Source organism: Microchirus variegatus (assembly GCF_963457635.1).
Source record: "Microchirus variegatus genome assembly, chromosome: 15".
NCBI lineage: Eukaryota > Metazoa > Chordata > Actinopteri > Pleuronectiformes > Soleidae > Microchirus > Microchirus variegatus.
This window is the reverse complement of record NC_139816.1, coordinates 11,469,224-11,539,804: the sequence shown is the minus strand read 5'-3', so window position 1 is coordinate 11,539,804 and position 70,581 is coordinate 11,469,224. Positions and strand designations below refer to the sequence as shown.

The 70,581-nt window shown below is 40.9% G+C and overlaps 6 protein-coding genes across 8 annotated transcripts; 3 read left to right on the top strand and 3 right to left on the bottom strand.

Moving 5' to 3' along the window:
* Window positions 1-2,480: 2,480 nt before the first annotated feature.
* LOC310937410 (inositol monophosphatase 1-like) lies at window positions 2,481-6,786 on the bottom strand. The gene is made up of 9 exons (XM_083901674.1): window positions 6,700-6,786; window positions 5,568-5,657; window positions 4,658-4,797; window positions 4,432-4,536; window positions 3,902-3,947; window positions 3,701-3,809; window positions 3,363-3,471; window positions 2,884-3,035; window positions 2,481-2,689 (listed from the first exon to the last, which is right to left on the bottom strand). Exons 2-9 carry the CDS (start codon window positions 5,628-5,630, stop codon window positions 2,562-2,564), a joined length of 852 nt encoding a protein of 283 aa, XP_083757800.1. The 5' UTR covers window positions 5,631-5,657; window positions 6,700-6,786; the 3' UTR covers window positions 2,481-2,561.
* Window positions 6,787-10,397: 3,611 nt separating this feature from the next.
* Window positions 10,398-15,801, bottom strand: LOC310937411 (inositol monophosphatase 1-like). Of its 2 annotated transcripts, XM_083901676.1 has the most exons (9): window positions 15,726-15,801; window positions 15,309-15,352; window positions 14,813-14,946; window positions 13,813-13,917; window positions 13,494-13,539; window positions 13,253-13,361; window positions 12,943-13,051; window positions 12,014-12,165; window positions 10,398-10,848 (listed from the first exon to the last, which is right to left on the bottom strand). In XM_083901676.1, exons 2-9 carry the CDS (start codon window positions 15,345-15,347, stop codon window positions 10,727-10,729), a joined length of 816 nt encoding a protein of 271 aa, XP_083757802.1. In that variant the 5' UTR covers window positions 15,348-15,352; window positions 15,726-15,801; the 3' UTR covers window positions 10,398-10,726. The 2 variants fall into 2 exon arrangements, with proteins under 2 accessions (XP_083757802.1, XP_083757801.1); XM_083901675.1 differs by lacking the exon at window positions 15,726-15,801 and having other exon boundaries at window positions 15,309-15,415.
* Window positions 15,802-18,914: 3,113 nt separating this feature from the next.
* Window positions 18,915-22,009, top strand: LOC310937304 (ADP-ribosyl cyclase/cyclic ADP-ribose hydrolase 1; the record flags this gene model as incomplete). The annotated part of the gene is made up of 9 exons (XM_083901534.1): window positions 18,915-18,969; window positions 19,082-19,205; window positions 20,043-20,169; window positions 20,251-20,386; window positions 20,990-21,072; window positions 21,183-21,256; window positions 21,332-21,424; window positions 21,690-21,776; window positions 21,910-22,009. The coding sequence occupies 9 exons, from the start codon at window positions 18,915-18,917 to the stop codon at window positions 22,007-22,009; spliced, it is 879 nt and encodes a 292-aa protein (XP_083757660.1).
* Window positions 22,010-23,521: 1,512 nt separating this feature from the next.
* On the top strand, window positions 23,522-32,821 carry LOC310937191 (ADP-ribosyl cyclase/cyclic ADP-ribose hydrolase 1-like). The gene is made up of 8 exons (XM_083901408.1): window positions 23,522-23,784; window positions 24,972-25,098; window positions 25,283-25,418; window positions 27,126-27,208; window positions 28,236-28,309; window positions 29,144-29,230; window positions 29,341-29,424; window positions 29,506-32,821. Exons 1-8 carry the CDS (start codon window positions 23,600-23,602, stop codon window positions 29,561-29,563), a joined length of 834 nt encoding a protein of 277 aa, XP_083757534.1. The 5' UTR covers window positions 23,522-23,599; the 3' UTR covers window positions 29,564-32,821.
* Window positions 32,822-35,419: 2,598 nt separating this feature from the next.
* On the top strand, window positions 35,420-38,034 carry LOC310937492 (TNFAIP3-interacting protein 1-like). Of its 2 annotated transcripts, none has more exons than XR_014593019.1 (8): window positions 35,420-35,918; window positions 36,002-36,092; window positions 36,301-36,375; window positions 36,477-36,542; window positions 36,755-37,000; window positions 37,084-37,193; window positions 37,315-37,440; window positions 37,533-37,644. XR_014593019.1 is itself a non-coding variant. In XM_083901775.1 (8 exons), exons 1-8 carry the CDS (start codon window positions 35,830-35,832, stop codon window positions 37,632-37,634), a joined length of 873 nt encoding a protein of 290 aa, XP_083757901.1. In that variant the 5' UTR covers window positions 35,420-35,829; the 3' UTR covers window positions 37,635-38,034. The 2 variants fall into 2 exon arrangements, 1 of the variants encoding a protein (XP_083757901.1); XM_083901775.1 differs by having other exon boundaries at window positions 37,116-37,193; window positions 37,533-38,034.
* Window positions 38,035-40,739: 2,705 nt separating this feature from the next.
* Window positions 40,740-69,835, bottom strand: LOC310937453 (F-box/LRR-repeat protein 7-like; the record flags this gene model as incomplete). The annotated part of the gene is made up of 4 exons (XM_083901733.1): window positions 69,700-69,835; window positions 63,812-63,901; window positions 43,369-43,986; window positions 40,740-41,476 (listed from the first exon to the last, which is right to left on the bottom strand). The coding sequence occupies exons 1-4, from the start codon at window positions 69,734-69,736 to the stop codon at window positions 40,740-40,742; spliced, it is 1,482 nt and encodes a 493-aa protein (XP_083757859.1). The 5' UTR covers window positions 69,737-69,835.
* Between the last annotated feature and the right edge of the window lie 746 nt (window positions 69,836-70,581).

Sequence of the window (70,581 nt, the reverse complement as noted above, 5' to 3'; positions counted from 1 at the left end):
TCACAGCTCTTCAGTCACCTTGTATAGCTGCCTGTTTTATACAGTAGAATATCTTTACTGTCATTGCAAGTTCGCATTGTACAAATAAGATGGATGCAGTGTAACATCTGCTTATATGTGTCGGTGTTTCTGAAAAACACAAAAACAGAGACCACAAAATGAAACAAAACTATTAAAAACTTAAAAAGCACTAGGAGATCGCAGACCTCCGCTAAGGCAGCTCACTCACCCACCGCCCTTGGACTTAGAAAATCTACTCTAAGCATTGATAAACAAAACAAACATGCCTTGGTCAGACAGCGAGTGTTGAATAACACTATGGTCAGACAGCGAGTGTTGCAACCAGTGATAGCGTCTATGGATCACACCCAAAATGTCATGATCCCATTGCGGACATTTCCTGAAAATGTCATCCAAATCCATCGGTGACTTTTCGAGTTATGTTGCAAACTAACAGACAGACGAACAAACTCCGGCGAAAACATAAGCTCCTTGGCGGAAAAAGTAAAAAGTAGGTGCAACACAGTCACAAGGCCATACATTGACACACACAACGGCTAGAAAACGACAACAAAGCAGCAAAGTGGAGGAGCAAGAGGTCGCAAATATGTAAAATTGACGACAAGCAAACACAAAATCGCTTATGTCTCTTTCATTCCGGGGCCTTTTGTCTGAGCCATTGTCCCATAATCTGAACGTGATTCGCCCACGGTCACAAAAAACTGAATCAGATTTCATGAGAGCAGTTCTGTTTTCATACTGCTCTGCTCCTTCAGGTCCTCCACGAGACTTCCTCTCCAAAGTGAGAACAAACAAAAACATTCAATTTGCGGCAACGGTTGTGCACATCAAAACTACACAATGGCCCTACAGCAAACTGCTAATTTACTATGCAGATGCCGGTTCAAGAGATCACAGCACAACACAAAGCTTGCAAATGTTGGCAAATTCAAGAGCTGCTCTTATCACTTCTTCAAATGTCCTTGAATTATGAAACAAGACGTGGGGGGAAAAAAAAAAACAACAGAACTGCATATTTCAAGTAAATGCTGAATGGATTTTCATAAACTTGTGAGTGTGCCTCACTGACCTTCGTGGCATTTTGCCGTGTTATCCTGCAGGCCAGATTCCGGTCAACTTGGTTTGTTCAAGCAAACATGACAAGATGCACTGGATTTCACAACGACTTTCCGTTCCCGTTCCTCGCAGAGATTCAATCTGCTGAAAAGAACGAGGGGATTAGACGGTTACCATCAGAGAGACGGAGGAAAAGTATCCCTTAATAGAACATCACACACCTCAGTGTGCGTTGCAGCTGCGGCAGATGCATGGCAGCATAATCGTATGCAGAAATTACACTTATTTATTTTTCAAAGGCACAAGTTCAAACATGTTCATAGGCAACCGCACCACCCAGCCTCCTGCTGTTATGTTTGCGACGGTCGTCGGTGTTCCTGCTGTTTGTGTTGCTGCTGCTGCCGTCTTGTTGTGGTTATACTTCTCACTTTCCAACCCACTCTTGCCTCATCTTTGTGGGTTTTGTTTGTTTTTTTTTAATTTATTTTTATTTTTTAACTCTTTTTACTTTCCGTCTGATCCCGTAACCACGAGCTAATTTACAGTTCAGAGCTATAACAAAGAAAGGAATCATACTTCTTTTTTTCTTCTTTCTAAAAGGGATCAATTTTCCCACAAATGAAGGCAAGAAAATGTGTTCATAAGAAGATAAAGATGCTTCAGAGCATCTATACTCGACTATGCAAGAACATAGATTCAAACAGACGTGAGAAATACTGCAAGTTCAACCACCAAAGGAAAATAAGAGCATCTTGAAAAGCCACATCTATTAGCTGATGCATTACTGGCCTCTAGTGGTGGATATTGATGGGTGTAATAAAGTGTAAACAGCAATCACGCTGAAATAGAGGCTCTCAGGCAATATGGTGATGTTAACCGTCAGTAAATTATCTGACTCTTGACAGGGCCAGTGTTTATGAAGTGACTCCAGTACCGACTTTTAACTGAGTGCTGAGGACCGTTGCCTCTAATGAGGGTAATCACTGCCACTGAATTCCATCCATTTCCATCAGGTAATTACACATTAAAATCACACAAGGTGTAAATTCACTGATTGGAGATGCAGTTGATAAAAAAGTAATCTTCAGTCTCCTCAGACAGAACCTGCCCCTTCTGTGGTCTGCCTTGTTAATTCAAATGAAAACAGATGCTTATGTGGGCGCCGGGGTGACAAGCTGAATATTTCATGTATATTGTAGGTCACGGGCGCGGCTTAAGTGCAAAATTACAGCTGTTCCCACACCTCAATCAATACTTTTGACAAACCAATCACAGAAGTGTAATAAAAATTTAACATCAAGGTCACTTCAGCTGCACTTAAATCATTTCTTTTGATTGAAAAATGCTCAGGAAAACACACCCAGCATGCAAATGGAGTCATGATTACAGCGGAGTTACTTTTATTCAGAGACATACACAGTACATCAAGACGAAATATGCTAAGATATTTGGGAAATCAGCGGAAACGTCGCTTGGGACTGTTCTCATTTCTTCTGCGGCAGAGCGTCGTCCCTCTCCACGTCGAATACTTCGATTTCTTTGATGATCCGCTTAGCAATAGTGTCATTGTTTGCCGAAACCATCCTTCGAGACATCAAATCGAACGGTCCTCCTGAATCATCAAACAGAGCCTTTGTTAAAAAGAATGTTTCATATGCAATCTGTTTGCCCGAAAGCTAATCCCACTTTCAGCCACAGGGACCCACTGATTCTCATTAGGTTACTCTGGTTTGTGACGCTCTGCGGTTTGACGCAGCATAAAACAAACAAAAAACAGATGATCATGAGATCTGAAAGCATACACACCGTCCACATCCAGCAATATTCCTCCAGCTTCTTTGACTATAACTGCACCAGCAGCGATGTCCCAGCAGTGGATGCCAATCTCAAAGAAGGCTTCCACGGCGCCCGTCGCCACCAGACACATGTTGGTGGCAGCTGTCCCGGATCCACGGAGCCTGTCAGGACACATCAGCCGGACATGATCAACAATGATTCCCCACAATGACAGGGAAGCAGCAAAGAAGAGAACAACGTAATTAAAGTGTGCTGTGAAAGTAGATAAATGCAGATAGTTCAGGTATCAGACATGGATTTTTACCTCGACCAAGGAGTTTGTTTTAACAGATCAATATGACTTGTTTGTGACGGACAGGTGTCAAAAATAGAAATTTTTATGGCAGACCAAATATATACAGTATTTCCTGCAATTTTGGCTTTGAATAGATGTGTATACAATATAAAAGAGTTGGTGTATATGTACGGTATGTGCAAAACAAACTCACCCGTGCACTGGGATGCAGAGGATCTTCTGCATGGTAGAGAAAATCATCTTCACTTTTTCGGGGTTCCTGTCAACACCGTGCTCAGAAATGATAATGGACTTCTTGATCTCTGTAAACGGCGCCATCGTGGTAAGCATGTGACACATCAGAGGCAATAATGCATTTAACACTTTTTTTTCCGATATGAAGGACTCTTCATGAATGTTTCGCTAGCGTGCCGTTAGAAGAACAAGAGTCCCTGAGATCAGTGAATACTCGATGATTACTCTTTCCAAATGCACTGCAAAGCTCCAAATGAGCACATGAATAGGGAAAAAAACAAACAAACAGCCTTTTACCTGTTACATCAGACACCTGGATGGGCTCGTCGTTGCAGAAAGCTCCCATTCCGTTCCTTGCTTTATACATCTTGTCTTCCAAGCAGCTGTACACGATACCAAACTCCAACTGAAAACAGAAAACACACCATTTTACGCACTGAGTAAAGTACTTTAAAAAAAAAAAAAAAAAAAAGATTGTGTGCATTTTAATTGACCTACTTTCTTATTGACAGCAAAGGCGATTGACACAGCCACAAATGGGAATCTGTAAAAGAGAAGCACCGTTTATTGCACTATAAAGCTATAGAAACTTCCTTAAAGGAAGAGATTTTCACAATGTTCTGTTCGGAATCTTCAAAAGGCTCATAATTAGTCTTTTAATTAAACTTGGGTGTTTTGACACAACAGTCAATAACCAATGTCTTATATCACAATATGTGTAAAACCAAAACTCTTGAAAAGAAAACAAAAAAGGGGGGATTTGTCAGAATATTCCTTTAATGCTAGATTGACGAGAGGCACTGGAATATCTGGCATCACACATAACCAGAAATCAAGCTTGATAAGTTAATGTTATCCCCACAGTGAACCAACGCTCGGAGATAAACCGGTCGATCGAAGGAGATGAATCGATCAATCAATGATATTATCAAGCCACTAAAAGCAAAACGCAAACAGTGACTAAAAGCAAACGGATCAACTCAACAAATCGTCTTTTAACGAGAGAGAGCGAGAGAGAGACGTCTTACCCGTGGACGAAGTTAGTGGTGCCGTCCACTGGGTCAATGATCCACGTAGGTTTGTCACTTAAGATGCACTGCTCGCCCTTCGCGACCGACTCCTCCCCGATGAAACTGAAGCACAGAAGGAACAACAAACCAGTGAGCGATTATCAGGATTTTGCTTTTGCATCAATCAATGAAAGCATGCGGCAGCGTTTGTGTCAGTGTGTGTTTGTGTTGCAGTAAGTCCCACCTGTGTGTCCCTTCTCCAAATTCCTCTTTAAGAGACCCGATGATGATTTTCTCCACCCGCTCATCAGTCTTGGTTACGAGGTCGACGGTAGTGCTTTTTGTCATGACTCGAATTTCATTTTCCCCAGCCTCCCTTATGACCTGAAAAGAAATGGCACATAATTATGCTGCCTGATACTTGTATCATTAAATATGTTTATATTGATATGCAGTCTAATGCTCTAACGTAACGTAACCCGTGATATGCAGATAAATGATATATACCCACTACAAAAGGGCTACGGATATGTATCCACACCGCTTTTTATGACAGTTTAAGACTTTTAAGTTATCAGTCATACTCCAACCAAGTGGCAATCTGAACTCCCGCTAAGAAAAGGCCCCAGAGTAGCGCCATTTTGAGGATTCACAGCCAGAAATTCAAACAGGCTCCCATTGGACAAAACCAGCTGTCAATCACACCGGTGTGGACTTATATAGCATATGCTGTGCTCTATCATCTATTTTTTGACTTTTTTTGCAACTGAGACCATTAACATCACAAGAAAACGTTTACTGATGTTTCGAATCAAGTGAGAAGAAGAATTTTTCGACTACCATTCAAAGTGAAGTCGACCACTGGTGGCTAAACAATAAAAAATTGTGCAATATACCATCTGGTATTACTAGCACAATTTTGCCTCTGTCTATCTTTATGAAACAAATCACTTCCTGTGCGCAGCGCGAGAAATGTCACCTTGTAACACAAGATATAAACACAATTATACTGAGAAACAGAGTGGTGTGGAGCTGATAGGCTTAATCTGCATTGTGTTAACTAATTTGACAACGTGTGGGATGGGTTTAAAAGTTACGCACTACAGCTTTAAAGTGAGGCACCAAAATCAGCAGTGAAAAACTTTTATACATACCGCTCCTGCCTTCCTGGCCACCTTAACAGCAAAGTCATATTCCCTCTGCCATTGCTGTGCCATTGTTTCTTTATTCCTCACTTAGGAGAGCTGTAAAAAGAAGGAAAAAAAAAACAATTTAAGATGCAACAATGTATCATAAAAAAGAGGCTAAAATTAGGAGCATGCTTGTCATAAAAGGTGCCAAGGCCTCCTCTCTGAGGCCAACAAGACAATACGACAAACCTGCATGATTAACACCCTACTTCTTACAACACTTCCTCTGCAGCAGTGTCAACAGGTCCTGCATCATTTTTAAAAAAAAAATCACAACCACAAGTTTACAACTTTAAGCCACCGTGTTTAGGAAACCGGTGTTGCTAAAGGTGTCTGTGTTACGTGTGCAAACTGCAATAAACCTTTGCCAATACACTTCTTACGTAAATGTTGCATGGTGTGGGCAAAGATTTTCGCTGCAGATATTCAGAAAAAGAAACCGCCTGGACATGATGCAGGTAAAATCTCCGAGTATCAAGAGCCTGAGAGGCAAGAAAAAAAGTGGGGGAAAAGTGCCAATATCGCACAGATATGCATGTTAAGCTGATTGCTTCTGCGTATATATTTTGCATATTAACATTTTTATAACCTCCTCTCTGGTAACTGGAGAGGTTGAGGATACGGCGACTGGCTTGAACGAAAGTAAAGGGGACACAAATATGATTTTAACAAGTGGCGTCTCATCTCGTTTAGTGAGCAAAAAAAAAAACATCACATCTTATAAAATCTTTTTACGCGAGGCCGACTGAATCAGTCAAGGGAAAACAGTCCCAGGGTTTAGAGGCAGTGCATTTCCATGTACGGCAAGCCAATTATTAGTACCTCAGGAAGAGACACCACCCCTCACCTCAATGAATTGTTGTACTACTGTTGATCACACTGTGTGCATCTCTTACTATCAGCCTTTATATGCATGATTCTTTGCCATCTTTTCATGTCTAAAGGTTTTCTGTGTGGTATCTGGCTGAACATTTGACATGTTTCAGGTAATAAATCAACAATAAGTCATAATAATAATATTATATGACACACAGTTGCACACCTGTTGTGCACACACACGCAATATTAAAATGAGTGAAATGGAAGAAAAACTTACTTTCTATGAAGTCTGGAGGTGTTGTCAAGTGTCGCTCCTTGATGCAAGTGCAACAGCTTTTGAAAAGCAAAACTTTTAGTTGCCTCCATGTGAAGAAGACAAAAGAAAAAAAAAGCTGGCATGATAGAGTGGGAAAAGTACTGGCACCACCCTCTTGTTTCCACAGAGCAAGACAAGTTAAGAAAAAAAAAAAACATTGCGCTTACAGAGGTAGGCCTGCGATGATACGACATGCTGCATTTAACATAAAGTGATTGCATTATACGTGAGTGGAAAATTTACGGGGTTGTCTTCTCCATTGTTGAACAGTGTGGAGGTATCTCTGGAAGACACACCCTGCCGTGTTATAACCAGTGGTGTCCATCCACCCCATCAACATCGCATGTCTCAGACTTGTCAAACACTCATGCAGATGGTGACTCATAATAGAATGCCGAGCAATGAAGCACAGTAAATACCATCCTCTATTGTCATCTCAACTCACAAAACTGCTTTCTGAGGTAAATCTGAAGCATTTTTTGGTGCAGGCACAAATGCACATTCAACTTCCTGACTTTGTTTTCCGCTGGAATTTTTGCAGGACTAACAAAGCCTCCTGCTAATTTAATATTTCCTGATAGTTTCACCACTTCACCGCTTTACTCCTTGGGTTCTCTTTAGAATACTCGGAAAAGGTTCAGCCCCCCTGTGAGATATTGTGTGTGCCTGCTTGCCCATTTTCTCACTACACCTCCTCAAAGTTGGATAAAATCTTGACAATGTCAATAAAAAAAATAAAACTGCAGACACTCCACATGCACAATCTGACTATACTGCATTCCAGCAACCGTCATGTGGACAGGAGACAGCACGCAGTTATTTATTACACCATAAGGTGAGGTAACCACAGTAACTTCTCCACAACGAGACACAAAAATAACACGACAACAACATTGCGATTGTGACCGTCACAGGCACGGGTTTATTGTTAAATCAAAACATACAATAAAGTGAAGCTTAATCAAAAAAGTGGATTTAAGATGTGTAGATCCTCTTTTATCCAATTTTGTGTGAGGTTTTGTTGATCCAGTAGCCATTTAAAAAAACATTTTTGACAGTTGCTGGTTTTTGAAACAGGGGAAGATCATTTCATGCCAAGTTTTTTTTGGGGATATTTCTACAATGCTATCAATCAAAAACCTATTCTGTGCTGTCCCATAAAGATCAACTGAAGCTGAGCTTCCACTGGTTTCAATGTGCACACCCTCAGTAGGGTCCGATAGTTTTGCCTGACAGAGCCCCCCAGATGAAGACCATACCGAGGCAATCACCAAAAGTTACACAATGCAGCTTTAATTAGTGTTTTATTTTAGATGCACATCAAATAATGCACAGATTTCTGCATCGTCTAATTTGTCTGTGTGAAGGAGCAGACGGTGTTTTTTTCCATGGCCCGTTCAGACACGATGTTCCCTCACTGCCACACCTTGCATTACTCAAATCTATGTGTTGAAATACGCAGAACCTGTTTCTTCAATTCGCCAGTGATGACAAGACAGGGGCATTTAACTAGTGCACATCCGATATAAAGTCCAGCTTTTGCAGAAAGATGCACAACATGTGCAGCAAAGATAAGACCTGTGTTGGGTTAAACAGATCAGTAATTCAGTGTGGCGTTTCATGCAGGAAGGATTTGTTGAAAGTTTTTGTTTGACTGGGAGCAGCAGGAGAGCAGTTGTCACCTTGTTGTCCCGGTTGTGCACTAAATGTAAGACGCTCTCCAAAAATGTTGGGAGACAGACAGAGAGAAGTAATAGAACAAGCCAAACAAATACATCAGCACCGCCGTCTCCCTGGCAGGTCGGTTATGAATAATTTATCCAGAATGATGGATGTTTTGGATGTTTGCTTCTCTGGAATCACGGCTGTAACTGAGGCCTGTCAAGAGACTGAAGGTCAGTGGTGCGACCTGAAAGATGAGCAGGAGCAAAAGAAAAAAAAATCTACAGGTTCTGACCCAAAGTGATTCATCTGAAGGGGGAACATGAATGTCTGCACTAAATTTCATGGCAATCCATCTAATAGTTGGGTCTCAAAGAGATTGCAAAGAACAGATCTGTTTGGAATCTCACAGCAAATTAAATAAGTTTTACTTTGGAGAATGGATTGACTGACCAATGTCATCATTCCCAGAGCCATGCCAATAAAAAAAATGGTTTTTGCTTTATTAGATATGTAAAAGTAAGAATTCCAGTTCATCTCACACACAGCAAAGTTCACTCGCCGGTGGATTTCAAGGACCCAACTGTAAGACCAACATTACCATTCCAAACACCACGCCACTGATGTAGAGATATTCTCTGCGATGTGAGAAAAAGGCAGACCACAAAGACATACTGAGGTGTGAAACAAACTGAAAGAGTAATTGAAACTAAGACAAAATTGTTATCGAGGCCAAAGAAAATATCTACCTTAGTCTAAAATCTCCAGGGGCTCGTTTTGATATGTAGCTGGAAAACACTGCCTGTTTTCAAAAGAACAATGAACTAAGGGGCTTGGGTCTCTGTGCCATCATTCAGTCAGTTACCGAGAAAAATGGTCATCAAAATACAGGACATTGTAAACGATAAAAAGATTTGTCGAGCAGCTGCGGGTATAAAAAGGAGGTGTTGACAGAAGAAGACTTGGCTTTCAGTTGGCCGACTCCGGAAATCAATCCCAGCGCTGGTGATTGCGTCTGAACCACCCGCTGCAGACTAACATGGACCATTGATTTCTGTGGAGGGGGCTGCAACATCGGAGGGCTCGCTTTGCTCAAGTTAAGTGTTTTAAAACCATTTGTTTGTCATCAGCAAACACAAGTTGGGGGGGGGGGGAGAGGAAGGAGAGCGAACAGAGCCCGTGGAGAGCAAGACTCTCTCTGGTGAAAGTGAAGCAGCGACTGAAATGGCAGAAGCAATGCAGCGGAGATTTTACATTGTGAGACTGCTGTGAATGCTTTTTATCTCTTGTAAATCACAGCAGTAGCGACAGTCAGTTTTTTCTGATGTTTTATGGGCTTTCAGAGGCCTTTTTCTGTTTATTTTGTTCTCTATTTTTAGAATGAATGGCAGTTTTTCATTTTTCTGGGTCAATATGGACCCATACTGGGATGTCGTGGGAACTTTGGTGGAGAGAGATGTAGGGTGGAGAGCTATTATGTTCAAAGGGTATTCCAGGATTTTTTTTTTTTTTTATAAATGTGGGAGAGTAGCACTTACAAAAAAGAATTAGTCCAGATCTGTTCAGCCATCTTCCTGGAACTCTCAGGTCTCATGAGTGTCCAAGAACGAAAATGATGGTGCAAGGTATTTGACGTCCAGGCGTGTTGACACCCGTCTCTGCTTTGACAACATGAAATAGTCTGTCTGTGTTGAGTTGGAGAGAGGTAGGGAACAAGCTGCCGATATTCAAAGTGGTTTTTTTTGGGGGGTTTTTTATTTATTTGCTGCTTTCTTTAAGTTCATACAAAAAAAAAATTTGAACAAACTGCACACATTTTTAAGAACATCAGTCTATTTCTGTCTGGAGTGACTTTTTAACAGTGCAATATTTAGATTTTGGTGTACATATACTTGTACAAACTTAAGTGCAAACTAGTGATGGTACTGTATATTAAATATAACTATCAACAACACCAGATATCATTATTATTGGTCAAAATACGAACACGTGTCCCAAACTTTGTCCCAAACTCTGCATTATACGTATGAATACATAATACCCTCACCTAAATATACATATTATAATAATAAATAATGATAGATAGATAATTATGTGATTAAAAACCATAAAAACAACACTCAGATTCCTTTAATACATCTTCCTTAGTCTTAAATACTGGCTTTGCCGTTGAACATAATAAGCAGAAGGATGAAAATGTGAGAGCTGAGTATTCAAGAGTCGGATTCAACTCGTTTTCAGAGGTAAATTGATTGTTTAAGTTGTTAAGGCAATGACAGAATCCTGACCTGATAATACGAAGCAGCTGAGCAGAGTTTGCGAACGTTTACTTGTGCTCGGTGTCGTCCCTGCCCACGTCAAACTCGGTTATTTCCTTCACAAGGCGTTCTGCGATCACCCGGCTGCTCGCCACGATCAGCCTCCGGGACATCAGATCAAACGTTCCACCTGATTATTAAACAAAAAAAACAGGATGATTCACCAGGTTCTTGCTTCATGAGAAATCTTCTACTTGTACAGTAACGGTTTACTTTCAACATATTTCTGTTCAACATCTCACCAGGAATGCTTCAATCTGGCGAATCATTTAAAATCAAGACCTTTTACAACCTTCTCAATGCCAGAAGAGAAGGCAGTTTAGTAGTTTTCGGAACTGTATTGTACAGCAACGGTGTAGTGGCAGATCACACACAAAAAAAGAATCAACGAAAGCAGGCAAGAGACAAGAAAAGAATATACTGAATTAAATTTCAGACACTTTAATCCCTCTAAGAGCTTTAAACTCAGGGTTATTATTATGCAATGACAACTTATTGACTGGCTTTTTAATGCGAGGGAAAATGTTTTATATTCAAGTCAATGAGTATCTACTCTAAAAAATGCATTATTTTTGTTATTCATCTGCCTTACTATTCATTATGTTGACAATTCGGCAGACACTGTGCTGAATCTCAATGCATCTGGCTAATCGTGCTGCCCAGTGGGCGAAACAAGCAGAAAGCGAGTTCATGGTCTGTTTTTCATTTTCAAATGTAATAATAAACGGGATCAGAGTTTGACTGAGAAGAGCTGTGACCTTCAGTTAGCCTTAGTCCGAGGACGGAACGGGAGGGGGACTGTTGTGGGCTTAACTGATTCCCTTCACGTCAACCCCCTCTGGGATCAAAGTGCCTTGAAGTTTTAAAGTTTATGTGTGCCCTTCATTAGTGTTGAGTTTAAAATTAATACAGAGAGGATCATTTTTAACAGAACTCAAAGGTGTTTTTCATTTTTCATTTGGGAACTTTTTCCTGACCTTCCTCTCTCTATACCTGTCGCTTTTCCCTGACTCGAAAATGAAAATGAAGTGATCACAGGTGGTCGCTTCAGACAGACACAGGATCTATTTTACTGCCAGGTGTTAAAGGTCACACTTGAGCACTGTCCACATGCGACCAAACCTGAACAGTTAATTTGATGAAAGCAATGAGCAGTTTTCTTCCCTGCTACTCAACAGAGTCATCGTCGTCTCATCCAGTGACTCAGTGGCCTTTGAAAAGTTCAGCAGCAATGCCGCTTGAAGGTCTCACATTTTCTCAGTGACTCACCTGAAACGTCCACGATAGTGACTCACCTGAAATGTCTATGATGACTCCCCCAGCTTCGGTAACGACCACTGCACCTCCGGCCATGTCCCAGCAGTGGATGCCCATGTGGTAATATGCGTCAGCCGAGCCACATGCTACCAAACACATGTTGACAGCCGCACTGCCCGGGGATCGGATTCTGTGGATGAAAATTGGATGTCAGCACTGTTCATAAAATTCCAGATGGTTAGGTACAAAAAAATCTGTGTTTTTAGTGAGAATCCTTGTTGGGTTTGAGAAATCAAACAGTTTGAGGTACTTATTTAGACCACAATTGTTCGTATCTCAAATTGTTCCATCTTTTTGGTATTTTGTCAAATAAAAAAACATTGTTTTAATAGTTCTGCTTTCATTTGTGGCAGCAGTAAAGATATAGACAGGAAATAAATCAACAGATTCATCAATTGTGAAAATAATTGTTAGTTGCTGCCCTAAAGAAAAGTAAACCCTGCCCAGGAATTGAACCATGCACATTCAAATTGTGCCTCAACAATGCTTAGTTAAACTACAGTGGATGGATTCTCAGGAAATACATGTTCGACATCTCATTATGATATGAGAGTGTTACGATTTGGACAATGTTGACAAAGGTTTTTTTATGATGACCTTTCTCTTCATAACAAACCTTCTGTCTGAGGAAACCAGCAAAATAATTGGTGTGCAGCAGGTTTCCCACTTTTTTTATTTTGCTTTTTGCAAGTTCTGCTGAAGGCTCGGTCCATAAGTGTGTGAATGAAGTGACACGTTTACTCCCACTCCCAAACATTCATAACAGAGCAACAGTGAATGACTGAATACATAAAGAAAGCTTGCATAATGCTGCAGCTGCTGCTGCTATGTTAAAACAATTCAACTGACATGAGTGATGTCTACAACTTTCACTTGCGAGGTATATTACGGATAAAATCGTGTTTACCCATGTACAGGGATGCTGAGGATGGTGCTGATGTTGCCCAGCATGGTTTTGAATTTCTCAGGATCGCTCTTGAAGCTCATCTCTGTCAGTACCAGAGACTTGCTGATATCTGAAAAGGAGAAAAAATGTTATGTTACTTGAAGCCACAACCAGTTTATTCTGCTTTAGAAATAACACAAAGGTTTGAAAGACACAAACATCATAGTGTGACTTTTGTGCTGATAATCATGCTGGTAATTTGGCTCCACCTAGTGGACTCATTTCAAACTGCAGCACCTAAGAACAATGGAATAACAACTATTGCACTCACCCTGTTGTCCAGACACTTTGATTGGGACTCCATTGCAGAATGCTCCTTTTCCTTTCATTGCCGTGTACATTTTGTCCTCAATGCAGCTATAGACGATGCCGAATTCAATCTGAGGACAAGAGAGGGCAGTGATTAATGTGTGGGAGGAAGGATATGTACAGAAACACCATGCAAACAAAGAAAACCCCTGTCAAAGCACTACAGTGTCATTTATTTGTGAATCACAGAGGAAAAGTCCCACCTCTTTCTTCACAGTGAAGCCAATTGATACAGACACAAATGGGAACCTATGGGAGGGAAAAAATAGAGAATTTACAATATAAAATATTCGTTTAATTAACTCCCTTTTGGTAAAAGCTCAGAGGAATCGGTTTCAATCAGGAGCTCAGTTTCATCTACATCGTCTAATTATCCCAGACACAGAGGAGAATCCTAGAGAGAAGCTAATTAAAAGATAAAAATAGTTAAGCAGCGACAAAGATAAAAACCAATCCAGAACAGTGTTAGTATTGTGTTCCTCTGTGGTTTTCTATAGTATGCAAGTGTAGCAGCACAAGTACCTGTGAACAAAGTTAGTGGTGCCATCGATGGGGTCTATGATCCAAGTGGGATTGTCAGTCAGAACACTTGTTGAACCCGCTGCAACAGACTCCTCACCGATAAAGCTTTAAAATCCATAAAAGACAAAAAGCGGTTGTAAGTCACTGTACAATAGAAATTGGGTTTAAGAAACATAGGACTTGATAATGTTTACTGTGAAATTATCTTAAATAGAGGTTCCACTACTTAACATGCAAAGCAGCAAAATCCCCAGCTAAAGGAATTCTGTTTACTTATATTTTCGGGACTAGTTCTTGCTGTTGAGCATTTGGTTGTTGCTCAGTTGGGGGAGAAGCACAGTTTTTTTTGATCTTGCATAATTACTTTGTTATATCATATTGGACTGCATAAAGGTTGTTTTTGGTTGGAATAAACTTTGGAGAATCATCTTTTACACGTGTCAGAACTTGCCAGCAGCAACCAGCGTGGCCCTTTTTGATTTGGGAAAAAGACCACTCTACTAATGTACTAATAAATCAAACAAATAAAAGGATACAAAATACGTACACTTCATTCCTAGCAATGGCTTTTTTATAGTTTCATATTTACAATTAACGGTTGACTGAGTAAATAAGAACTATTATGAAATTGAAACACTTTATTTCTGTCATTAGATACATTTAATTTGTCCATTTGTTTTGATTTGGGTCTGGCTTACAATGGTGTAAAATGATAAGAAAATGCATGAAGCTGCTTGATAATACATCAAAATTATAGAAAACTGTCACCCAGACTGCAAAATAAAAATGAAAAAGGAAATGAATTAAATGAAGCAATACATAGAATGAAATAAGGGGAAATATATAAGGTATAGAAATGTGAGACAAAAAGAAGGACCAAGCATCAAGTGAATTAAAAGGAGGTAAAAGAAAATACATGGACAATGATAAGCCAACCCTAAAGGCACAGTAACAAGTATCAAGCAGTGCATGTGCAGCCTTGCCACATCAGATGAAGTACCTGTGTGTGGGGTACTTTTCCTTGATGGATGATATAATGAGCTTCTCCACTTTCTGGTCCGTTTCGGTCACCAGGTCAACCGGCGAGCTCTTCTGCATGATGGCAATGTCCTTTTGGAGAGCGTCACGGATCATCTGGCAGGAGCACGACAACAACAAACTCAGGAAAGTTTTTGCTACACTGCCAACATTTCATTTGGCAGTTTCTCATTACGTTTCTTATTTTGTTTGCAATGACCGGTCAGACAGGTATACACATACAAATTAAAAATTACTGTAATTTGCAAATATACACAAACAGAAAAACAGAACACACAGGATGGTGGTAAGTGGTGGTAATATTAAACTCACACCAAGTCATGGAAATAATAAACGACTTTCTGAATTAAAACAAAGGTTTCAGCATGGCTGGTGGTGTGTAATGTTTCCATTTCAAAGTCAAACAGGTTTCCAGGACATTTAGGGACAAATTCACGGCTTCAGCAGCGCTGCCTTACCTTCCCAGCCTTTTTGGTGACCTCCACACAGTGGTCCATACACTCTTGCCAAGTATCAGTCATGTTGATATGGTGAAGGAGATAAAATAATCACAGACAGGAACCTGTCAGTGCAAAGCGTCATTTTAGCAACTGCAAATATTTCTTCAGAAATATTTTCGTGTTGTTCGAGCTGTTTCAGTTACAACTTAGTATTTTTGAAAAGGGTGGAAAATAAATATACAGCAGCGAGGGTTATTTAGCTAAGTTAGCTTCCTGTGCGAAGTAGCTTTTACAGCAGGAAGGAGGAATTAACGAGACCGGAAATGAATCACGGCTACAAACGTCAAATGCTTTTTAAACCAGGCCACTTTGTCTTGACGCTAATTTAACACGACAGACAGCTGCAATTTAAATAATTATATGTTACACACCCACCTGGAAGGAACTTTGGGAAAGAATCTCTCGCTGCCGTTAGCTGTCAACTGCAGGGAGCGCGCTGCTCACTCTCATTGGTTTAAACCGCTGCTACCGGATGTTACATCACCGTCATTGTCTGCCAGAATAAGAGCGTTTTGTTTTTGTTTTTCTTTGTCGACCAAACCTTACGATTCTCTAAATTCCTTGACATAGCAATCAAATGTACTATGTAACAAGGAACGAGAATATCTCACACCTTTATTCTTCTAGTGTACATACTAAAAAATAATGTCAGTCTCATCTGTATAATACTGTATAACGCTAGTTGCAAGAATGCGATTACAATTTACATCTAATGAAAATAATTTTGATTTTGTTGTAAATCTGTCAATCGTGTATGGTCATTTTCATATACATAAAGGTATATCCCAATTTCACTGCCATTCTTTTCGATATATACATATATTTTTGATTGCTGCTGACTTCTCTTCATTTGTGTACGTTTTTATGCTGTATTTTATTTTTGTAATACCTGTTACGTACAGTACAAGGAGTACATATCTGCTGATTTGCTGTTTTTGCCTTTATATAAAACAAATTCAATTTAATGCCTGTTCATATAAATACATAACACAGGTGGGAGTTTGTTTAAAGTCATCAAAAGTTTACACTTTATTTGGGGGCCTGTATGCCGAAGTTGTGTCAAAATCATTAAATTAAGTAGTTGCTCTGCTTCCTGATAAAGCGTGAGTATGAAGGAGCTGATTTGATAAGAAGAGCTTTAATTTAAATTTCACTTCCATTTAAAAAAATAAATCATTATTCTTGATAATAAAACCATTAATAATTGAGAGTGATGTTTCAAGCAGAGACCTGATATTAAATAAAGTTAAGTTTGTCAAAGTTAAGTTAAAGGAAATGTGGCTGAAGCACAAATGGGTGTCAGATTAGATGAGGTAGCTGCGAGGAGATTTGTTCACAGGCTCTTTAAGATCAACGGTGTGTTTAAGTGAGCAGCATGGGGGAGCCGTCTCATTTCTGGTAAACACCTGAGTGATGATGGCGTGGCAGCTTTAACTGGCTCATTGAGGGTGATGGAAAGGAAGCATGGGGTCATTGGATCCCTAACTGAGACAGACTGAGGTATAAACCTCTGCCATAGGAGCCCTATGAGAAAGATACAGAGGAGGGGGAAGAGACCCAAGATTCATGTGTGTGTGTGTGTTGTCATTCAAGGACATGCAAAAATTCCTGTTTGAGCATGGCATCACAAGAGCAGGATGTAGGTCGGCACGGCATCGTCTGGGTCCAGTGCAAAGTTTGTAGTAGTAGTGCATTTTAGTCAGTGACACTAATCCAAACAGCATAGACAAAGTCAAACAAAAACATGTGACAGAATAGGCACAGACATAAGCAAAGTGCCTTTAAAGTCACAAAGTCCCTGTGTGGAATTTGGAATTTTTAAATGTTCTGCTTTGTGTCCTCTGATGTTACATTCAGCCATTTATCCTCAGAGCATTTTCTGTCAATAAGGTTTTTTTTTGGCTCTGGGGAGACACTCTGTTCTGAGTGCTAATAACACAATTAGCTTTAAAAACACGAGGGCACTATCTCACAGCCTTTATCTCACAAAGAGGTGGCCAAAACGTTCACAGCAATCAGACAAATATTAAATCTAATTCCCTCTGAGCACACAGTTGTAATGAGAGTCACGTTCAGTCTGTCGCATGAAAATGATTTGACAACAAAGTTGAGACAAAATACTTTTTTGGGTTCCCATACATTGTTGTACCGTAGTGGTTACTTCATATATGAATAACGCAGAACCAGTGTTTTATGTGCCAAGATGGGAAAGCTGTGATTTAAAAAAAGAGTTAACTGCCACAATGAGCAAACTGAAATGTGTCACTTCCTCATTTATTTAAAGACCGAAGTGTTGGGATGTAACAAAGTACACATACTTTACTGTACTTAAATACAACATTCACATATCTGTACTTTACTTACTTACTACATTTCCCCTAACTATCTTCACTCCCAAACCAAATCAGAAGAGGAAAAGCTGGTATATGGTCTGTATTTTTCTCGTCTTGATGACCACGCAAGGACAAAGTAGGAATGTGTAGGATTCTTTCTCGGGAAAAAAAATTGTTGAAATGAAACAAAATATGATTATGTTCATTTATCTTATTCATAGTTCTCTGTATTGCTAATATATCTGCCTCTAGTATATATAATATCTGCTATTGAAAGTATTTTATTGCTGTACACATACAATAATAAAGTAAGAAGCAACTAACTTTAATCGATGTTGCACTTGCACATGTTAGTACATGTTGTTGTGTAATGTCAGGAGACAGGCTGCTTCTCTCCACTCAAAATACCGTTTAGTGTCCTCATGTGGACATACGTGGCATTACAAGGACACTGAAACAAACTGATGATGAGAGATAATGATGGAAACACGAAGAAGATGATAATTTATCAACGTGAAACATTACTTTTAAACCTTATCATTTCATATTCTCTTTAGGCCTTTTAGATTCTTGGCCTGCTCATGGTAGATGCTCATTTAAGACATAAATACTCACATAGTGTCCCAGGAAACATTGCACCCACTGTGTGGACAATCTGAAAATGGCACCATAATGGGAGTCATGTGGATCTGCTTATTGAGGCAGGAGCTGTCCGGAGGAGCTGCCGTTGACAACCCTATGAAAAGCAGCCTCTCTTGTGCACGTCAACCATTTTAGGAGAGACGAACACATCACATCACACCACAGTGGGATGCAAGTTTGGACAACACAGCCATGGAGCCATTTGTTGCAGTTTAACCTTTTACATGGGAAAGGTTTGAGCATTTACTGGGTGTGTTTTTCGTGTATACTAACTGTAATTTGAAGGAAGAAAAAAAAAAACCTGTCTTTTGTGCATTCCAGATTAATTATCTAAAGGTCAGCTACTTTTATATTATATGTTAAAACCTCCCGCAGGGCAACTGGCAAGCTGCCAGGTTTGACGGCTCTGCCAAAAAAAGAAAAGTATAGAAGAATGTGGGAAGATTTTTCATAAATGCCAGGAGAAACAAACACCTTTGTGAACTTCCACTGAGGTACATAGTGGCGAGTTATAACATAGAGTTCTGCTTGATTTACAGATTATAACATGCACCTTTATTCAGGAGCAGTGTGGTGGGCACTAACCAACATGACCTTCTTCACTAAAGCATGTCAGATCTTTGTAAAGATCGTCCTGATGACGTGTAAGTAACCTTATCTGTTTTCGTTCATCTTTCTTTGAAGGACCCATCCCAAATGTTGAAGACAATATCTACTTTCTCTCCCTTTCTTCTGCCTTTGTGTCAATTTCAAAAGGGTTGATCCCACTGCTGATGTGCCTCGGTCCACTGAGAGCACAACTCGGGACAACCCCCAACATTAAACACATTGTGGTGGGACGCTGCTACGATTACATCACTCTTGTCAACCCAAGCTTAAGGTGATGTACTGTGTGGGCCTTGTTTTGTAAAGTCAATGATTCTGGATGAGAATCATGCTACATCGAGCAGTTCAAACAAAAGTTGAGCTGTTGCGATACTCAGAAATAGATCTGGTATTAGACAAGAAGGCTACATTTGATATTAATGCTTTCATTAAGCACAGAGTGTATACATGTGGGCTGTTTGTTTCAGAATATTGGAATATCTATCTATAAACGCAAGCAATGTCTGTCTGGCTGTTGTCCATATAACTGTCCAACAGTGTGCTTGGCAGGTTTCAAACCTGACAGGAGCCTCACTAAAGGCACCAGAGTGTGCAGTTTGACATTGTTTGGAAGGGAAATATAAGAGAATGGATTCCTTTACGGAATAAGTGTTGTACAATTGTAATTTTTACACTCCTTTTTTGCCGGACTCCCTTCCAAATACAACCCTCCCATTCATCCGGGCTTGGGACTGAAACTATAGACAGTACAGCGGATAATTGCTTTTGTTATAATTGGTCAAATCTTGTAATAATTGCAGTATTTGCTCAATATATTTGGAAAATATCTTACATCCAATTTCGTGTGTAGTTAAATATACAGTTTATCTGGGCTAAACCTTGCCTACATTTAGACCTTGAGTGCCAACAATCTATCTAATCTAATCCGTCTTTTGCTTAGCCAACAGTCCAAAACCAAAGAATTATAAAGCCTTATTTAATCAGCAATAATTCACTTTTGAAAAGCTCTCAGCTTTGCAAACGTAGGGTTTGCAAATGTTTAAACATTTCTTGAAGTATATGTACAAAGACTAACAAAAACAAATCTAACATGCATGCTCTTTACGTGTAGGTATGACTGTGAGGAGATCTGGAAGCAGTTTGAGGAGGCGGTGCTCCTTCAGACTTCCTGTAACGTGACAGTGGAGAACTATCATCCCATGTTCTATGCGGTCCCACAAACGTGGCCATGTGATAGGGTGAGCAAGACTTCAGATTGCAGCTTTGAAGATATAATAATACATAGTAAAATAAGTTGTGTTGTCTCTCCTCCTGTTCAGTCTCTCTTCTGGAGTAAAACCAGAACGCTGATGCACAGCTACGCTGCTGCTGTCCCTCACTTCTGGACGCTGGAGGACACACTGGTGGGCTTCATGTTCAACGACCTGATCTGGTGCGGACAAGACGAGCGTCCTGGTAAATCTGTTTGTCCCATATTCAAGACGGACTAAAAGTACAAAAAAAAATATATATATATATATATATATTATATATATATATATTATAAAAATATATATATATTTACTGTACTAAACACAAGTCAGTTCCTTGCTGTAGAAATATTGGTGTGTTAGGACTGATTTACTGTGAAACAGATAGTTTGTAGTATTGAGGCAAGTGGCTGCCATCTTAGAATATTATGCTGGGGTTTTCTGAAGTTGCTCTGACTTTCTAAATTTAAAATCTGACTGAAATGACGATTTCCACTCCCATTGGACACACACCAAGATGGTGGCCTCCGTTACACAAGACCCTTACCTTAAAGGCTTATGCTATGGACTCAGGGCCTCCTAAAAGTTACGCACTGCACCTTTATTGTCTTAAATGCATCTGAATGTTGCTTCTAAATAACTTTTGAGGATTTATATTTCACCCACATTGAAGACAGACTAACCTGCCAGCTGCGTGTTGCTGCATGTCACCATCGAGATAATCACCCCAAACTTGTTTGTGTCTTGACTCTAATCTTGCCTCCGTGTGCGTATGATCAGCTGATAGTTGTGGATGTGACTCTCACAGGTTTTGATTTCAGCTCGTGTCCGGCGTGGTCGGCGTGCAGGAACCATCCGGTGTATTCCCTGTGGAGGCAGGCCTCACAGAGCGTGAGTGCAGCGTCCACGTGTATACACAACACTGATGTGCAACACACTGTTCCAAAACCAACAGTGGAGTATTTGTCCAGTGTGACTTTTCCTTCATCCATTCTTTTTAGTTCGCAGAAATGGCGTGCGGCAACATCACCGTGTTGCTGAACGGCTCTATTGCCAACGCCTTCGACAGGATGAGGTAAAGGAAACACAGTGTTGAGAATATATTGTAAAAAGACGACGAATAATGTTGTTGTTGTTTTTTATCTTGCAGCATGCTTGGAAGTGTTGAATTGGACAGCCTGAATCCACAAAGGGTGGATTGTGTCAACATTAAGGTGGTGGCCAATCTAGACGGCCCATATATGTGAGGATAGAAACACTGATCGACGACTAATCTTATTTTATTTTCATGAATAAAATTCACTCTAGATTAGATATGAGCCATTAAAAATGCGAACTTAATGGCAAGTATCTATTAAGAGATTACCAACATTTATGACTTAAGCTATAAATAACTATAATTATCTTATTCACAAACACTACGTCTACCATTGACAGCACATCTTATAAAGTCATATCCATAAAGAAGTCACATTCCATCTGGCCCTTGTTTTTCCCCTCCCGTACAGAGAATCCTGTAGCCGAGGGTCCATCATGGACCTGATCCAGATCCTCCAGTCCAGAGGTTTCCACTGGACTTGCACAGACAACGACCAGTAAGTGATGTTTAACACGCTTCAATGCTGCCATTCCTCTTAACTGTTTGTTTACATCTGCTGGAGTGTGGAACTTCTCACAGATGTCGTGGGTGAGGAAACTGATAGCAGAGGTCATGTGTTTTGTCCACAGGACCCTGATGATCCTCCAGTGCATCCAGAATCCCAAACATCCCACCTGCCAGATATATGCTGCCAATCTGACACAAAGAAAGAGCCTCACATCCAACTGATTTTTTTTATTAACCCTTTTAAATAAACATGGAATCTCTGGAAATCTACATTGTATCCTTTCATTTTCTAATTTGTCCTCATATGTGGACTTGATGAAGGTAAAGTCCAAAAAAATACACCTACGAGTGATTTTCCTGACTGCATCATAAGCTAAATCTACATCAGTGATAAACTAATTTATTGTCCAGTTTATTAGGTAAATAAATACTTAATCAGAGAGAAACTAAACTCTATAATGCATGGGGGGTAAATGTGTAGCATACAGTCTGTGTTACTGTGACCAAAGTTCAGCCTCTGACCTTTGTGCTCATGTAATTGAATCTTCCATAACTCTTGCTGTACTTAGAAACATGACATGAACCCTATGATTTCACTTTGATCAGGACATAAAGATTACAGTAACCCTGTTTTACTGGAGAGCTTTCAAGTTTGGTCCTGTGCTGCATTTTTAACTAATGATGTCCTCTGTATGACCTTTGACTCTCCACTTTTTAAAAAGTATATCATTCCTTGAACTTCATCCAGTTACTGAATCAATGTTTTTTATTTACAAGCCTACAGTATTTAGTCGGGGGGGGGATGTCCAAACAGGTTTTTTTTTAGACAATTGCAAATACTGTTGAGGAAGGAAAACATGTGTGACTGACTTAAGAACAGAAAGCTTTGAGCGCCATAACTGAACGTGTTGACTGACAAAGTAAACGCGCGGTGAATACAGTGAAGACGATTCCTAATCCTCAGACTGTGATGTTTTCTGTGAAGACGTCATGAAACACAGACAACGTCGCGCTGAACAAACAACCTGGAGCAAAATAAACACCAGACACTAGTTTTTCTTGTTCCTTATGTATATCTGAAATAAATATCTATTATGTAATATTATCTATTGAGTATTATATTATATTATTTATTTATGCATTTCTTATTTTCTATTTATAGAGTATAAATCAGTGTATGTAGTATATGCAGTATATATACCCATATTTTAAAGAATGTATTTATTCATTTATTATTATCTAGCACATATATATAGTATATCTTTCTAGCTATATTTATCGATCATTCATTCATCTTAAATATTATGTACAGTATAATTAAATATATATATATATATATATATTATTACCTATCTACATTATCCATAGATCAGATAATGTATTGATTCATTTATCTGTGAATATCATTCATTCATTCGTTTGGTTTATATTAAATAAACATATATTATTATCTATGAATACAGTGTACTGCATGTGTCTATATATACATTCTACACTCAATCATCCTATATTATATAAAGTACAAATATCTATACATCTATCTATTGAAAAATGTTCCTGTCTTTGTTTCTTGGTTCGTTCGCGTGACAGTAATAAACTCTCTCCCCACCTGAACAGTTAAAAAAAAAACGAAAAAAAAAAAAAACGCTCACGTCTCGGAGCTCACGCGCACTCGCGCATGTCTGCCATAAATAGACGTGCGACAGAGAGCTAAGTTCAAAGGCAACAACAAGGTCCAACGCAACAAGTTTGCAGGAGAGCAGAGCAGCGGAGGAGTGGGGTTCAGTTAGGAGACTTCTTTTTTTTTTTCCAATGGAGGAGCGATACGATCGACCTGCGCACAAGGGGAGGAGACGCTTCACAGTGTGCTTAAGTGTCTGCGCTATTATTCTGCTGTTAATTATCGTTGCCATTCTGCTGGCTTTCGTCATCAAGGATAATAAAGAAAATCAACTGGAAAAGAGTTTCCTGACGAGGTGTGAGGCATTCGAGGAGGGGTGAGTGTTTTTATTTATTATGATATGACATATGTCAGCTTTACTGACTCACCTGTGTTATATCTACGCAATATGTTTACTTTATTTTTATATGCAATAATAATAATAGTAATACTAAATACTACTGCTGATAAAAAGAGAGTTGAGATCCTCACAATGTCATTAAATACTAACCTGGACACCTCAATGATATATATAGGTGAATGATGAGGACATGTGAGGACAGGTGAATGATAAGGACATGTGAGGACAGGTGAATGATGAGGACAGGTGAATGATAAGGGCAGGTGAGGACAAGTGAATGATGAGGAAAGGTGAATGACAAGGACAGGTGAATGATGAGGACAGGTGAATGACAGGTGAATAATGACGAGGACAGGTGCATGAATGATGAGGACAGGTGAATGATGAGGACAGGTAAATGACGAGGACAGGTGAATGATGAGGACAGGTGAATGACAGGTGAATAATGACGAGGACAGCTGCATGAATGATGAGGACAGGTGAATGACGAGGGCAGGTGAATTTTTGATAATTAAGTTCCCTAAGTGAGTGAGTGAGTGAGTGAGTGAGAAAGTTCAAGTATTTGTGACCTTTGACCCATTTTGACTGATGTATTATGACAGGGTTTCTCACTCTTCAAATCTTCAACTAAAGAAAAACAACAAATAACAATCTGAGCATTATTTAGATATTATTAAAATATTTAAAAGTTATCTAGATTTTTTGTTAAAAAAAATTCCACACTATCAGGGGCTCATCCTGGTGATCAGGAGGCCTAATATCAAAATAAATGCAGTACTGTGGATGATACCATGCCTATCAGGGGAATAAAATGCAACATCCAAATTGAAGATAAATTAATATGTTAATAAAGATAGTATTTTTGATTTAAAAAAAAAAAAAACAGGGTCGTGACAAAATCTGCAGTGCTGCAAAAATGACTTGCAAATGATCATTAATTTTTGTCTATTCAACTAAATCAATAGGATATTAATGATGAAATGTTGTCTGTAAATGCGCTTTTGTCAGGATTGATTATTTTGATTTCTTTAAAAGTGGTTTCCCAGATAAGAACGTTTGGAAAAGACTGGTTTACTTAAAACAATGAAATGTTCTTTTACATGTTAATCTGTGTCCTTGGAAATAAGCAAATGTGTAATTTTTATTTATTTTTTTTCCCCCAGATATAACTGCAAAAACATATCGGACATTTTCAAAAATGCGTTTGTACGAAAGGATCCTTGCAAAGTTCCCATGGAAGCTTACGATCCTCTCTTCACTGCAGTGCCCATGAAACCTTTTTGCAACAGAGTAAGCTCCATGTCTGTTCTGAGCAGCGTCACACGGTCCACGCCCAGGGTTCTCAAACTGTCGTGCATGTACCACCAGTGGAACACGAGCTTCCAGTCGTAATATAAAAAAAAAGTCATAATATTATGAGAAAAAAGTAGTTTTCAATCTATTGACAAGTCATGTTTTTGTGTGGGGGGATTAGATGATGTTCTGGACCAAAACCAAGCATTTGGTCCACGATTTCACAGAAAAGAAAGATTGTTTCGTCACACTGGAGGACACGCTGCTGGGATCAGTCCTAAACGACCTGACCTGGTGTGGAGAGGAGAACAGCGACGGTAAGAGCCTCCGGGCAACAGACTGACACAAACTCTGATCCTGCAAACACTGTTTCGTCACTGTATGTGTGCGCGTTTCATGCTTATGCAACAAAGGAACATGAGGGATTAACGCTGACATTTGTCATAATTGCTGCTGTCTCGTGCCAAAAGGTTGTATTTACGAGGCCCGCGAGTTAATTAAAACACGCCGGGTCATGTTCAGTGTCTGACACGAGCAGTAGCCTTCAATCAAGAGAGTCTGTAGCAGAAGCGTCCGTGCTCAACAAGGCTCAAGTTCACGTTTGGCAGGAAGCTGCCATTTCTTTTAATTAGGGTTTTTCAATTGGTAATTTTTGAGGTAGTTTCAACAAACGCAAGCTTCTACACGACATCGTTTTCCCTGCTGAGCATGATTTTCAGCTTAACCCCTTCTTGTAACGATATATGTGTCTGTACCATAGACCCGTCACCAAAAAGTGGATGTAGTTTTTCCAGTTGCAAACAAAACAGTTTTTTTGCAAGCAGACACGTGTCGTCGTCTTTTTCCTTCTAAATGGGAACACGGCAAACAAATTAGAAAAGCTGTCTATGACTTGAAATTGGGCTGAAAGTTGTTCAACTGTGCATAGGATACTTTTGAAGTCTGAAGTTCATGACTGCTGTCTAATGCCATGTCATGCCACAATTTATGAGCTCATGCTATTTTGGACCGTGTCGACGATCCACTCGAATGAGAGTTTGAGTTATTGCCTTCAGGTCGGCATTCCGCGGCGTCATCTCATGTAACTAACAGGTTCTTAAAATGACAGTTTGAGTTCAGTTTTTTGTGTGTGCTCACCTGTCGGTAAACTTATGTCTACACAATATTAATTAAGTCTACAATATGTTTCCCCCCTTTGTTTCTTACAATTAGACATTGTTTTTTTCAAGTGGAAACTGACGTTTGTGAGCGACTCATTCCTTCGCACCACGTGTGTCCCGTATGTAAATATCTGAATGAAAAACACATCTGGGCTTAATAATGGAAGCAGCAGTGGATCATAACTCCTGTGTGATATGATGCAAAATTGCAGGTTTGTTGGTTTACTTTGGTTTAGGACAGGGTTTCTCACTCCTGGTCCTGGGGAGCCACTGTCCTGCATGTTTTAGGTGTTTCCCTGCTCGAACACACCTGATTCAAATAAATGGGTAATGGTCTGATCAGGAAAAATCTAAAACATGCAGGACAGTGGCTCCCCAGGACCAGGAGTGAGAAACCCTGGTTTAGGGAGTGAGTGAGTGAACAAACGTTTGTTTCCAGTGGGAAAAGGCTGTCAGAGGGAGCCTCCGTGTCTTGTTTGCTATACAAATAAAGACAACCTTGAATTTTGAACTAACTAGCTTGTAAAAACACCTCATAAAACATGTTGTTTTTTTCACCAGAAGTCAGTTTTTGTCCACAAATCGAAGTTATATAGAAAGAAAAGGTAAATAGAAGAAAAAAGTTCCCTAAGATATAAGACTATTAAAAGTCATAAAATATCAAATCATCATCATGGCATTGTTACATTCTTATATTCAATGATCTCTCCTTAATTTAACTAGTTTAGCCCTTTTTTTCTCTTTCGGCATGGTGACAGCATGCGACATCCTGAAGTTTCTGTTTTTGCGTCTCACCTCGGCAAAATCTCCTTCCAGCAACACTGAAAAGACCTGAATGTGTCTGGGTTTTTTTTTTTGTCCTAGAAATATTCACAAGCGGCTGCCCAGGTTGGAATGACTGTGAGAATAACCCTGTCCGCTCATTCTGGAACAAAGCGTCAAGTGATGTAAGTTATCAACCACAGTATAAAGTAGATGTCCCAGGATGAAGCATATGGTTCAACACATAATTTGTAGAACATGACTTGCAGCAAGAACTCTCCTGTGTATAAGTGATTGTTGTGATGGCAAGGAATGAAAAGAAAGGTCATTCTCTCCCTCTCTTTCTCTCTCTGCTTCCTCATCAATGAGGCTTTGTGCTGGTCTCCATGGAGCCACGTTGCACAGCTCTCTCTCTCCTGAGCCACTGACGGCAACCCACGCATTCACATTAGCCCTCGTTAGTGAAAACACAGCTGCTCAACTGATCTCACCTATAATTAAGCATTTCCAGGTGTTATAGATCCATAATGAGACAGAAAAAAAAAACTGTTTTTATTCTGACATTATTCTATTCATTTTATTTGAATTACCGCCACCTAGTGTTGGAAAATGTATTGATATTATATCAAGATACGAGATGACATTTGTTATGTCTTTTCCTGGTTTGAAATGCAGCCGCGGCACTGATTGTGGTATTAAAAATAAAAAATACATGTCATTATTGACCCATTTATAAAATATTTGTGCCGCTGCAGAATTTGACTAAATAATTAAATGTCCTTTATTAAATAATACAAATAGACAAAGCAACTCACCTCATGTCTAAAATTAAGAGTTACACTTTTGCACGTGGCCAAAGGAATTGGTCTTGTAACCAATAAGAGGGGTTGCAGGTTCACTTAAGGTCTAGGGTGCTCCTGAGCAAGGCACCAATATAGCTACAATCAATAACTGTAATATATATGTGTAAATGTTAAATTTACACTGTTACAGCAGCAAAGACAGTCAAAAGTAAAAGTAAAAAAAAAACACATTTATTTTATGAATATGCAATGTATATATTCTCCCGCCAAGAAGTTTAAATCTGTGGCAGCCCAGTGTTTGACTACCGTGATTAAAATGGATGGATTTTGGCAGCGACGCAGTAACAGAGGAGATTGAAGTCTTACTTGTTTTTTTTTGTGAGTTTGACGTCTTCCGTCCTGTGCGTAGTTTGGAGACAATGCCTGCGGCAACGTTTCGGCTATGCTTAACGGATCCATCGCGACGCCGTACTCCCCCACGAGGTGAGTTGCTCCGCACTGGGGGGAAAATATCAGGGAAATGTTAGGAATCTCATATTAGCACAAGCTGCATGCATCACATTCTCAGTGATATTTTTTTGACTACTTATAAAAGAGCTTCTGTTTGTTTTATGTGATGTTTATTCTCTGCTGTTTCATTCCTCCATGTATTAACTCAGAGTGTGTGAGCACTTTGAACAGGGAAATGTGTCCCAGGCACAATGGATGACATTCCTGTCCTGTTTCTTTGCTTTTACTCAGCTCCAGACATACTGTATACATCATTTTCCGATTATTTAAATCCCTGTCATGGTTCTCTAAAGCTTAACAGTCTGACTGAGAAGAAGGTACCAAGTTAACCAGTTGACAATTAACAAGACACAGGTGAAACACATCAGGGCAGGAAGCAAGGCTCGATAAGACAGACACAAAATAAACAGGAAGTGAACAACAAAGGGAGAAGAAATTACACAATAAAACAGGAAATAACCCACAGTAAAAACTGACAGTCATTTTGTTTATATTACCATTGTTCTGGGAAGTCAGTTTAAGCATACTAATCATACATTTAAGTTACTATGTCCTCTTAAATGCACAACAATTGCTCATCGGAAATCCTTATGCTTCTTCTTTTATTACTATTGCAACATTTTACATGTTTCCAAATAAAGTAAATAATATGTGATACTAATATGAAATATATAGCAAAAGTAGGAGAGAGAGAAAGAAAAACCGTATCTACAGTGTACAATGTAAACACTGATCTGTGAAAAGACTGTAAATGACACTTTGTTTTCAAGTGCTTTTTCACCGAAATGGTTTTGTTTTTGCCCTCAGTATTTTTGCAAGCATCGAAATGAAGAGGTTTACCTTTCCCAAGGTGAAAAGCCTGACTGTTGTTCTTGTCACAGATGAGAAAGACATGTAAGATGTCTTAATTTCTTGTCAATGTTTCTGTGAAACATACTTGTGAATGTACAAAAAATGTAAAAAAAAGAATCCATAATATGTACTGTATCGTCTCATCCCCTCAGGACGAACTGCACGAACGTGTCGCTAAATGATTTACAGAACGATCTGGCTGAAGGGATTAAATACAGCTGCAAAGAAGTGACTGAGTGAGTCAAACATTCACGTGTGAGACAGGGAAACACACAAGTGTCTTTTCTTACTCTGTTTTTCGGACTCTTTTTTTGTAGATCTCAGCTCCAGGTGTGCAGCAATGATCGTGAAAAACCTTGTGGTGCCTGTTGGTGAAAACGTCAGATCATGAAAAAACAACAATAAACAAGTTGTGGAGAACAATAATAATAATAATAATAATAACAATAATGCGATTTTCTGACTCTAATGCATCGTTGTAAACAACATGCACATATAAGGTGTCTTATGTTCGTATTTTGTACTTTTCATACCTCCGAAGTTATTTTGCATTTTAAAAATGTTGATTTTTTTTCTTTGTATTTAGTCGGTGAAAATGTTTATAAGAAGCTCTAGCATGTGTCATGTACTGTAGAGTTAGTGATCCCTGTCCTTATACTCTGACACTGACAATTGTACTCTTTACTGCAATAATGTATATGAGTATGAGGCTGTGGGAAATAATAATAAACAGGGTCATTACGGTACTTTGGTGGAAATGTACATAGTTAAATAAATGTACTTTTGATTAACAAGACTGGAATATTGACAGGCCTTTATACAGGGAACCTAATTTACACCCATTTTACAATATTTTCTGTGCTGAGGGCACATTTTCTTATCTAGTTGTGAGGTCTGTAAAAGAAAATGCCACATCATGGTGTGTGCCGCCAAAACAGGAAGTTCTAACTGTCTACCTGAAGTCTGGTTTGTCCTCACAGCTCACACAAATTGTGTGAGATCATGATCGTTACGATGTTTTGTTTTTTTTGCGAGACTCGAGCAGGAGAGGCAAAGGCGAATGTTTGCACTTACAACACAGTACAGCGCAGCACGTGTCGCGAGGATTTATGTCGTTGCAGCCCTCAGCAGTTTAACACTGGGCGGAGTCTTGAGCAGAGACCAGAGATACCTCCAGGCTGGAGTAAGGAAGGCATTTTGAAGTCTTATCTGTAAAAGACTTTATGACTTGACCTATATGGCCTGACTCCCAGCTAAAAGCCCAGCATCAGCCATTGTATGTCCTCTAACACCAGAATCAAAACAACGCCATTTTGACAGGAAACCATTCTGTTAAAATCCACATACATTTATACCAGGAAACGTGCTGTGTTTCCGTCATGGTACAGTCTGTGTTTCATTTTCCCCCTCTCCTCGAAGTCTGTGACTTCCGTGTACGTTCATTACTCTATTTCCATTCATCCTCCACATGAGGCTATGCCAATCTCAGGTGACATAGGGTGAGAGACCGGGCACACTCTGGACAGGTCGCCAGGCCATCACAGGTCCACATATAGAGACAAACAAACATCCACTCTCACACTTACTGTCAATTTAGAGTGTCCACCAAAGAGCGGTAGCCACTACACCAATGAAAACACAGCAGTAACAGATATCCCTAAACCAGGAATACATGTATATGAACACCCATCTGAATGACTGAGACAATGCCGGCGAGCATCGTGCCAGGTCTGATACATATAGTTGGTAAGACTTGAGATAGTGTATCTGGTCCAGATGTCTGTCACCTTGGTATCTAGGGAGGGAACCTTGAAAGGTGCCTCGTCTATGTCTTATCGTACGTTATGGCTGTGACATTGACAGTGAATTGTGATGATAATTAGATGGATGGCGGGAAAGCAAACACAGAGACAAAATAAAAACAGAAAAGCTACATCATAAGACAACGAATCCACAAGAGAACAAAAGTCCAATTAAATCATGTCAGAGGTCAAGTTCATTTATTATATTAAATGAACATAGAGGCTTTTCTCATTCAGACCACATCCAACCAAAACTCTGTTAATATATTCATGTTTCCCTCAGCATTTGTATTTCTGCTAAAAAGTTATATGAAACCTGCTCCCGCCTGAGGGCGGACTGAGATGTGTGTAAATTTGCAAAACCACTTAAAACACGGGCACAGAATTGAAAGTGATCTGCTGCTTCTGGTTTTACACGTGTAGACGTAGGCCACAGAGTCTTCTGTCTTTCCTTTTTATGTGTGTGAACAAACGGGGGTGTGTGTGTGTGAGTGTGTGACACATGCAGGAGCTCTTAAGAGTAGAGTTTCGTGTTGCGGATCTGAGTGAGATTGTTTTGGCAGGAAAAGGGAGGCTCGCCGAGCTGAAACCTCCTCTTTCCTTTTTGGTGACTTCGCTGCTGTGTCACACGTCCCGTAAACAGGCCCACGTCGGTGATGGGAAGGGACGTTCTGGGCCTCCGAGTGCTACAAATGTGACATGAAGGAGGCCCCTTCTGTAAAAACCACAACGACAGTGTGCTGTGAGAAACACTGTAGTGTCGGTAAACACTGTCCCGATTTGAGTCACTGGCTTTCGCACTGCGCAGTAAATGATTATCTTATTATAGCGCTTTCAAGGCAATTGTGTCAAGGCCAAACAAATAAAAAAAAGTCAACAGACTTGACTGTTTATACAGTGACAACCATCAAAAACGAATTTTGCTGGTTTATACTGAACAGTTTCCATTTGCACTGAAAGTTTGAAATGTACATTTGTACATTTGCAACGTCTTACACACCGTACCTTTAACCGAAAAAAACCTAAGAGCAGTTAGACGCCACAAAGTTTGGGTTTTGGGTTGTTACCTGAGCCTGATCTCATCTCCAAGGGGATTCCTGGGTCGAAACCCAGCTAAGGGTTTCAGTTTCACGCTTACGTGTTCCGCACATATCAGAAACAATTAGTGCTTAGTCAAATTACTCTACACTAAATCTGTACAGGGGTCAGGAATGAATGAGTGAGGTGAGATGAGCAAATGGAAACCACCAGGATTGAGTTAAGTCAGCTGAAGGGGTATCGTAAAACGAAGCGAGACGTCGCTGATAATTTAGAAGCTGCATTGCGTAACCTCTGGTGGTTTCTGTTGACTTTATTACTCTGCCTCTTTCTGTTTCATGTGACATCATTTCTACAGGCTCTGTCAGGCAAAACTATCAGACCTGACTGAGGGAGCTCTGCTAGAACCTGCTTATAAAGGTTCCACCAAGAACCCTTTTAAAACCCTTTATTCAGGAAAGGGGTTTTAAAGGGTTCTCTGGATCAAAATGGTTCTTACTGGAACCATTAGTGTTACCAAGAACCCTTGAAAAAGGGTTCAGAAGCAAATGGTTCCAGGTAGAACCTCAGCCCTTGTAGAAGGACCCTTTTGGAACCCTTATTTCTAGGAGTGTACCATGTAGAGGAGACTGCCACAACACCGTGATCAGAAACCCCATAATGAGGCGCGATGCCACTAGCTTATAATTTGTGGCAACATATGAACATATGAACCACAAAGGCCTGGTTCTGCTGCTTTTCGCTCTCGCTCAGGGTCTCGCTCGCGTCCTCAATGCCACAAATATGACTAAGACCTCACTTTCTGATTTTATCAGAACTTCTCATTATTTGTGTTAACTCAGAGCGAAAGAGTGGGAGGGAGAGCATCTGCACAGGTGCTAAAAAGGCTTAAAGCCATGATTGTCAAACTGTGGTATACGGGTACAGGGTAAACTACCTGTGACAAATCACCACTATGACTGTGTCGGAATCGAAAAGTTCACAGGGTTTCTCACTCCTGGTCCCGGGGAGCCACGAGCTGTCCATTTGAATCAGGTGTGTTTGAGCAGGGACACATCTAAAACATGCAGGGCAGTGGCTCCCAAGGACCAGGAGCGAGAAACCCTGTTCTAGACTGACCCTCGTTTAAAGTTTGAATGCCGTTGTTCAGGTTTCATGTAAAGTCCCCCGTGGCGCCCAAAGTCCCTTGAAATACCCGTGGATGGGTTATTACTATTAGACTCTCAGTGATGCAAATCAATTAATAAGCCAAACACACACAAAAAACAAACCACAAACAAGTCATGATTAGCAGTCTCGTTAACATCAAATACACTACTTTTTATCTCATAAAAGTGATTTCTCTCTCACAGTAACTGAAATAAAGGGAAGTAAGTTGAAGGAATTCACATAGACAACATTAAATAAAAGAAAAGACAGCAGAGAGTGCAAACCATCACTCTGCTGCTCAGTTTCCCACAGTTTCACATCATTCCCATCAACACTGACGGCTGGCAAAGGAAGTTTGAAGCTATATGGAGCATCATCAGCATCAGCAGCAGCAGCAGAAGAAGCAGCAGCAGCGTGTTTCCCCCCTCGCCTCCTTCCGTGAAACACGTCTGACTCAACAGCTTTGAGAACGTCAGATTGTGTAAACTTTATTCTGCGTGATGTGTGACTTTCCCACAACCCACCAACCCACAGCGGACCATACTTTTCTCTTTTTTTTTTTGCTTCTTTTCTTTCTGTTTTTTCATTTTGACGTTAGTGATTTGACAATATTTCCGGACTCTTAAGCGTGAGCGGTTCTGAGTCAGGCAGGAAGTGCACCAACAAGCTTGCAGCATAAATTACACTGTAAAAAAATACAATCATTATATATATCATTAAAATACTGTGAACATTAAATTAGTTTTTCTAATAATTCATGAATGAATTAAAATTACATTATTTTTGCTTTAGTGTTGCTTTTAAAGGGGTTTTATTTTGTTATTTTGGTTACATAAAAATTAAGTACACTTGGTTGACAAATAACTTCAATAACTTCAGACACCCTAATTAATGTGTATTTAGTTATATGGAATTATCTACATATAACCTATTAAATATGTGCTTGTTACCAGTTACAAACATTTTAATTTATTTTTCCTTTTCAGTACATAAATAAATTATTTTAAAGGAGCAGTGACAGTTAAAATGACCCCAACAAGAGATAAGAGCTGACACTAAATAATTTTTTTTTTTTTTGCAGTGTAATGGCAGATTTTTCTCTTAGTCATACTCCGTACAGTAAACACAGTGTTTATTACCGCTCGCTCTGGCTGTTGACCAACCACTTGTACTTTCCTTTCCTTGATTGCATGCACTGGCTAAGCCCAAAGAGGGAAACCTGACAGCTGATTGGACGCTGTGGGTTTTACTACGTCACGCAGGAACGTGAGTATAACAACATGCTGTGGGGCAGAGTGTGTTTCAAATCTCAGCTTCACAGAGGGATCTGATCTGATCACAGGCAAATTATGGTGAGTTTATTTTTTAATTTTCTATTTCATGGTTGGGCCGAGAATGTGAGTTTGTATAATTGTATAGGTTTTAAGGTGAAGGGAAAACCTGCTTAAATGACCCAATATAACAGTTTTAGACATTTTGACAATCATATATAGTCCAAAACCTCATCAAAAACTTTAAAAAATATATATTATTTTTTTATATGGAATCATTTGAGAGACCACATGCAGCTTGAGTTTGAGTGAGATCACATGCGACTGTGAGCTCAGATATTTCCTCTGTGGCTTTTTTGGGGGGGGGGTTTTTGAGTCAGTTGTCAACCTTTTTTTCCTTAAAAGCACATGCTGCACTCTTTGTATCATCATCGTCCACAGCCTGTAGTATATAAGACCAGACAGCGGATATACAGTATTACACTATGAATACAATAAAATGTACTTAAAGTTTACAGTTTGAATTTGAATTAAGAAATGTAATTAAATTAATAAAGACTCAAAGTAGAGATTAGATTACTTTTTTTTTACAACTGATCATTTTTAGACTATAAATGTGGCCTGTGTTTTAATTGCTAATGTAACTATTATCTATTAATTTTATTAATCTATTATCTCTTAATCGATTACTAGTTTTTTTTTCCATGAAATATCAGAAAATGTTGAAAAATCATTCTTCATTTCCAAACCTAAAAATTATGATATCTTTGAATGTCTTGTTTTGTCCACAAACCAAAATGATTCAGTTTGAATGATTTCTTTGTTAAATGGAGCAAAGAAACCAGAAAATATATTTTAATTATGTTTTAATTATGACAAAAACATTCAAACCGATTAATCGATTATCAAAATAGTTGACAAATTCATTACTTTAGTTTTATTAATAATCCATTCATTGAATAATCAACATTTAACATTTAAACATTTAACTTCTCTCAAGAAAACTTGAAAGCTTGTGGACAAATCTGCTTACAGCAAATGTATATGTGTGTTACAGACACTTATTCATCGCTTTTAGTGCCTATAAATGTTTAGCAGTGTATTGTAAAATAGATATAAATACATTAAGAAATAATGAAAATGTTGTCATATTATGACCTACATGTGAAGATTTCACTTTAAAAGTGCTTTATCAGTGATGCAGAATTAAAATATTATTCAAAGTAAAACTTGATTGGTTTCAGTTTTGGACAATAAATGGAATCAATTGAAATAAAATGAAATATATTCATTTTTGAAATAAGTTTAGTTTTGTTTTTTGAGCTTTTATTTTAAAAGCTGTCTCTTCTTTCTTCTGTGCTTTAAGTCCCTGCGTGAAATCATGATGGACAAACAACCAGAGGAAAAATCGCAGGCCAGAGACAACAAACGTCCTCACAGATTATATCCATCACTGCCAAACATAGACAGGTGAGGAAGCATCATTATTCACAGAAAATAGGGAATAACATATATTTTTTTTAAGCTACTATAAACAAAAATTGTGTTTTCAGATATGAAATCTGCAAGTTGGACGGCTCCTTCGACGAGAAGCTTCATGAAGCCGCAGAGTTTTGTCGTGACAGACTGCTGGAGGACACGCAGGTAATATTAACAAACGCAAAACTGGAATATACACTCTCCGTTTCCCACACCACAAGGAAATGTCCGCGTTCTCTGTGTTTACTGGAAGCTGTCAAGTGCAGAACTTCCAAACGTGTGTAACAGGAAGTCAGTTAGTGGATGTTGCCTTGTTGCGCAATCGCCTGTAAAGATGCCCCACGTTTAACAGTTCCTCCTATTTTTCCCTCAGCTGGAAGTGTCCGCTGCCAAAGACGATGCCGGGCTGACGGCACAGATACTTATCTTGGAGAGGCAGAGGGAAGAGGTGAGAGCATGTCAGAAGAAGTGAGATTTATGATCGCTCCAGAAAACGAGCATGTGGTTCCAGTACTTATATGAGACGTTTGTTCTTTCTGACTCATTCAGGTTATTTCTCTGAATAAGAGATGGGCAAAGGAATATCAAACAATGGTGTGCTACTACAAACAGAAGGTAAGAAAGGGAAACATGCAATATATGGTTATGTGGTCACCAGATATTGACACATTATCAACAGTGACTTTGCAGTGTGCCAACATTTCTGTGAACTGCCAGCCGGGACCAAAAAAATTTTTAGCTGCACAAAATTGCCCAAAAAAAGGCAGCTGATGATTTGTGGAAAATGATTCAAAATGAATTCAACTTGTTTTGATTCAAACGCTCAGGTTCAGGATTTAAAGACATTGCTTCATCATTTTGAAGAGGAGACGTGCGAGGCAAGAGTGAAGCCCATTACCTCATGTAAAAAGCTCAAGACGCTCAAAGGCAAAGACGACGCGCAGACCGGCGACGTGGACGTATGCTCTGAATTACTGGCAGCAGAAAAGGAGGTGCAATTGCTGCGTGCGCAGAACAGCACACTGACCAGAAGAGGGCAACATCAGAAAGAGGAGATCAAAAGGCTGAACAAGGTGAGGCGGGTTATCTCCATCACACTATGCATTTTTCCTCCTAAGTTGTGTGTTTGCTACAGTGGCAGCACATCCAGTAAAAGTTACCTACTGTTGCTTTATTGTGTTTGCCCAGGCCCTGGAGGAGGCTCTTGTCACCACCGCACCTCCTGGGATCAGCAGTGAAACGCAGCAGGACGTGTGGAAACATCAGGTGAGCTGTGAAACAAGGGTTGGATTAGAAGAATAACACCAAATAACAACAAAAATATCAATTTCCACAAATTCCCTACATTCTGTATCTTTACATCATGTTTCCTTGTATCCATATTTAGGCTGAGGTCTACAAGGAAGACTTCTTTACTGAGCGGAAAGACAGAGAGAAGTTGAAAGAGAAGTACTTGGAGCTGGAAAGTCACTTCAGGAAAGCTCGTCGTGAGCTGCGTGTCCTTAAATCTCAGGTGCGACACACTTCCTGTGCTGATATTCTGCCTCATTTGCGCTACGATGAATACAGATTTAACATTGACATAGTTTGTTTGTTGTTTCACAGGGGACTTGTACTCAGCCTCCACAAGTTGTGATTGAATGCGTGAACACACATCGAGTGACACGTCCCAATAACCAGGTCGACCCGAGGCGAGAGTGCTCTTGATGAACTGTGAAATTCAACGGCCTCTTCGCGCTTTGTGTGTTTATATTTTTGGCTGCACTTTATAAAAGTCACTGCTCGATAAGGAGAAAGTGAGCAACGAGGTCACTCCACACCTCCACTCCAACTCAATATGGTGAATAACTGTATTCACACTTCTCTAGAGAGTGACATTAAATACCCAAGTGCGTGCAAAGTGTGTTATGTAAACCCTGCTGACTTTACTTCTCAACGTGTGACAAAGGGAGATATCAGTTATTGCAAACACAAACACTATTGACATGGATGTCTCAAAGACACACCTGCATCTGCAAAAGCTCATATACTATTTATTTTTAAAATGTATACTCACATCTGAGTCACTCTGTTGGTTCATTTGGACTTGAGGCCTGTGAGAGTGGCAACCTTTATTTTAACAGTTTATTTATGAATGTTTGTTGGTTACATATTTGTAATTTCTCTTCTTAATTTATCACAAAAGTAAAACCACTGAATCACATCACAGAGTGTGGAGTTTGCTTTTTCATTTTGGGGGTTTATTTAGGTTCAATTGGTGAAGTCTGGAGCTGTTTTTGTGGATTTTCCTCTTGTTCTTGTCTGCTGTTAAATGATGTCTTTCACATCTATCAGATTCTAGACATAAAGGGTTACCTAAGAGGAACCTGGGACACAGCCACAGTTGTAGGGCTGCTGGTGTTGTTGGCTAAGTTGTGCCATGAGTGGAGTAATGTAAAGGAACCAGCTAGATAATTGAATTTAATGGCGCTTAAATAACTTCAGCATCACGTCTCTCATGTGCATTCTCCCTGCTTCACAATGTTCATCCCTGGTGCTGGAAAAAATATCACCTTAAGTTGCAAAAACCTCTAGTGACCTCTAGTGGTGGCCATCATTTTAAATATAACCCAAGCCTGCAGCACACTTCAGTATAAGACATAATTGTGATATTCTTAATTGTCTGTCACAGCAGGAGCAAGAATCAACACCAGCGCTCTGTCACATGTATTTTCCATACATATTTTCTTTGTCACAAAAGAAGTAAATGTAGTGAAAATGAGTTGTAAGCAAACTAAAACCTTTCCCAAACATCTGCATCTCTCACAGCCACAGAAAATGTGCCGTATCATGGCTATTCCTGAGATACTTCCCAGTTATTTAATTCAGCAAATTATAACCCTGCCAAAGGACTGTTCTAATGTACATACAGTAATGGCATATATCCTCATAGCAACTGTACCATGATCCTTTGTGCATACATGTTCAAAAATGATGTGTGACAGAAAATATGACGGCTAATCCTAAAGCAAATGTGAAGTTTGCCATACATACATCATAATATTAAATACAACATCAAAATAAAACGAAAATATAAATGCTAGTGACAGTTGACACAGGGCTAACTGCTAGCTATAGCTGTTTGTTAGCTGAAACTACCGCTAGTTAACATAAACATGAGTTTACATAAAAAAAATGCATACTACATGGCTTCTTTGTCCACTTACCTTGTTTACTAAGTTGACATTTAAAAAACAACGATGATGAAGCGAAAACACCTTGCAAGCTTTCTTCTATTTCTATGTGCCAGAATGCTAACTAATAACCAAAATGATGAGTGACAGAACTATGATGGCTAAATAAAACAAATGTTAAATTTCTTTTACTTGTCATAACTGTAAATATATTACATCAAAATAAAGCAAAAATAGAAATGCTGGTGACTAGCAGCTAACTGCTGACTTTAGCTGTAAGGCCTATGTTTGTTAGCTGAAACCACAGGGGGTTGTACCTATGTTGCCCAGGTCTGATGTTCCCCGATCGGGCTAGTTAGCATAAACACCTAGTTAGCATAAACAACAGCTAACATAGATGTATCAAAATAAAGCAAAATATAAATGCTAGTAACAGTTGAACACTCCTAGCTAACTGGGAGCTAAAATGGGAGAACAACCTTTCACAATTTTTTTAAATGGTGCTTATAAATATTTTTTGTAATTTTACCTTAATTCCTCTAAGGCCGTAATATAGTTGAGTGAAACACACAATTGTGGAGGTGGAGTTTTTTTTTTGTTTTTTTTGGAAGAATTTTATTGGCACAGTTATAGCAGCAATGTGTTCTTGTTTATTTTCAACAATAGTCCCAATAACAGTTTGTGGCTAATAGTAACCTTTAATTATAAGGAATATCATTGACAAAATCTAAAATTATGACACTTTGAGCTCAGTTAAAGTGATTGTCGGTACAGCTGCGTAAAGTGCATATGCACACACACAACACAAAGAAAGTGGAACTGAGTACGTATGAAATCACCAGATCTGCTCTGTAGCTACACTTTCTTAGTGGTTTAGTCTGAAGATACTTGCTGTATATAAATAGATGTAGTAACATATGATTATTATTATTATGACCCCATGCCTTACTGGTTCAGTGTGTAAGACTTAGTGACATCTACTGGTAAGACTGCAGATTGCAATTAAGGGCGTCAGACTTTAGAAACAATGTTGTTCTTCTTCATATTCCAATTAAAAACATGCAAAACGTATACTCTGGTTTGTCCTTTTGTGCTGCAGAGCAAATTGGCAACCTCTGTGAAGCAAAGCCGTAGCCCTAAGTGCATAAAAAAGCTTAATCTAAGGGTAAACAACTCTTATACCTTTGAACAAACTCAATTATGGGTAGTGTATTTAATTTTTGCAGATTAACCCTCCTAAATGTTACACACTGGACCTTTAAGGTGATGATGAGCTTACAAATACAATATATTAGGATGCCTTCAAATGGTAACACATCTGTACCCAGTGCTCAGTGTTGTAGCTTGTTGTTATACTGCAGATTGTGATGGAGGGAAAAACAAGAAATAGTCTGAAATACTGAAGATCTCTTGCCTTTTTTACAGATAAATATGTTAAATACATTCTACTGAAGTATTTTTCAAAGGACAGAAATAACAGCCACAAAGCGGATAAAGACAAAAAAAAAAAAAAAAAAGACAAACTCTGGCCAGTATTGCACCACCACTTATGATACATCAGCCGCTCCACTCTGCCAACACCTTAGCAGGAATATGAGAACATCCACTTGTCAGAGGACCGGTCCAAGGACGGCCCTTCTCAGTAGAAAGCGGGGTTCGTGTGTTCGATGACACAGCGTCGGCAGTGGCGTCTGACAAACCTCAGAGCCTCTGGCGACACTTCGCAGTCCTGCACGTTGAGCAGCTGCAGCTCGCAGCAGTTTGCTGCCAGAGCTTTGAGTCCTCTGCCAGTGACACTCTCACACGCTCGGAGGCTGACTCGCCTCAGGCCCTGGCAGTACATCGCCAGCTGCTCCAGCCCACTGTCTGACACCAGCGGGCATTTGCCCACATCCAGAGACTTGAGTTTGGGGCAGCTCCTGGCCAGGTGGCCGAGGCCGTGGTCTGTCAGCCCCTCGCAACCCCTTGCGTTCAAGTAGCGCAGTCTCGGGCAGTAGCGAGCCACGTAGCGTATGCCCACATCTGTGATGCGGGTGCAGTGAGCGACGCTCAGGTAACGCAGGCAGCCTTCCAGTCGGGCGACTTCGCGCAGCCCGAAATCCCCCACCAAGCGGCAGTCGCTGAGGCTTAGCTCTCTTATTGACGGGCAGTGGAGAGCCAGGTGGCGCAAGGCCTCATCTGTCAGTCTGGTGCAGCGGCGCAAATACAGATGTGTCAGGCGCGGGCAGTGGGAGGCGATAGTTCGCAATCCCTCATCTTCGAGGGAAAAGCAGTCGGTCATGTCCAGGTAGTGAATGGAAATCTGCTGGCCATGAAGAGGGGAGAGCTGGAGCGAGGCCTCCTGGGTAAGACTGATGCATGTCACCTTGGAGCAGCCTGGAAAAGAAGGACAGAGGTGTTGTCAGCGCAGAATAATTCATGTAGATTGATTTTAATTCAAAGCATTTATGTGACCCAGGTGCCCATGTGGACACCTTCAGCTCATAATGTGTTCATAATAGGAGACAAATTCCGCAATGCTTGCTCTCCAAATGAGTAGAAATGCCAAGTTAACTTGTTCTAGTTTACACTGCTTAAGCATGAACAAGAATATCAGTGAACAAGGACTGTGAAAATCCAAATAACAAAAACAGTGTCATCCGTTCCTGGAAAAGACCTGCAGGAAAAAGCTGAGTCCAGATAGTAACCACTAGAGGGCACCAAAGTAAAACCTGCTGCATCTGGCTTCATGCCTGCAGCTGCAAGTTTGAAAATGTTTTGAGAACACCAGCCTTGGGTTTTTTTTGTTCTCAGGATAAGAATCAAAGACTGATTTCCTCATTAGTCACAACATTTGACTTGATTTTATTATTTTGTCTCTTCAAATTAAAATCATCTCTTTTTTTAAAAAAGGGCTATTTTTCGCAACAAAGAACCTTCTTTGTGGTGCTAATGCCGCAGGCAACGCTCTGCCATCGGAGTCCAGTCCAAGTCGGTGTTATTTGTGTCACTTCCTTAATGAAAGCAGCAGACCAGCTCTTTTACTCATGTTGAAGTAAGTTCTGCTTTCAGCTAAAGAAAGCCTTTCTTCTCCCACATGGGAGCTTTAAGGTTGGCAGAGCTTCTCCCGCTCCTCTGATGATTTTACCAGCTTTGGAAGGAACGACTGAGAAGGACCGAGAGGAGGAATTCTTTAAAGTAACTGCACACGTGCATGATGTTAATTTGCAGCTACTCCTTGAGGATAGAGGGCGACTAACGTGGGTTTATCTCAGGCCGATCTTTAGAAATCAGTGCAGCTGATATACGATGCTTGTGATAAAAAACAACAGGTCATTGACAATAACGGACCAACGAAATTGCTTAACTTCAATAAACTTACATTTAACTACATGTATGGTGTCTGACTCACATATTTAAATAAAATATAATATGTATAAACAAAATATTGAATACTCTATACTATATGGATTTAATGGGTTGCTGGTTTGAGGTCACCAAATAATTCTGCTGAATGTATCACTTTCAAAAGTCTGGTTAACCCATTTAAATTATTCATGATATTTGGAAATTGCATTAAACACATTTTGTAAAATGTGTGTAAAATGTGTGTATAAATGCATTAGACACAATATTCTCTTGTCATGATTTATTGTTTTAACTGGATTAGATAGTCATATTTAATAAGTAGGGCAGCTTAGTTGGGCAAATTGGATTATTAAAATAATTCAAAAATCACATACTGCTATTTTATTTAAAGGTGCCATGTGTAAGAATGTGGCCACAAAAGGTTACTACATTTGAAATACAGAGGTCTTTTAGGTTTCGTTTTCTGACGTAACTGGCAACCCATGGTTGCTCGGCAGCTGAGACTCTACTGACTGCAATGATTGGTAGACGGCGGTAGGTGGCGCCACATGCCAAAACATGATTTTAAAACATAAACATGATTCATAAACATTATTCATGACTCTCTGTGACATATTAAGAGGATTTTATGGCCATTTGCTTTAGATTTATTACATAATGCACCTTTAAAACTGTAGTACATAACTTTTATATAAGTCAAATGAGTTCAAGCAATTCTGATCTTATCTTGTCTACACACAAGAGCTCTTTTTAACCAAATATCTGTTTGGCAGAGTACAGATATTTGCAGAATAAATCACCAAAAGTTGCATACTGCATCTTTAAGGAAACTGAATATGGCTGCCATTAGCCACCAGTTGAGATAAGTTGACTTTGATTGTGTCTTATAGACAGTAAAAACTACTTCATTTTGGTTTTACCTGAAAGGTTCAGGTGTTCCAGGTTGGGGCAGCAGGATACCACCTCAAACACGGCATCATTCGAGATGTTATAACAGCCAGCGACCTCCAGGTGGCGTAGTTCTGGGCAGCACTGAGCCACCACATGCAGGCCGCGGTCCGTGAGCCTCTTGCAGCCGTTGGCTATCACCGTCTCCAGGGTCAGGCACACGTTGGGCGTGTCCTGGCACAGTCGGTGAGTGAGGACTCTGATGGCGCGGTCCACGTGCAGCAGCTCCCCCGCCAGCTGCACGGTGCTCCACAGCCTCGGGTCCCACGCGAGGTTGTACCAGCGGCGGCACACGCGTGCGCAGCGGCACAGCTGATTGGTGGGGAGGTGGGAGAAGATCTGCAGAAGGGCGTGGTCGGGGAGGAGGTCGATGGGCGCGTGGTGGTGGGCTTTTGACTGGCGGGAACGAGTGTGGGTGCCCGGCTGAGAGTGGACCACGGCGACGGTCTCGGCGGGAGCAGAGGACGATGACGAGGAGTTGGTCTCATGGCCGTTGCTGGAGAGAGCGGGTGAGGAGAGAGAGGAGGACTTGGAGGGCAGGATGAGACCAGGACTTGGGGTGCTCAAAGTCCTGGTGCTGGAGTCCAGACCTGAATGGAGTAGAGATGAGATCAACACAGTTAGAGTTAGAACCAAAAAAATTTTTTATTTCTTAGCTTTGTTAAAAAAAATAATCCTGAAATAGGTTTACCTATGATTTGGAATTTAAACCAACAACTCATGAAATATGAATATTTTCTGGTTTCTTTGCTCCTCTATGAGAGTAAACAGTGTTTTGGAAAACAATGAATTCCACCATTTTCTGTATGTGATGGACCAAAAAGATTAATCAGCAAAATAATCACTAGATTAATAATTTATGAAACTCTCCGAAGTGTCTGAAGAGCTAAAGCTATGTATTGTTCATTTTAACCGTTTCTATTTATCGTTAATAGAAAAATAATGCCTCTAAAATAGGGGTCTCAAACTTAAATGACTGATATTTGTGATGATATTTCATAGAATTTCAAAATAAGTGTTTATTTTGATATTGAAACACAAATATTAAAAAAATATTTAGGATTAGTGCTGTCAAACGTTAACGCGTTTCCATGACGACTGATTGGAAAAAGACTGTAAAGTAACGCTAAACTTTAAAAACAGATGCACATTATACCGCAGTACACAGGTACGCTGGTTATTTGTAGCGCTGCTCTTTTCATTCAATAAACAGACTGCTCCAGTTCGTCTGTAGGCGCGCTAACCACCGCTAAAAGGAGCTAATGCTAACTCCGGTGTCGCGGCACGTAAACATGACGTCATGTTCCTCTTTTCCGGTCAGTCGTCATGGAAACGTGTCATGCTATTGCACAGCACTATTTATGATGCAATATAGATGGACATATCAAAAAAAAAACCTGACAGAATGAATAATTCTGACTCTTTTATATGTGGAGGGCCGCATGAAATTGTTTAGCGGGCCACAATTGGCCCACGGCCCGCGAGTTTGAAGCCTCTGCTGTAAAACCACTTATGTAAACCCACGTATGTGTTTTAAACAAGACCAGGTCTAATATAATTTGTGTGGAAAAAAATAGCTCATCATTTATTTTTAAGTGTGATTTGAGCCTGACGTGGTCTAATGTGATCGCTTCAAGGCTTTTTTTTCTTTGACTTCTAAGACTTTATCACAACAACTGCTGCAAAAGAGTCAGAACTCAATTTCCAAAGCCAAATTCAGCGTCCTCATATTTCCACTGGTGCTAAAGGGGAAAAACGAAAAAAAAAAAAAAAAAATCCACCCCGCAAATACATTATTTATTATCATCTGTGACATTTGGTGCATTCCAAGAATAATTTTGCAACGAATACCGCGATCTAAAGTTCTGCTTGTACTTTCCTCCAGCCTGACTCATGCATTTACATTTCCACAAGTAATTTCCTCCACTTCCTCCAACGACTTGTGACAACTGAAAACAATCCTCCGGTGACCTCGGGCTTTTTACACAAACGGAGAGAACAGCTAATGGTGACTGTTCTGTTCGTGAAATCCAACAGAGTAAGTGTTTCCATGCAAGTAAAAAAAAAAAACCCAGCTTAGCATCTTAAAAGGACACTGTATTGATTTTGCATTGCATTTAAACGAAGCTGAGAGACTTTGGAGACAGCGATCATGGGGAAATATAAGCTTCACACAAACCAATCAGTAATATTAAGGCTTTCTGAGGCTCGTGCAAAAACACGGGACGCTTGCCATTCCCACCGTACTTTCATTAGACGCTCAGTGCCTGGTAAATAGCAACATCCTTTGAACTTGTGTCTGCAATTTCTGTGGGGTTCAAACACATGTTAAGATAAGCCTAATGTGATTTTCTCAAGACTCATCAAAGCTCCCACACGACCACAGAAGACATCCTACATCTGTTCTCACAGGCTGCCACGGCTCTCTACTCCTACACTGACCGACGAGCATGTCACTCCTCAAACATGATTTTCTGCAGATCAAAATATCAGAAATATCATCTTTCTTGGTCCTTATTTGATTTTTTTTTTTCCTTCTCCTCCTTCACTTTCAAAAAGCGTAGTCTCGAGGCCCCAACCAACGCTGCCACATGTGATACCATTTAAGGCAGTTTATCAGGTTTCATGATGTTCCATTTGAGGTAACAATTTTTCTTCTTAAAATGATTTGCGTTTGAGGCATTTATTCTCGTATTAACGAGACAGAGTAAGTGTGAACGAGGAGAGCGATGCGGAAAAAAGACCACAAAGCCACAAATTCTCCTCCTAAGGGTTGCCAGCTTTTTTTCAAACCTTTAAAGCCGTATTAGGCTTCAAGAGCTGTAAACACTTTGACTTTGAGGTACAAAATCGGTGGCATGTTCCTTTAAAGGCCAACATATCTTGTTGCTGTGGTGCTTATTTAAAATTTAAGACTCCTACTAGAGAGACATTGGTGTCTCTATGTCTATTTTGTTACAAAAAGGCCACAGGGTTTGTCGACAGGTGCCGGGTTGTGATGGTGCCATAGCAACAGCGGCCTTTATCGTCGATGAAGAGGCGTTTCCATGGGTGTCCTTATCATGTTTTGGGATGTTTGGGGGGGAAAAAAATGTGTCACGTTTATCTGCGAGGGCCTTTGGCAGCAGTTACTGTGTAGATCTTCAAAGCGAGCGGGTGGTGGGATTTCAGTACAGTTAGCTCTGCGTGAACTCTGATGGCCTCCAGAACCAGGGCTGCAGGCGCAGCTGTGAATAGCAGCGGCTGTGGCGTGAGACGACGGCGCCTCCACCTTCATCGTTGGACCACTGAGTGCTCTCCTCTGATGCTATCTGTAGCTCCTCGGTGTGTTTGTCCAAACTTGAGCAGTCGAGTTGGAGTCAGTCGCTTAAGTTTGGCGTCACTTTCAAGTGCTAACTGGACCCAAAACGAGGTCTTATCTTGTTTCAAAGTAAATTCTTTAGCATTCTTAAGGTTCAAGGCAGGAACAGTTTTGTCATAACAGCAGAAAAGACTTGTGAAAACTCTCATGTGAAACATCCTTCCAAAATAATTGCATGCATTGAACTTTTTCAAGAACAAAACTAACTTTATAGAATCTCAGGAACATGCCTGAAGGACAATAAATGGTATCAATTTTGTCACAAAGGCTCTATTTACTATGTGGTGGACACATAAATGAAACTGTATAAAAACCCTTTCATGGACTCTGTGGAGAAACTGTACCTGGCCTTTTCTGCAGGAATCTATTACCACTTTTGGTTTGGTTTGGTTTGGTTTGTAGTTCCCAACCACAAAAAAAAGTCCCTTCTCTTACTTTATTCTTTATAGTGTCCAAAAAGGCTTTTTATGACCTTCAAATTAAACACAGAAAGAAAGAAAAGGCTGTGGACACAAGTCATCATCACCAACTGACCCTTTCCATTACCAGAGCGTTTAAAAGAACTTTACCTACATCTTGGCAGCAAGAAACTATAGTTCCAGCAGCTTTGTATCTGAACCCAAAAAGGGTTCTTTTTGAGGATTCAGCAACTATTGAGCTAAAAAAAAGTCCTTGTTTTATGTCTTGATGGTCTTGATGAATGTGCAATCACACTAAAAAAAAAAATGAAGAGAATGGGAAACAGACAACTACAGCAGCATGAAATCCCACAAACAAACCTCGTTCTCTATGCCTCTTAAGGCCTTTAATGCTTGGGTATAAGGTTTTGAGGTGGCAATTGATGTTGAGTTTGAGTCCATTCCATTCCCACTTAGACTTTTGCTACGTGAATTCAAACAGGTCAACTATATTGAGCTAAAAATGATATTTATAGTTCCAGTCAAGCAAACTGAACCGTGTCTGAATCTGTGGCTAATGGAGGCTTCAGGGCGGACAGTCAGCTGCTTCCACACTGTGTGTCTGCATCTGCATGACAGATGAACAGCATCCTGCCTGTCATGTGGATTTGTGTGCCGAGACAGACGACGACACCGTCCTCACGGCTGCGTCGGACAGATCTCTATTCCAGACCGTCAGCTCAAGTCCACTCCCCCCCCCCCCGACTCTCCTCTGATGACATCCACAGGCCGGCTCGTCCTTCGCTAGGAACATGTCCTCCGATTCGCGGCTACTCCGCGACAGCCTTTAACGTCTCACTCGCGTCCAAATTTCAGCAAAAGTAACGCGGTGTGTGAAAACGAATTCGTCTGCTGCAAACGCATTTTATCCAGCTTTCATGACGTTAATCGTTCCTGTGGGACGCTATTGGCCTCGACTTTAATGAATCACCTTTCTGTGGGTGGTCTGTAACCATAGATATGTCGAATTATTTCCCGCAGTTTATCTTGGCCTACGCGATAATGCTTTTCTACCTTCAGCGTAATACAAATTGAATGCTCTAAAATCACATAAACACCTCATCAATTTCGGGTTTTCACACACCTGTCCAAATACACCGCGCAAGCACTGGTGCTTTAGTTTTTATGTTTGCTCAAGTACGTTATAAATACTGCAAGATTCCTGAGTTAATACCGAGTGTTTGTGGATCCAACGTGGAGCCACACACTTTGCGACGCACGGCTATACAAACAAGTGGAAATCGGAGTAATTTTTGGCCCATTTTTTAACTTCATGTGGAAAATTAAAGAGGTGAGGGCACACATTAATGGCTAAATATGCAAAGGGATCAATCCCCTGGCATCGCAACCCAAAGGTCTAGACGAGTTTTGCGCGGCCAAAATCACATCATCCAGCAGAAGATCAAGTTTTCCACAGAGCAACGCTCCGGCACGACGCAGACTAATTTCTTGAGTCATTAGTTTTAATGGAGGCGCGGCTTTATAATCCAAGTTTGACGAAAAAGGCGAAGGATTCCGCTCGAAAAGGAGTCAAAATCGTCCGTCACCTGCCACTGACTGTGTGATTACAAGTGTCGCTGATCAGATGAGCGCTGGAGAAACACTAGTCAAGACTGCGTCCACCCCCCCCCCCCCCCCCCCGCCCCCGACGCCAAGACACGCTTTCACACAGCTGGTGAGGAAAGTTAAATGAAGACAGATTTACAGTTGCTTTGTTGCACTGGATTTTGGATGGATGGCAACAGGACACCTGGAACTTTAATGAAGTCCAGACATTATCTATATGTTTTCTGGTCGCATGAGCAATCTTGTTTATGCGTTTCGCCACTGACAATGGAGCTGCTGACAATGATCTTATGAGCAAAATATTCACATTTTCACACTTTGTCACATCTGGATGTGGGAAGAAAACCTGTTGTTTTTGCATCTGTAAAGGATCGCCTAGTTTCCCAGTAGTGTGGGAACCTTTCTTTATATGTGATGAGTCCTTTGCACAGAGCATTTCCAGGCCACATTTTTCCTCACTAACAGACACCTCACAAAGCCTGCCATGCAAACAAAGGGAAATGAAAGAGCTGTGGCAATTAGGTCACCAAGATGGTTGAAATCTTCACATCTGCCTTAAATATTTAGGCTGTAACCCAGTATTACACCCTAAATATTCAGCTTTCTCAAAAACGACTCTTTATACTCATAAGTAAGACGTCAAGCTCACTCCTGACCTTTAAAAAAACGATCTCTGCTCAAAGTCCCATTACACTCTTAATGGAACTTTCAGCTGCGTCAGATGAAAGGAGCCAGTGCATTGGGATTATTACTGTATAGCTCAGGTTAATGAGGAATTTTAATTTATAGGCCAACATGGATGAAAAAGTCCTAACAGTGCTATGGATGAAGTCATAACAGCAACCAGGGCCTCGAGTATATTTCTCCATGGTGACCACGCAAACCATATAACAAGAACCACCTGATATGATTGAAAGTTTGAGGAAAAGCAAGGTAGGGTTTGGATCTTTGGGAATTTCCGGCAACTTCAACTCGTTTACTTGCAGCTCTAAACATTCAAGCATAAAAGAAACAACTCTTGAAACTAGCAGTGCTGTGTTTTATATCGCTATATAACTGCAAATCTATCATTAACAGAACAAATACCATACAGCTGTTAAACTCCTCTTTAAACCACCGTGGGTGCAGATGGTAGAGGACTCAGTTTAGTTGAGGAAATCAGAGGAGAAACAGTAGAACATCTGGTCTTTACCCCCGGACAAAGAGCAACGCGGCAGTGGTGAAATGAAAGAGAAACTCATGCATTTTGAATGTGCATATAGCCACAGCAAGGCATACTTGGCTGAAATCATTTGCCACTAATACCCAAATCTAAGCTGATCCACAGCAGCGCTTGCAGCAGGTTCCCATTAACATCAACTCTGCCTTAATTCTTCTGAGACACATCTGGATCGTGCTTTGATATTAGAACCTTAATGTAAATTAATTGGAGCGAGCGGTGAGAAGACGAGATGACTGCGCGATGAAGACGTGCAGCTGGATGTTTTCGTGAAGTGAAGCTGAAGAGAATTTTCAAAAAGAAGACACTAACGCACAAAAACAGACTTTGAGGATCAGCAAAAGAAAATAGGGGCAAGATGAAAAAAGAAAAAGGGGGGTGGGGATAAATTGGCAGTAGAGCCTGCTGACTTTACCAGAGACAGAGACAAGTGCACAGGCAGGGTCAATCCAGACTTTGACGCAGTATGGTCATAAACTAAAGCTATAGGGATTCACTCAGGATCTTGCAGTGCTGTGAAGCTCTGCTAAGACCCTGTCTGGAGCTCGCAGGATTATTACTGCTGCATCTGGCAGGACAGACCAATCCATTACCTCAATGCCATTAGGCCTGTGACATGTTCCTGCTCTGCACTGTGCTCCTCCAGCTGCCAAGGCAGCGTGGTGTTGGGTTAGTAAAGGGAATCAAAAGGCTAGAGTCCACACACACTGCTACGTTTTCAATTTGAAACGGGTGTTTTCAGAAGAAAAGCGATCTGCATCCACACGGAGTTTTCAGCTCTTTAGCAGAGACAGGAAGCCAGATTCTATTCCCTGCAGTTGTTTGCCCAGTTTCGGAACATTATTACTAATGAGAAACAACAATGGTGTAAAGTAAGCGCAGTTGGTTCTTTTATTAGATCGACAAAAAGGTGAAACTGAAAGTAGAGTTAACAGAGCGTTTTTCGTTCACATCTGATAGTCGAGTCTTGGCTGATAAACGCAGCGTCTTCGTTTCCAAAGATCTTCGCTTCTGCTCGTCCAAACACAACTCTGACGATGAGCCAAGCTAAAAACAGAGCCAACAGCATCTTTAAACTTCTGAATGTTGGAGTAAGTATGAGGATAGCAGGCTTATCAGGATGTAGCCAATGTTGGCTTGTTTTCATCTCATAGGTGCGAAAATAGAAGTGTTAAAGCTCACATAGAGTGGTCCTGTTGCACATATATGTTAGTTATGGAGGTCTACTTACATACATTAACTTGCTTTTATGGTCAAAAACCTCCTAGTTGCTGTAAACGAGCCGATAAAAATCCTCTTTTCTGACGCTGTTCCCCAGCCGCGATATTTCAGACTCAACTCTCACACCCAGAAGACAGAGTGTGTTGTGATTGGCCAGCCAGTGTAGAGCCTTCCCAACTGTCTTGTGATTGGCCAGTACCCGGAAGTGACATATTCAGTACACCCGCTCTCAGAAGCACAGCTCCTCCCTCTGGAACGGTGGATGCACTGCTACTCATTATCAAAACATTGTTTTAACAATGTTTAAAAACAGTTTCGTCACGACTCCTCACCGCAGTCCCTTTTATGACTTTGACCCAGAGTCAGACCCAGAGTCAGAAGACACTGACGCTCGTGAAACACCTCCACAACGGACGTTATTCTTCTTCTGCGGTTCAATGTACGCAACCGGATGTGCCCGGACTAGTGCCCGTAGCAGGACGATCTGCTGTTCCGGAGAACTGCTGTTTACGTAACCGGACCGGGTTTTTTCAGAGATCTCGCTGAGCCCGAGATTACAACAAAACACAGCGTTCTCAGCAGTGGCTGAACTGTTTGTTTTGAACCTTCAGGGCTTCGTAAACAAGGTAAGGACGCAGATACACACTAAAAAACAGCGTTAATTGGAACTTCCGGTCTAGGTCCGCTTTAAAATGAAGGTATCAGCTTATTAATTTGACTTGTTAGAGAATCAAAAACTCTGTTAAGTCATTAGATCTAGACAGCTACAAAGTCCACTTTTTAAAACGCACTAAAAAGTAGACCAAGAGTGGAGACCTCCTGGGATAAAAAAAAAAAACATCTGAGTCTGTCTCAGGTTTTATTGAATACATGGAAGTTGATATTACTATACAGTGTGGCGGCTGGGCTATCAGCAAAGCCTTCACTACAGGAAGGTCTTGCGTCACTGGACAGTGTGAAAGACAATAGGGCCTGCTGGTTCCTTTACAATGTGCACACTCAGACAGGAAACAGACTCCTCAGCTCCACACACACACACACACACACACACACACCCCTCCCTGTACCTCCTCGACAGGACTGAAGCTTTTCTCACACTGTTTTTTTTTTATTGTGCCCACATCACGACAAATTTCCACCTCCTGAAGACCTGTGTGTCTGTTCAAAAGACGTCTTTTGACACGTCTCCACAACTCCAGCACTCCATCGCTTTATAAATCCTCGGGCTGAGAGGACAGCAGAAGTCACTCCTTCAAAAATGAGCCGTTCGTGTTTCGGCGATATATCACAGCACATTTCCAGAGTGGAGATGACAGCGGAGCAATTTGCTGGCGTCATTCAAAAATTGATCTGGCCTTCTGCAAATCACTGGCGTTCCAAGATGATGTCATACTTTGCAGGTTGTTAAGTCGGGATGTCAAAGACGTCGAAAAGTGGAGCAGCGTGAGCGTGAGATGCCTTTGTGCACAGTTTTAATGCTCTTTGCCAGCGGTGCGTGAGACAGTTGGAGTGTGGAGTGACAGTCGTGTTAAATGACTGTGGAGGGTAAGCACACACACACACACATACACACACACACACACGTGCATGACCGAGAAGAACTGCACGTTAGAAAGGAATGGAAAAGTGAGCGCTGGCCCCCGAACGGTTGATTTGGTCGTGATGAGGAGCAAATGTAATGATCTCATGTGGTTAAAGCAAACAGAACAAGGGAAGTGCTGGAGATTTTGTGGTTTCAAACTCCTGACGAAAAAATGTTCACTTTAACCCCAGAAAGAGGTTATTTTGTTTTCTGTGGTTGAAGTGCCTTAATGGAAGATCAAAGAGTTCTTCATAAAACCACATCCTTGGCTAAAAAAGTGCTTTACTGCCAGGTGTTTACCTGCCACTTTATTAGGAACACCTGTTGAATGGTTTGGTAACCGCATTTCAAACAGCGTCGGAATGGGAGAGGGGGGGGGGGGGGTGATTTAAGTGATTCTGAACATGGCCTAGTTGTTGATGCCATGTTCAGAACTGAACTAATGGGATTTTCACACACGACCATTGAGTCCAAAAAGGAGAAAATATCCAGTAGGCAGCAGTTCTCTGGGTGAAAGTGCCTGTTTGGTGCCAGGGTTTAAAGAACAATGCCCAGAAAGCATCTCTGAAAGCTCCACAAAATCTCGAAGCAGATGCTCAGTCGCTATTCCTGAAACTTGTGGAGCTTTTCCATGATATAGTTCGAACTCGGCTCAGCTCGACTCTACTCGGTTAGGGATAGTACCTGGTCCCTGGTGCTTTTTTTTCAGTAACCTGAATGTAGCTGAGCCGATACTACGGCCACCGCCACAGGAATCAACCGAAAAACGTAAAAATTCCGAACTGCAGATCAGTTAAAAAGGCTTAAAAATTCCTGAAAACGTGCGTCAATCTCCAACATTTAGCATTTCTAATATCTCAATATTTAACAGAGGTACACTACCAGTACACTTCAGTACACTAGTTTGTGTATTTGTGTCTTATAAAACAAAGTCATGGCCCTTTTTTGCAGCTGTGCTATGATGACCCCACGAACGTTGAGGAAGTATTATAGCAGGGTTTCTCACTCCTGGTCCTGGGGAGCCACTGTCCCTGCTCAAACACACCTGATTCAACTGGTCAGCTCGTCAGTAAGCTCTGCTGAAGCCTGATAACGAGGCATTTATTTGAATCAGATGTGTTGGAGATGCAGGGGAAACACCTAAGACATACAGGACAGTGGCTCCCCAGGATCAGGAGTGAGAAACCCCGTATTATAGCAATGGAAAACGACGTGACTGATACTAAACCGAATCGAGTAGAGAATGGTTTGACATAAAGGGTGAATTCCAATTCCTTGCTTAACCCTCAAGCTCAAAAATGCTCGCTCCCGCTAGTGCAAGTGCTGTCCCGATTCTCAGAAAAATTAAGTTGAGGGGCAAGTTTAAGGGCTGTATCGCCCTCAATATTGAGATTTTCCGAGACCACCCTTGGGAGCAAGGGCTACCCAGGATGCATTGCGTGTTTTCACAAAACAAAGATGGCGCCAAAAGCAGCGATACGCTACAAATTAAGTATTTTCTTTGTTAATAGAGATGTAAAAAATATGAAAACCATTGTATTATCTTAGTTTATAGCCCATATTATAGATTACTGACGTCATTGTTGTGTAACATTTATATTTATTTTACGATCTTTTGTCAATAGCCGGCCGGTGCGCACAAGCGATCGTTTGCTATCGTTAACTTTTCAATGTGTGTGTGGTAACTGTCAGCTGAATAAGTCCGTGGTTGTGGTATTTGTATGAGTATCATCTTATAACTAACTGACAACCTAATAACTTGACTGACAAACGGATCGTGATAAATAATCGTGACGTAAATGTGTTCTTCTTCTTCTTTTTTGGAGTTGACAGACGTATCTGCATTTAAGGGGTGTCCCATTTCTAAGTGACAAAATAACCCTCAACACTTGGTTTTGAGGGCCAGTTAAGATTAAGGGTTGAGCTTGAGGGTTAAGATCGAGGGTTAAGATAGGAATTGGAATTGGCCCAAAATTAACATAATATTGACTTCTCTGTGAACCTCAAAAAATGTGACTGAAAGAATGAGTTCCAATCTTGTTTGTAACTTTAAAAGTGAAAAACACATCTCAGAATGTAAAAGCAACATGAGGCGAAGTTGCTGAGTTGCTCTATGTTAACGAACGAGGCTCCGAAGTACATGCTAAGACTTGCATGTTTAAAAACAACAATGGAAACATGCAGATATTGAGCGATGGCATTGTTTTTGGCTGAGCTTAGCGTTGGCGTAGAACTAAAGAAAATTAGTCCTGGTCGCTCTTCAAAAAAACCACTATTCAACAAAACATAGTTTATCAAACCCCAGTTCCCCGAGGAGCAGTTTACAGAGAGAGAGAGAGACCTTCCTCTCATTTTTGTACCATTGCAAGCTTCGGCCACAACTGACACTTCCCCGCTTATGTAATGAAACGAAACCGCAGCATGAACCGAGAGTAGGGGAAGTCGAGTGTGTCAGTTCAGCTGCTCCGCAACTGTTTTCATATCGCCACATAAAAGCGCAAAAGTCCCAGGTGTATCGCTGTGCAAACATCGCTCACGGGCCAAATATTACAGGAAGCGCAAAGAGTGCGCTTCGGCCATGTGGCATCTTTCCCAACGCCTGTCAAACGCCTGAAAAAAACGTGACCTCGCTGAAGCAAAGGACACATGCATACAAAACAACAAGGCCAGCGCTCCCTCAGAGAACAAGAAGAGCAAGCAGTAATCAGAGAAGACTTATGAGATGGAGAGCTGAGCTGCTTTTCCCTCCTCTTTCTTCTCCTCCTCCTCCTGTAAACTGCTTTCACTTGTTTTCTTTTTTTCTTCTTGTTCTGTGCTTTTTCGCTCAGATTTCCTGGCTGTGGGAGGCGGCAGAAGGGAAGGGGGGGGAGGAGCGAGGACAGCTGATGGAGAAAATCTGGTGGGGGAAACGGCATTGGCATTCTTCGCCTCTCTGTGTCCTCTCTCTCTCTCCGCACACAGACAATTTCCAACGGAGATTTGAAATGAACCGCTAATATTTCTCATTACGTCCACCACAGGCCTTGTGAAAGAGTCCTAGAATAACTTGCAGTTCTGCCGTTTGCTGTGACTTCTGAGTCATGGAGTGCTGAAAAGGGGACAGATTACTTTTCCACGCAGCGCAGCGTCATGTTTATGGTCATTGAGGCTGTGAATTTCTGCACATTAAATTAGAACAATTTCCAACATTAAAACACAGTCAATCATCTTGCACCCCCCGGAGAAACAGATGCTCCTTCGACTAAACCAACTCCTCTGCCTTCAGCGGCGGAGCTAAAGCCAACACATGGAGCATTGAGTTTCACCAAAAAAACTTCAGCGAGATAGATATGTCACAGATGGATGTTGAGTTTTGAACCAACGCGGCAGTAACGACTACAGACGGACGATGACGTTGAGAAGCCTCGATCATATTTGCCGTGGTTGAAATTCAACAGTGGAACGCGATATGTGCGGCTGAGTAAACACAAGCGAAGGTTATCATCGGCACGTGAGGTTATAGTTTACGGATGAGGTGCGAGGGATTCTTATTTTGCCCTTGGGAGAGTAAAAATATGACAAAGACAAGAGCTGTCGGACAGACTGGACATCTGACCGGCACAGTGTCCACAGCTGGAATACGGGGATATGTTGCAACTCTCACTACTTTCTTGAGTTTTACTTAATATAATGCACTCCTACCCTGATAGAACGTTATTCAACAGGCTTTTCTGAGTAAATGGTGGACCAGCGAAGAGGATGTTTTTGCAATATTTTCATTTGTGCACCAAAGATAACGTTTTTGTCCGTCCCAGTTTGACTTCCTTCCTGCTTGTTTCCCACTCATGACAACTGTCTGTCTGACATGGAGCTGCACCACTTCATCAATCAATCGACACAACAGAAAATCGATTTATCACCTGATCGTTTTTTTATGTTTTTTCAAGTAAAAAATACTCCACATTTGTCTCAATTATGAGGGTTTTCCAAAAGTTTTTTTTTTTTTTTCAAACTTTAGACATTACTTGAGGATCTATGAGTCAATTAATGCCATTTTTCCTCAGCATTTTACTCACCGTAACAAACAACTTTTCATATGTAGGGTGAATCGACATTGCTTGTTATTTGCAGCCTTAGCCGTGTCATCTACGAAATAAGCTGTGTAATCTCCATGTAAACGTGCTGTATAGTGAACTGTGGTAAGTTCACAGTGTAGTATTGAGAGTGAGCTTTTTCCCTGTCACTGTTATCACTGTTTCTCAGAGAGGTTCAGAGAGGAAGGCGGCATATGCTCATTGTTCCCACCGTTCCCACCTTCCTGGTGCCATTAGAAACGGGTGATGCAGCTGACCCTGGAGTACGGCTGCTCTGACATGATCAACACTCCCTGTGAGCCTGTGTTACGTCAACAGCTTGGCTCAAGCTCAGACAGACCAAGGTTTAAAGCTCACATAGAGTGGTCCTGTTGCACATATATGTTAGTTATGGAGGTCTATTTACATACATTAACTTGTTTTTATGGTCAACAACCTCCTAGTTGCTGTAAACGAGCCGATAGAAATCCTCTTTTCTGACGGTGTTCCCCAGCAACGATATTTCAGACTCAACTCTCACCCCGGCTTCCCAACTGTCTTGTGATTGGCCAGTACCCGGAAGTGACATATTCAGCACACCCGCTCTCAGAAGCGCAGCTCCCCCCTCTGGAACGGTGGATGCACTGCTACTAATTATCAAAACATTGTTTTAACAATGTTTTGATAAAAGTCCCTTTTATGACTTTGACCTGGAGTCAGACCCAGAGTCAGAAGACACTGTCGCTCGTGAAACACCTCCACAACGGACGTTATTCTTCAGAGAACCATTGCGTTCTCAGCAGTGGCTGAACTGTTTGTTTTCTGGCTTCTTAAACAAGGTAAAGCAGATACACACTAAAAAAAACAGTGTTAATTGGAACTTCCGGTCTAGGTCCGCTTTAAAAAAGCTCTCCAAGAGTTACAACTCTCGCGTCGAACATCTCAGGGTGTTCTGAGCCGCATTCCTCCGATACCCAAAGTTCAGTTGTGCCAAAGCAAACCTTTGAGGCCCAGACAGGGTCACAGTGTAACCCCCTACTGGGAGACACTCAGCTTCATCCCGCAAGAGGGATTTACTGTCCGGGATTGTTCCTTTCAGTCTGTAGCTAATAAGCAACTCAAGTGGGTCAGGCCACCACAAGCTCGTCTTAATAATAAATGAAAACAGAAACACGATTGCAAAAACTTGCCAGACGACCGCATGACACGGTTTGTTTTCAGGACCAGGATCAGAGTAACTTCCTCATGTTGTTTTTTTGGGGATAGATGTTAGTCCTTTGGAGAAAGAAATACAGGCATATTTTCCATCTGCATAGTGATATTAGAACTGAACAATAACTCAAAATGGTTTATTGACTTTTAAAGATGCCAAGTCTGGAGTTTTGAGGTGAAAATAGCCTCTATCATATTCCTCTGATGGCATTTGTTTTCTTCTTTAAAAAAAATAAAAAAATAAAAAAATTCTTGGTCAGAGTTGAACAGTTTTTCTGGTTTGGATCTCGCACATAAGAGTCTTTTGTGAGAAGAACATGACACAATATTTCGCATACAAAATGAATCCATAAGAATGAAATGTGCTCTTGCTCAACAGGGGGATTTGACGATACGGCCGGTTTCGACGAGAAACCTACGATGACTAATGTTTTTCAGCGCACAAACATTGGGTCTGGGTTGCTTTGTGACTTTAGGGTCACAACAAAAACCACGGTTACAGCGCGTTCGTGCTGTGCAACGTGAGCGATGTTAAAATTAAGTTACGGTGGTCATATTTGATTACATTCTGATTCTAGTGGCTCCAAAAAACAACAACCATTTATTTCAGTCACTGGTACTTTGAGTAAACTTTCAGGGACAATGTGATGATATGTTGTTATTTTTACACATTCAAATAAGTGATTTTTAAGCAAATGTGATATAGAGAAGTGTAAATTTGATAAAATGCCTTATCAAATTAAGAAGCGATTTAGATTATGGGCGAGTGCTGGACCCAAGAGGAAGCAGGCGAGGACAGATGGTGGTTTAACAGTTTATTGAACATATGGGTTAAAGCAGACCTAGACAGGAAGTTCCAATTAACGCTGTTTTTAGTGTGTAAACAGCGGTTTTCCTGAACAGCAGATCCTCCTGCTCCGGGCACTAGTCCGGGCACATCCGGTTGCGTACATTGAACCGCAGAAGAAGAAGAAGGTCCGTTGTGGAGGTGTTTCACGAGCGACAGTGTCTTCTGACTCCGGGTCAAAGGTCATCAAAGGGACTGCGGCGGGGAGTCGTGAAGAAGCTATTTTTAAACATTGTTAAAACAATGTTTTGATAATGAGTAGCAGTGCATCCACCGTTCCAGAGGGGGGAGCTGCGCTTCTGAGAGCGGGTGTACTGAATATGTCACTTCCGGGTATTGGCCAATCACAAGACAGTTGGGAAGGCTCTACACTGGCTGGCCAATCACAACACACTCTGTCTTCTGGGGGTGAGATTTATGTCTGAAATATCGAGCCTCAGCACAGCGTCAGAAAAGAAGGATTTCTATCGGCTCATTTACATCAACTAGGAGGTTTTTGACCATAATAACAAGTTAATGTATGTAAGTAGACCTCCACAACTGACATATTATGTGCAACAGGACCACTCTTTGTGAGCTTTAACAAAAGCAGAACACAAGCAAACACTAGAGAACTGTGATATCTTCCAGAGAGAGCCGCGAGGTTTACAACACAGAGGTCTGTGACAATCTGGATACTGGAGAACCAGGAAATAAGTAGAAGGAGGTGTCTGATGATTGGATTGGGAGCAGGTGTGATCCTGCCGCAGGTGAATTGATTGCATGCAGAGACGCAGGCGCAGCAATGACGCTTAAATTGGTAAAGTAGAAGACGTATAGCGTCACGGACCAACAGGAAAAGGGTGAATTTGTTCTTTGTGCCAAATCTGTGTCCAAAAAAAAACAAAAACAACTTTAACTGTGTTCATTACTGCCCCTTTTTTTTTTAGTGTAAAGCATGTTTATTAGCAAAGTGGAAAACAAAAGTGTGCAGTGTCACTGGCTATTCTTAACACTTATATTAGCCAATTTAGAGAGACCCCCGGGGGATCATAACTGTATTAATGCAGTGACATTAGCGCAACAAGAGGACTCTGAAAGCCCCAACATGAATGCTCCCAGTGTGTGGTGAGGAAACAGGCCAGACTGCTTCCTGATTAGTTTAGTGGACCACAGGAGGAGGTGGGCAAGGACTGTGTTATCTGCCACTGTGTGTGTGTTTATGTGCATGTCTATGAATTTTTTTTTTTTCTTTTTTTTTCTAAAGAGAGGGCATTTTGACTTTGGCCGTTGTGGTTCCAGACCATGTTATTACACCTAGCATGGGGGTGTGTGTGGGGGGGGGGGGGGGGGAAGAAATAACAAGTCAAGACACAGGAGGGAGATTATGGTCAGGAAGTCATCGACCACTGCCAAAACTCCTGTCGATATGTTTATATCTGCTCTGGTTGTACATACAATTTGACACATTCAGGACAATTGAGTATGTGCACGGTGACGACCTGGATTTCAACAAGCTGGTCTGTCTATTTTCAGTACACTAAGATGCAGAGGTGGCACAGTGGCCAGCAACATGATATAGAGACAGAATATAAACCAAACATGAATTTGGTATTAGGTATAATGTCAATCCATCCATCCATCTACCGCTTTGTCTACACTGTTCAATTTATCTAATCCCCATATTGCACGTTTTTTGCACTGTGGGAGTAACTGTTAATGAGAATGTTCTTCATATTATGATTTTCGTGTGCACACTATAACTATTTCTTAAGAACAAATTAGCATTTCGTGGCCACAAATGAGTATTTTGTGGGAATGTTTTACCTACTTTATGGGAACTAATTAGTATTTTGTGGCCCACAAATCACAGTTTTTTTCCCCCCTCCATGTCATGTCTGGAGCTCTGTAACATTCAGTTCAGTAATTATCGCACTATTAAATGCACCACGTTCAACATTTATTTACATATATGAGCTTGTTTGGTGTTTTACTCACAGTTTTCAACATTATTATTGACTTCGTTTTTGATTTATTCATGAATATATTCGTGTTGCATCATTATTTAGTGAAGTATAGATCATTCCATAACCAAACAAGCACTTTTAGTATGTAATTCTAAGCTCATATTGCCTTCCCGCTACTGAACAGTTGTTTTTGCCACCACTTATTTTTCTCTAGACAGGCTCATTGGCCCCCAGGTCATTTGAGTTTGACACCCCATGGTGTATATCAGGGTTTCTCCTGGTCCTGAGGAGCCATTGTCCTGCATGTTTTAGGTGTTTTCCCTGCTCAAACACACCTGATTCAAATGGTCACCTTCTCAGTAAGCTCTGCTGAAGCCTGATAATGACCCATTTATTTGAATCAGGTGCGTGTGAGTTAGAAACCCCGTTCTATACGGTCAGTAGCTGTGTCATAATAGTCAAGGCTGCATCCTGAGATTGTCCGTCCATGAAGGATACATGTATCCTGCAGGGCTCACTACTAAACTGGACTGGAAGTTCACTGGCTGGCTTATATTTTTTAGTGGGAGTTGTAAGCGATGAACCGTGCATACAGTGAATAATCCATTTCTCCAGAATAATCTGGGTGCAGCCCTTTTCAACGGACAGACCCAAGTGAGTCAGCGTTCCCATTCCAACCGAGTGAGTAACAGCAATCACGCTGCACACTCACACTACCCCATCCACGGAGTTTAATCGCTTAATTAACCCCACTCAAATAAACTACTTGACGTTCATCTTGTGTGTAACCCCAAAAAGAATCCACCAGTCATCTCGCGCAGAATTTATGCTCTTTTCTCTCTTTCTCTGTGAAACACCTTGAAATCTTCAGCATGAGTGACATCCATAAATACAGCCTGAAGCTGCTATTTGTTTTCTTGTGGGCTGTTGGAACCACGAGAATACTACATTCATCATGCCAGAGCAAATTCAAGATTGGTGATGACAATGCATGAGAAGCACAACGAGAGTATATACTGTACTGTACGGATGAGCGTGCAAAACAGACACACGGTCAACCCCCGAGAGGACGAGCGACCACAGCACAAAAGGGGGGACAGACCATAATGCTATATCTTGTCAGGGTTATATTAAGATTGAAGGCCAAGTCATTGACTCACTTGATTACTTCACTGGGTTCTAGCATTTCATTTTTTTTTTTACTGTCTGACTCACGCTTGTTCGACATTCCAAGTTAAACGCTGTAAAAGCACCACGAGATAGAAACACAGCGCTGAGATGTTATTGTCGTGTTTTACACTTTTACTGATATGTGCCAACAAGGATAAAAAAAACTTGTTTTCCACACAGAAATGCTGTATTATTATTATTATTGAGCCAGTTGCTTTTAAATTTGACACGTTCAAACATTTTTGTTTTCTCTAAGTTACAAAAGGAGAAAAGGTGATAAAGACAAAGAAGACGAGGAGTATGAGTAACCAGAGTTGGGGGACTCGTCACGTGACTTGATATTGAGGTGCAAATAGTGCAGGGTTTCTCACACCTGATTCAAATGGTCAGCTCGTCGGTAAGCTAATGCTGAAGACTGATAATGACCCATTTATTTGAATCAGGTGTGGTGGAGCAGGGAAACACCTGAAACATGCAGGACAGTGGCTCCCCAGGACCATGGAGTGAGAAACCCTGGTTTAGTCGAGGGCTAATATCAGTATTCTTTACATTTTAGCCTCTGTAGTTTTTTTTAATGTGGAATATCTGGAAAATCATCCTCTATATTCACACAAATTGACTTGAAACTTGCTTGATTTAAAGCAGGGACTCGACTCGAGAATAACTTGCTTGTGACTTGCTTGACCTTCTACCTAAAATGGAGATTTGAGGGAAAACATCCATCCAAGCGAAGTCGACTCCAAAAGGAAGTCTACAATCCAACGTCCCCATAAGAACACAAGAACTAAAGGTGAATGCATAGCAAAAGACCACTTCAGTAGGTGTTCATGCTATATTACTACCAAAATCTCATAGTTAATATACCATGGGTAACATACAATCACAAAAAATGTGGCAAAAATTTGATTTTATTATTGTTACAACCCGAAAAGTTAGAATTAGCAAACAACATACAGATACAGTTAAGGAGTTAAATACTAACTTTGCTCACTTCTGTTGGAGTAAAAAAAAAAAAAAAAGTGCAGCTGACTGACAGACTGTTAAAAATGTATTAGTCTGATCCACTTACAGGACAGCTGTTTACATGAGGCTTCAAAAGGCATCTGTCAGCTGCAAAGCATTTCTGAACCATTACAGTGAGCACACAGTTTACATTCGCAACACATACACTCCCCGACAAAAGGGAGCACTTCCCTACATTAGAGCCCTGCCAGGATTGGACGTCTGCCTGGGACAGGCAGAAGTGCAGGGAGGAGAGAGGGAGCCAGAGAGCTGCGTGGAGACGAGTAACGGCCTCGTCTGAGCCCAAGGTGAAGCTTCACTTTCTCTTCCCCCCCATTTTCACTCCCAACACCTTCCCCGTCTCCAGCAAAATCCCTCTCTCTCCTCCACATGTACCTCCCTCCCTCCTTCGCAATGCTTTGAGCCTGATACGACCACAGTTTAGATAAGCATTCTTCCACAATGAGAAGCCAGAAGTGCTTTTTTTCCCCTCCTCCTCCTCCTCCTTCTTCTTCATCAAAAAAACAAAGCCCATGAAATGTGTTTTTCTTTTTTTTTTGCTTTTGCTTTCTGGACTCTGATGGCAGCTGAGAGTTTGTTTTTAATTTAGGGTTATCCCAGGAACACACAGGTTTCTCTCTCCAAAAATAGGCAGCAGAGAAAGTGGTTGAGGAGGAGAAAGGAGAGGGGGGGATGGAGGAGGGGAAAAGAAGAAGAAGAAGAAGAGGAGGGAGAGAAGAAAGGGAGGGAGTTTGGTTAATGAGCACCAGATGCCTTACCTTCAGTGGTAGCCACATTCTTTGGAGCTTTAGTTGGTGTGTGATCTGTGCTCGAACTTATGTCAGAGGAGATGCTTGAGCTCCCTTTACCTGCAGGGCGAAAACCAAAAGAAGATTGTTGGGACACAGTGTGGCCACTTTTGCACGAGTTGTGTCACATATAAATATCACATATTCTTCGTTGACCTAGAAACATACAATAGTGCTGTTTTGGAGTGTTGTAGAAAACAAAAACCCCTTCTTGTTAATGCTGCAGTGCTATCTGCAGAGTGTCCGTACAGGATAAGATGGAATCCCACTCATTGTGAATTTAATGTGCTAAGGAGGCCTGAAGTGTGAGGAAACATGGAGCCCATTATTCTCTGCTTTCGTGACATTTATGTTCCTCAGGTTCTCTTGATGAATGGCGGGGCCTTGGCACATGCACAAAGTCTCTGCTGGTTTGTTTGACTAAGTGTCCATGCTTTGCTTCTTTCTTTTTTTTTTCATATTTGGAAGAAGAATAAAATCCCCTCTCAACCTTTACTTTCACGGAGGACGAGTGAGGAAACACTGCTGCACAGGGAATAAGAAGCGATCACTCTGTTGAAGACGTGAATGTACAACTCTTCCTTTATGAGCTACGGCTGCATTATCGGATTAAGGATTTCCACACAGTCGCACAGGAGAACTACATTTTCAACAAACGTGGTCTTTTTGAGTGTCTTGCCTGTGCTGCCGGTGACTGCCGGTCTGCCTGTGGAGAGGTTGTTTATGGCACTCCATTCCTCTGTCAGTTCATAAATGCAGCTTTGTGGCTTTCCTGAGACTAAGTATGTGCCTTTCACCCAGCACGACAGGCTGAAGAGGTATTCTCAAACAGTCACACCCGCATGCACATCAAGTGCAGCCTCCTAAACAGACAAGACAGTTCCTGCTTGTGGAAGGAAGAACTAAAAAAAAAAAGATGCACAACCTGTGCCCTCGCACTCACACCAGTGACACACAGTCGCATGTGCATGTATATAAAATAATATAATACCACTGCAGCTCATATGGTTTAAGTATGAATGGCATTTCGTGGTGACATCACTGAGCCAGCACATCTGCTATTGCTCCTGGAAATGACTCACATATTCATGAGGGAGTTCACAGATGTCAACGTGAGACCACTCTTTCTAATATCCACGCAGAGGAGGAGGCGCAAGGCCGGGTCAAGATGAGCAAATACGTTTTAATATTTTACAGGTTACGGGACGTCTGTCCCCGTCAGGGCTGTTTGGTTGATGCATGAGAATCTTTCATGGAAAAAACAACTTTCAGGAAAGCTCCTGCTTCCCGTCTTATGCTTACATAATGTGTTGGTGGAGGGCTGCTGCATAGTTGTGACCAGAGCATAATTAATCGTGGGATCATGCTCGAAAACAGATGTGGACCAAAGGACAGCAGAATTCTGCATTTGTAAATAAGACACCAGACAGTATGAAGACGGGGTTACCTGCAACACGACATGGTCCACGGTGAAATGACAATTCTTTGAATAAATGTGATCGATGGTTAAAACCCTACAGTTGTTTTTTTTTCCCCTGTTTTAATTTAGTTACAGTTTCAATGCTATTCCCAAACTGTTTTGAACAGGTACGTCTCCCTATGTGACAGAAAAAAAAGGAAAATTGTTGACCAAAAATGAATGAATCTTATGGCTGATTGGGTAGGTAGGTCTACCTTCCTTCCTTCGTTCATTTGTTCCTTCCTTCCTTCCAACTGAACGAAGGAAGGAAGGTAGATAACTACTCTTATAGCTGATCAGGAAAGTTGGTAGGTCAGTCAGTATGTAGGTAGGAAAGAAGGAATGAATGAACGAAGGAAGCAAGGTAGGTATGTCAGTGGGAAGGAAGGAAGGAAGATAACTACTCTTATAGCTGATCAGGAAAGTTGGGAGGTCAGTAGGTAGGTAGGTCAGTAGGAAGCAAGGAAGGAAGCAAGGTAGGTAGGAAGGAAGGAACAGAGGTAAGAGGTCGCTGCTAGTTTTAGACTTTTATGAACTGACTGTCATGCAATATAAGGTAGGTAGGTAGGTAGGTCAGTGGGAAGGAAGGAAGGAAGGTAGATAACTATTTGTATAGTTGATCAGGAAAGTTGGTAGATCAGTCAGTAGGTAGGTAGGTAGGTAGGTAGGTAGGTAGGTAGGTAGGTAGGTAGGTAGGTAGGTAGGTAGGTAGGTAGGTAGGTAGGTAGGTAGGTCAGTGGGAAGGAAGGAAGATAACTACTCTTGTAGCTGATCAGGAACATTGGCAGGTCAGTAGGTAGGTAGGAGGGAAGGAAGCAAGGTAGGAAGGTAGGTAGGTAGGTAGGTATGCCAGTGGGAAGGAAGGAAGGTAGATTACTCATATAGCTGATCAGGAAAGTTGGTAGGTCAGTCAGTAGGTAGGTCGGTAGGTCGCTGAAGTAAGGGGTCGCTGCTAGTTTTAGATTTTATGATCATAAACTGACTGTTGTCATGCAATAAAAGGCATTTGAAGATATCGGCTTGAGTAATAGGGTGTTTTTGACCTATTACAGATCAATTCATCATGAAATATTGAAGTTATTAACCTCTTAACATAAAAAAAAGCTTGTTGGCTGCACTGTAAACAGATATTGTATATCAGCTGCTGGGCTGTTTCCGACAGAAAGTCGCCAAGTGGATTAAGCCCTGAAAGTGCACTAATGTTTCCTGAAAGCGAGCTGGCAAATTTAAGTGCTGCGATATCCAATGGCCAGTGCTACGTATCAATGTACGCCGAGATCCCTGGAAAAAAAACAAAAAACACCCTCGTCTGATTAGAGCGGTGAAGTGTCAAGTGTCAACTCTGTGTCAACTAACTTTATGACCTGCTGTTTCAAAGTCTTCATGTTTAGCAGCTGGAAGGCACCATATATTTGATGAGAGGGTGGCACAGAGAAGAATCACACGCTGAAGCAAACCCTGCATTTTTTCATCCATTTCACTCGAAATGGGGCCACAGTTTGCAAAATGGACATCATGCTGTGTTAAAGAAGACGAGAAAGATTCCTAAGAAAGATGTTTACTGCTGTTGTAAGTCAAGTGAAGCTTCTCCAGGTCGTTATACTCTGAAACACTCCTGAGAAAAAGTGAAAAGTCATCTCTTTTTTTGGAATAGATTTACATTCAAAAAGTCTCTGCAATCAGTGGTGTCGCCCCCTGATGGGCATCCAAGAGAATATAGTTTCCCAGAACTTCCACATTTGCTTCACTGCCATCCATTACCTACATTATCTAAAAAACTAAAAATAAGAATATGACTCTTAAATGCATGAAAGCACTTGCTTTTCCTTCTCACGTCTTCATGCACCGTTGAATTAACCAGGAAGCTGGTTATTTTCAATCTGAAACTCATCACAACACAAAAGATGTTTTCATTTGCTTTCCTTTGACATCATCCCCCGAACATCTGGCGATGACACAACAACAACAAAAAAAAAAGAGAGGCACAAACGACTGTGTTTACACGAGCGTCTTAAATGAGTGTTATGTCTGCGTTTGTGCCTGCACAGCTTCAGTCGTACGCGAGGCGGCGCGAGCCACTGGCAGAGGAGATTGTACGACGACAACGACCCGATCAGCGATTGTCGACTTAATAAGAGCAAAAGAAGGTTAAAGTAAAAAAACATGTCTGTTCGTGTAAGTTCACAGGCTGGATTCTGAGGTGGAGCTAGTCCACGTGTTATTCCTCACATCATGAGCCCCAGTTTTTTTCTCTGCACTTGTTGATTTAGGAAGAGAGCACACTGGAATGTTATTTATACAAACATTTCTGCAGCGGAGACAGAAATGATGTGTTCGATGGAACCGGACCACTATTTCTTATTCTCATTCCCCCCCCTCCCCCTTTTTTTTCCTGAATATGTAATGTTGATGACATCTAAGATGAAAAAGACAGCGGGTGACGGCGAGGTGGATTTTTTAGATATCAGCATCATTCGTGCATGTTTGGAGTGTTTATTTTTCCAAAGAAAAAGTAGAGCAGGAGTCAGCACATCCACATTTTGGTCATCTTAAAAGTGTCCAATACTGAGCGTTTATGTTGTATTAAAGGTGCCATATGTAAGATTGTTGCCAAAAACGGTTACTACATTCAAATTCAAAATACCGAGGTCTTTTAGGTTTCGTTTTCTGACGTAACTGGCTACCCGTGGTTGCTCGGCAGCTGAGACCCTACTGGCTGTAATTATTGGTAGACGGCGGTAGGTGGCGCCACATGCCAAAACATGATTTCAAAACAGAAACATGATTTGCAGTCTGCAAAAAAAATGTTTTTAATGCAAATATTTTGGCTGTACTGTTGTTTTTGGTTAGTTCAGTTTGTTATATGAATATTAATCCTGAGTCTCTGTGACATATAAGGAGGATTTTATGGCCAGTTGCTTTAGATTTGTTACATAATGCACCTTTAACAGTAGAATGGTACTAATAATCACATAACTTATGACTTTTGTTTATTCTTTAAGTCCTAATATAATTACATCCCATTTAAATATAGGGTTTTTGTAGATAATCTGATAATCAGCTTGTAAATTGAGAGTTTAATCATGATATATCATATCATATCATATATGGAGGTTAGACTTGCAAAATCAGTGTCTTCTTCCATAAAAGTTTATGAAAATACATTTTCCCCACAAATATGTTTCATATACTGCATTTCTTATTCACGTCTGTGTATTATTATCCCTTAGGTTATGTTTACTTTGACCGTATTCTCACAGTTTGTGGGATTAGTTTGCTGTTTTTGCTCATTATCTTCATAATCTCCGATCTAATCTATCAGAATGTGTGCATGGTGTCAAATTAATAATAACTTGGGCTCCACCCCCACCGACAGCGTCTTACAGTCATCTGCAGGAAAGTCTCCAAGGTTTGAAGGGACCCCGTTACCTTCACGTGCACCCAGGGAGAAACCATCTCAGCAGTCCACTGAAACTGGACATCATGTTGTTACTGGAGAGCTCTCTCTCTCACTCACACACAGCACGAGATGCACAGAGATCACGGCGGATGTGTGTGTTGTGTGAATGTGCCTCCAAAATCACACAATAGCAGGATAAGGAATTGTGGACCAACAAAAATAAAAAATCTGTGGAATTACAGAGTAGTTCTTATCGAGATAAGACTGACTAAGTGCCCACATACCAAAAACACTTGTGTCCTTTTGACCCAGCGTCTCATTTAAAACTTGCAGGAAGATGCTTTGTCTTTAAACACAACACATGAATCACATTAAGGCTCCTGGGTGTTGCCTGGTGAACCTGTTGCTCTCCATTGATTATTATTATGTAGTTGTTTCCCCCCCCACAAAAAAACCAACCATTTATGGACATGTTGCCTCATAAGGCTTTATTGTTGCATGACTTCAAGTTAAACAGTAAATGAAGATTAAAGGGTTAAGAGGGAATTAGGGTAATAAGGAAATGCATTGACTAACAGTAGCTTTATGTTTGTGTTGTTGTTTTTTTAAGTTTATACTGAAATGCATGCATTTCTTTTCAAATATGACCACCAGATGTCACTCTATATCTTATAGGTCGAATATAAGTCTTTGAAAAGCGTTTGAAAAGCAAGTAACAGAGGATGAGAGCTGAAAAACAGCACAACCTTTGCAATTGTTGTGATTTTTAATGGGATTTGGTGTGATTTGAAACCTCCTAACAAGACAATGAAACTTAAAGATGTGCTGTCCAGAGTTAAAGTGGGGTTACGTTGCAAACTTTTTTTTTTTTTTTTTTTAGTTTTTACTACAAATGGAGGCGAATACGAAACTACGTGGAATGTTAAATCCTCTTCTTTTACAATGTTTAGCTTCAGTGGAGGTGGAATTTTAAAATAAAGCAGTAATTGCAGCACTTACCCTCGCTTCCATACAGTTTTCCATTGTTCGCACCCATTTTAAAGAATACATAATCTATGCGCAAAACTCGGGGGAGGGTTTGTCAAAAGGCGTTAAAATCCCAGAGTAAAACTGAGTCTTTCCATGAAGAGAGAGGAAACAGCCGGAGTCTTGAGTCGGCCCGTTAGCTCTGACTCCAAATAGTTAATCCAGATGTTGCGCAGAGGACGCCTCAGCATTACGCAAAGCCGGAGAGTCCAGACTTGAGCTTCCAGCGGCGCAGACCTTTCGCTCTGTATGTGAAGCTCCACATGGAGACGCACCGCTGCTGCTGCTGCTGCAGGAGAGGAGAGGAGAGGAGGACTCAAAACAAAAAGATCCGAAAATCTGAGAGGAGTTTGGGGCAGGGAGAGAAGGGAGAAAAAAAAGAAACTTTGTGAAGTGCTCTAAATGGTAAGCAGCTGTTTATCAGGCAGAGTGAGGGCAATCACAGCCACCAGACGAAGTGAGAGAGAGGAGAGAAGAGAGAGGGAGAGAGAGAGAGAAAAGAGAGAGAGATTCAACTTCACTGAGCTGGATTTAAAGAGACCGCAGACCAGAGAGGGAGATGTGGAGGGTTAAAAAAAGATAAGGCACAGACAACACAGCACTGTTCACTGTGACACACACACACACACACACACACACACACACACACACACACACACACACACACACACACACACACACACACACACACACACACACACTCCTGTAATGATCTGCTATTATATTAAAACTACTACTTTGTTTTATTTTGTGTGTGTGTGTGTGTGTGTGTGTGGACACATAAGCAACAGATGCCACAAAGTAACTGAGAATTATCATGTAGTCTGTATAGTATATAGTAAGTTCAACCCAGTT

Bases quoted from the DNA above. Each gene is read 5' to 3' on its own strand.
- LOC310937410 (XM_083901674.1), bottom strand. From the start codon at position 5,630: ATGGCACAGCAATGGCAGAGGGAATATGACTTTGCTGTTAAGGTGGCC. The intron at 4,537-4,657 runs GTGGGACTTACT...TCTGTGCTTCAG, and splicing joins TTTGGAGAAGGGACACACAG to TTTCATCGGGGAGGAGTCGG. The intron at 3,948-4,431 runs GTAAGACGTCTC...TCTCTTTTACAG, and splicing joins ACCACTAACTTCGTCCACGG to ATTCCCATTTGTGGCTGTGT.
- LOC310937411 (XM_083901675.1), bottom strand. From the start codon at position 15,371: ATGACTGATACTTGGCAAGAGTGTATGGACCACTGTGTGGAGGTCACC. The intron at 13,918-14,812 runs GTACTTCATCTG...TGGATTTTAAAG, and splicing joins GAAAAGTACCCCACACACAG to CTTTATCGGTGAGGAGTCTG. The intron at 13,052-13,252 runs GTGAGTGCAATA...TCTCCTTTTCAG, and splicing joins CAAAGTGTCTGGACAACAGG to ATATCAGCAAGTCTCTGGTA.
- LOC310937191 (XM_083901408.1), top strand. From the start codon at position 23,600: ATGGAGGAGCGATACGATCGACCTGCGCACAAGGGGAGGAGACGCTTC. The intron at 23,785-24,971 runs GTGAGTGTTTTT...TTTTTCCCCCAG, and splicing joins TGTGAGGCATTCGAGGAGGG to ATATAACTGCAAAAACATAT. The intron at 25,099-25,282 runs GTAAGCTCCATG...TGGGGGGATTAG, and splicing joins TGAAACCTTTTTGCAACAGA to ATGATGTTCTGGACCAAAAC.
- LOC310937492 (XM_083901775.1), top strand. From the start codon at position 35,830: ATGATGGACAAACAACCAGAGGAAAAATCGCAGGCCAGAGACAACAAA. The intron at 37,194-37,314 runs GTGAGCTGTGAA...ATCCATATTTAG, and splicing joins AGGACGTGTGGAAACATCAG to GCTGAGGTCTACAAGGAAGA. The intron at 37,441-37,532 runs GTGCGACACACT...GTTGTTTCACAG, and splicing joins TGCGTGTCCTTAAATCTCAG to GGGACTTGTACTCAGCCTCC.